At 50.6% G+C, this 58,883-nt stretch overlaps 2 protein-coding genes across 3 annotated transcripts; both read right to left on the minus strand.

The window, feature by feature from the left end:
- Positions 1-10,714: 10,714 nt before the first annotated feature.
- Positions 10,715-41,638, minus strand: LOC103301434 (outer mitochondrial membrane lipid metabolism regulator OPA3). Of its 2 annotated transcripts, XM_008158402.3 has the most exons (3): positions 41,389-41,638; positions 11,403-14,353; positions 10,715-11,330 (listed from the first exon to the last, which is right to left on the minus strand). In XM_008158402.3, the coding sequence occupies exons 1-2, from the start codon at positions 41,528-41,530 to the stop codon at positions 13,941-13,943; spliced, it is 555 nt and encodes a 184-aa protein (XP_008156624.1). In that variant the 5' UTR covers positions 41,531-41,638; the 3' UTR covers positions 10,715-11,330; positions 11,403-13,940. The 2 variants fall into 2 exon arrangements, 1 of the variants encoding a protein (XP_008156624.1); XR_008554985.1 differs by lacking the exons at positions 10,715-11,330; positions 11,403-14,353 and adding an exon at positions 37,633-37,782 and having other exon boundaries at positions 41,389-41,453.
- A 4,093-nt stretch (positions 41,639-45,731) lies between these two features.
- GPR4 (G protein-coupled receptor 4) lies at positions 45,732-47,157 on the minus strand. Its single transcript, XM_008158340.3, has one exon. The coding sequence runs from the start codon at positions 46,959-46,961 to the stop codon at positions 45,870-45,872; it is 1,092 nt and encodes a 363-aa protein (XP_008156562.1). The 5' UTR covers positions 46,962-47,157; the 3' UTR covers positions 45,732-45,869.
- Between the last annotated feature and the right edge of the window lie 11,726 nt (positions 47,158-58,883).

Below are 58,883 nucleotides of genomic sequence, written 5' to 3' on the forward strand. Positions count from 1 at the left end.
GTCATCAATTTAAGGAACTAAAGATGAGCACATCCAGGCCCTGGCTGGGAGCTCAGTTGATTAGAGCGTCGTCCCCATATGCCAAGGTTATGGGTTCGACCCCTGGTCAGGGCACATCCAAGAATCAACTAATGAGTGGATAAATCAAATTTATGTTTCTCTCAATTAAACAGAAAGAAAGAGAAAAAAGATGAGCCTGGCTGGTGTGGCTCGGTGGTTGGGCATCAATCTATGAATCAGGAGGTCATGGTTGGATTCCTGGTCAGGGCACCTGTCAGGGTTAAGGGCTCAATCCCCAGTGTGGGGCGTCCCGGAGGCGGCGTGCCAGAGCCGATCAATGATTCTCTCTCATCATTGATGTTTCTACCTTTCTCTTCTTCTTCCTTCCTGTCTGAAGTACATTTAAAAACATATATATATATTTTTTTTTTAAAATATATTTTATTGATTTTTTACAGAGAGGAAGGGAGAGGGATAGAGAGTTAGAAACATCGATGAGAGAGAAACATCGATCAGCTGCCTCTTGCACACCTCCCACTGAGGATGTGCCCGCAACCAAGGTTCATGCCCTTGACCGGAATCAAACCTGGGTCCCTTGAGTCCCCAGGGCGACGCTCTATCCACTGAGCCAAACCGGTTTTGCCTAAAAACATATATATATTTTTTTTAATGATGAGATCAGCCTGCATTATTCAGGTGAGGCAGAGATCAGAGAGATGCAGCCACAAGCTCAGGAATGTGCAGAGCCATCAGAAGCTGGAAGAGACAAGGGAGGAACCGTAACCTGTGGAGAGAGGCCAACATGTTGGTTTTCAGCCGGGAACTGCGAGTGAATACATGTGTATTGTCTTAGCCAGAGGTTGGGGTAATTTGTCAACAGCAGCCGCAGGAAACTAATACAATGGATAAGAGACTTGAACAGATGTAATTAGTATCTTTGCAAAACAAAACATTAAGAAGAACCAATAAGCACAAACAAAGATGCTTGATACCATTGTTCATCGGAGGAAGACAAAAACACAATGAGATACCACTGCCTACTCACCAGACGGTCAAGATCCCAAAGAAAGAGAAAAAAACAAGTGACTGTCCATACCAGGCGTCCTCAAACTACGGCCCGCGGGCCACATGCGGGTGTTTTTGCCGTTTTGTTTTTTTACTTCAAAATAAGATATGTGCAGTGTGCATAGGAATTTGTTCATAGTTTTTTTTTTTTAACTATAGTCCGGCCCTCCAATGGTCTGAGGGACAGTGAACTGGCCCCCTGTTTGAAAAGTTTGAGGACCCCTGGTCCATATGGAGCGTTGTCAGGACAGGGAGCTACTGGGACTTTCGTGCTTGGGGCAGGAGGAGAGGGAGGGAGCAGGAGGAGAATGTCATGGACCTCACTTTAAAAAGCACCGGCAGTTTCTCCTAAGATAACGCCCTATTTGTCTGTGCTATGATTCCCGGCAATCCCATGCCTAGTCTCAGGGAACCAAGTACAGCTCACGATGATACCCACAATGTCTGTGGGGACTGGCTGGCCCATGAGGTCAGGTAATGACTGCAGTGATGATGACGTAGCCTACTCTTGTCCATGCTGGCCTGGAGAAGCGGAAGTGCTGATGACCAAGCTCAGCAAACCACTTCCCATGATCTCTTAAAGAAAGGGTCTGCTTTCCCCTTGGTAAGCAATTTGAACGCTATGCTGGGGAAGTGGATCCCGTGAATCCACTATTTGCTATTCGGCTGCTTTCCTTTTCCCCCCTCCCTTCGCTTTCCTGTCCTCCTACAAAATAGCAATAGGTATACCCTTCAGCTATCTGCCTCCTCCTTGCCTGTTTCCTGTTTTTGTAAAACAGAGGGAATAACTGTACCTGTATTACAAGACTGCTGCGAGGACAGCGGGATCATGCACAGCAAAGTGCTTAGTGAAGTGGAAAAACAACACCAAACGCCACGCCCACCGCAGCCTTGTGCCGGGATGGTGCTGGCAGCTTTGCTCATAACAGCCAAAGCCTGGGGACCGACCACCTGCGTGCACGTCATTCAGCCGGTACGACAGTGTGCTGTGGTCAGCAATGGAATACTACGAGCAATGAAAAAGAATACTCGATTGCTACACAGAACAGCACAGATGGCTCTCTCGGATAGTATACTGAGCAGAAAAAGCCACCCCTACCCCTGCAAAAAAAAGATCATTCCATCCCTGGCTCGGTCGGTTGGAGTGTCGTCCTGTACAGCCAAAGGTTTCCGGTTCGGTTCCGCGTAAGGTGACCAGATCGTCCCGCTTTTGGCGGGACAGTCCCGATTTTTAACAATTTGTCCCGCGTCTCACGGCATTTTTAAAAAGTCCCGTGGGACACGGGACAAATTGTTAAAAATCGGTTTTGTCCCGCCAAAAGCGGGACGATCTGGTCACCTTAGTCAGGGCACATACATAGGCTTCGAGTTCAATCCCCAGTCAGGGTGAGTACGGGAAGCAACCAATGGATGTTACTCTCTCTCCCGCTTCCTGTCTCTCCAAAAATAAATTTAAAGCCCTAGCCGGTTTGGCTCTGTGGATAGAGCGTCGGCCCGCACACTGAAGGGTCCTGGATTTGATTCCGGTCAAGGGCACCTACCTTGATTACAGGCTTGATCCCTGGACATAGTCGGGCAGTGTTTGGGAGGCAACCAATCCATGTGTCTCTCTCACATCGATGTTTCTATAGGTGTGTCTCTCCCCCTCCCTTCCACTCTTAAAAAAAAAAAAAAATCAATGGAAAAATATCCTCGGGTGAGAATTAACCAAAGATAAAGAAATAATAAATAAATAAATAAATTTAAAACAAAACATATCTTTGGGTGAGGATTCAAACAAAACAAAACAAAAACACATTCCATATGAGTCTGTTCATACTGAGTCCAGGGCCAGGCAAATGTTATCTACAGAGAGATTTCAGAACAGCGGTTTACGTGGGAGGGGTGCTGTCTGGGAAAAAGCAGGCGGCCGCTTCTGGGGCCCTGGAATGCCCTCCGTCTCCACCTGGGTGCTGGTTACATGTGTTTACCCCTTTGTAAGGGGTCACTGAGCCACATACAGTGCAGTTTACACACTCCACTGTATTGTTTTTTTAATATATGTTTGTTGATTTCAGAGAGTAAGGGGGAGAGAGAGAGAGAGAAACATCAATGATGAGAGAGAATCATTGATCGGCTGCCTCCTGCACGCCCCCTACTGTGGGTCAAGCCTGCAACCCGGGTATGTGCCCTTGACCGGAATGGAATCAAACCTGGGACCCTTCAGTCCACAGGCTGACGCTCTATCCACTGAGCCAAACTGGCTAGGGCTCACTGTGTGTTTGTTTTATTCCAACTAAAAAAAAAAAAAGAAGAAAAGGGAAACATCTATTAAGAAAAATGACTCAAGGTCAGAAACAGCTTTGATAATCTGGAAATAACAAATTGCTCGATAAAATATGAGCTAGTAAAGGCATAATTGCTCCTTTGACACATACTACTTAAAATGTGCTATCAAAATACTCATGTCCAGAGTTGAGAAATGATTTTTCCTCCCAGGAAACAGCAGAAAGCCATGAGAAATCTCTAGAACAATCCAGGTACTCCCTACCCCAGAAAAGAGGCGCAGCCTTATCCCTTCTTTAATCAGGATGAGTCATCGGAAGACTGTGAGAGTTTATCAGTTTCTTGCGGCTGCTGTAACCTATTACCATGGACCTGATGGCTTAAAAAAAAAAACAAATTTATTCTCTCACGGTTCTGGAGGGTCATTGGGCCAAAAACAACGTGTTGGCCAGGCTGTGCTTCCTCCAAAAGCTCAAAGGGACAACCCTCAGCCCATTGAGCCACACTGGCCAGAGCGGAGAATTCATCGTTGCCTCTTCCAGCTCTGGTGGCTGCTTGGCCGGTCTCTGCAACAGTCCAACCTCTGCCTGCATCTTCACTTCCCTCTCTCTGAGTGTAATCTCCCTCTGACAGTCTGTCCTGAGCACATTCTAATGGCATTTAGGACCTGTTGAATAACCCAGGAGTATCTCTTCTCAAGATCTTTCACATCTGCAAAAATTTCACCACATAAGGTCCCAGCACGCGTTTCAGGAAGCTGCCAGGGTTTAGCCCGCTCCACGGCGGAAGGGCCTGCAGGCTACCGGCTGGCCGGGTTGTGGCCAGGCATCTTGTGACTCTCACGGGTTCACTGACTCAGCAAAAGCAGGTGTGTCCGTGAGTGACAGAGGAAGGGACAGAGGGTTTACGCAGGATAGGTCCCCGGGCAGAGGAACAGAGGGCCCCAGCCAACGACCAGCATGGAACTGCCAGCCATGTCAGCCAGCCTCCTCGGAAGCGGACCGCCGGCCCTGTCCAGTCTTTGGATGGCGGCAGCCCTGGCTGGAACCTCGGGAGACCTCAGGCAGAACCACCCGAACCACCCAGAACCATCTAAGCTCCTCTTAGCTTTCTGATCCTCAGCAACTGTGTGAGATAACAAACCGTTATTGCTGTGTTAAGGAGCACATTTTGGAGTCATCTAACACTTGTGTCAATAGGGGAGGGAGGGCACGAGCCCTGGGCCGGTTAGCTCGGTTGGTTAGAGGGTCATTCTGATAGAATCAAACCATGAATGCATAAACGAGTGGGACCACAAATCGATGTTTCTCCCTTCCTCTCACTCTAAAATCAATCAATCAATCAATCAATCAAAAGAGGGGAGGGCATGAGGCTGCAGCAGGGGCTCTGAGGGACTTCATCCTTAAACCTGCTCATTTTTCTCTAGGAGCCCACATTTCTGTGTTATTACAAAATTGGAGCTTAATTTAGGGAAGGTGCGGAGAGCAGAGCCTTCATGCCCCTGCCCCCCACTGTCCCTGCTCCGTATGTGACTAGCTGAGCCCCACTCCCGTGTGACTGCGGGCACTGCAGACATGGGGGTGACAGGACATGGGGCCACATGTCCCTAGGAGCTGCTCACCCTTGAGTGGAGATGCTAAAGTCTGGAAGACAAGTTCTGAGCTCAGCTGAGACGGCCCCCCAACTCTAAACCGGCAGATTCTCCACTCGAGGCCCCTCTTCCAGAACATGTTCAAGACATCCACCTGCCAATGACGCTGGCTCTCAGGACCCCAGCGAGATTCTCTGTGCTCCGGTTTTAACATGGGACAACGAGCAAAGCCCAGCCCTAGAGGCTTGGAGGGAGAGACGGGGCTGCGAGGACGTGCCCTGACCTCCCAGCCCGGTGCTAAGCACTCAATAGATGGATGTTACTATTATTATTATTTTTTAATATATTTTATTGATTTTTCTACAGAGAGGAAAGGAGAGGGACAGAGAGCTAGAAACATCAATGAGAGAGAAACATCGATCAGCTGCCTCTTGCACACCCCCTACCGGGGATGTGCCCGCAACCAGGGTACATGCCCTTGACCGGAATCGAACCTGGGACCTTTCAGTCCGCAGGCCGACCCTCTATCCACTGAGCCAAACCGGTTTCGGCGGATGTTACTATTATTTTATTCCACGGGACCTCGGCATTCTGGAGGAAACAGGACACCTAAGACAAAAGCTACCAGTTCTCCCCCAAACCAACCTTGCGACAAAAAGACAGCACCTTTTTTTTTTCAAGGAAGTTGAGAAGCTGTTTCAGAAATTAATTTGAGAGATCAACCAAAGGACTTGTATGCATATAAGCCTAACCAGTGGTCATGGACAACAGGGGGGTGGGGGCATACGTGGGGAGGGGTTTGGGATGGGAATAGGGGGATGAGGACAATTATGTGATACCATAACCAATAAAGAAATTAAAAAAAAAGAAATTAATTTGAACAATAAGTGAGTAGATATACAACAACTGTGGTACATCTATTCAATGGAATATTATTCAGCAAAGTAAAGAAATAGCTCTTAAGCCACAAAAGACATGGAGAAATTGTATATACAGATTGCAAAGTGAAAGAAGCCAATATGAAAAGGCTACTACTATGTGAGTCTAACCATATGACGTTCTGGAAAAGGCAAAACTATGGAGACGGTAAAAAGGTCCATGGCTCAGGGCTGAGGGGGAGGGAGGGAGGACTAGGTGAGCGCAGAGGATTTTTAGGGCAGGGAGACCATTCTGTAGGATGCTATACTGGCGGATACATGTCCTTACACATTTGTCCCCACCAGTAGAATATACAACACCAACCCTGAACCGGAATGTAAATTATGTGTCGGTGTATATAATGTATTAGTAATGGATCAATCTTGACTTAAACACAAAGAAAACTTGAATAAGATTATTAGAAGAAAGGAGCGTTGAAGATATAAACCCTTGAGGTAGAGAAACCCCTCTCAAATCATGGAAAAACAAACAAATTCCTGGAAGAAAACAGACTGATAGATTTGGTTACTTCAACATGAAACACTTCAGTGGGACAATTTCCGAAATAGTGAAGGCAGGCATTTTTCTAAACGAATACAAATGAATGGCCAGTAAATGGCTGGGAAGACGCTCAGCCTACAGGTCAGCAGCACAGTCAGGGGATGGAAAGTACGGCACAGAGAACAGAGTCAGTAACACTGATAACTACGTATGGTGCCAGGTGGGCACTAGAACGGTAGGGGGTTATCACTTCATAAATTACATAAATGTCTACCCACTATGCTCTACGCCTAAACCAGGGATGGGCAACCTTTTGAGCTTGGTGTTTCAAACTTCGCCAAAAAACTGAGCATAACTCGGGTAGTGTGTCCCTTTGAGGAAAAAACATTATTTCGCGATATTTATAGTTTAAATAACATAAATGTTTCATCCTCGGCATGCGGCCGCCTCAGCGGCCCCGTGTCATCAGAAATGGCACTGACACACGTGTCAGAGGTTCGCCATCACTGGCCTAAACGAACATAAAATAATATTCAATGTCAACTGTCATTGAAAAATAAAATTTAAAAATATATAAACAATAATGAAATTCCATCGTGCACTTCTACGGTTGGAAAAATTACAAGTATGATCACTGCAAGTGTTGACAGTATCTCTGCCACTCCGAGCTTTTCGGGGCATTTTTACATTCCGCCCAAACGCTTTTCACATACCGGGTCCTCCAGCTCTCGGTATCTCCCCAAGCAAAGGCGCACACTGGCCAGAGGGCCCCACCAGACCGCTCAGCGCGTCACAAGAGGAAAGAAGTGGGAGTCCATGCCCACACGGCGGGTCTGAAGTGGACTGGCGTGGCCAAGTGACTCCTGAAAGGGCTCGGCGGAAGGCCCCCCACCATGGAGTCAGATTCCTTTCAGGGAGAGGACTTTTGGTTTCTCTGAAATGGTTGAACTTGATGAAGAGACTGAGCAATTTAGAAAAAATAAGTATCAAGGCGAGGGGCTGTGCCCTCCGAGTGAGACGGGCATCTTGGCGGTGACGGAGCCCCCGGTGCCTCTCAGGTCCAGGTCAGCCCTTACCTGGCGGAGGCGCCTCTGGGAGCCTGACCTGGGCACTGCCATTGGGGGTGGGGGGATCCCTAAGATTGGGTCCCAGGTCCAAGCCCACCACCCCCTTTCTTCGAGGACCTCCCAAGTGTACACCAGGAGCACCCCCTGATGGAGGAGTGGGGGAGCAGCTCAGGGACCGGCATGTTAGTGAAGACGAGTCTTCCCAGCCCAGCTGGCTGCATGCACTTCAGAGCAGTAACAACAGCCCAGCCGGCCAGAGCGCACCCAAACCTGAGGCGGCCAGGGCTAGGCCAGGGCAGGGCTCTCAGGAGCTCAAACCTGTCCTGCTGCGCCCTCACCATCTCAGGCTGCGCCCGTTTCCCTCCCGGGTGCACAGGACAAAAGCCTTGAAGTACCAGTGACTCCCCACTTCCATCGCGGCTAATCCTCCTCTCCACCTCTGAGATAGGAGTCTGCCCAGAATTCCACTTCCGCTGCCTCCACTGACTCTGCCTGTCCGGCCACCTTGGCTTCCTACCCCACAATGACAGCGGCCTCTTCGCTGTGGCTTCACAAGTGGCTTTGCCCAGCAGTCTGCCCCCCACGTGGCTGTCACCGGGATCCTGTTAAAAATGCCAGCCCTCCTGTGGCTACTGCCTCACCCAGAGTAAAAGCCAGTCTTCACTGCGGCCAAGGCAGCCGCGTCACGTAGGTTTGTATAATACAAACATGTGAGCATGCTTTTATGAAATAGAATAAAAGAGAATAGAAATAACAGAGTGCATTGCACATGGTAAGGGCAAGTGTTGTTAAGCAAAACGTTTGTCCTAACAAGATCTTAATATCTAATGTATGATATTAAAATGTAACCCATGTTATATACTACATACAATAGGGTTTATATGTTTATAATACATTTACATTTTATATATATATATATATCTGTAGTTTTTCCTTTTTAAAATATATTTTTATTGATTTCAGAGAGGAAGAGAGAGTGGAGAGAGATAGAAACATCAATGATGAGAGAGAATCATTGATCAGCTGCCTCCTGCATGCCTCCTACTGGGGATTGAGCCCGAAACCCAGGCATATGCCCTTGACCAGAATTGAACCCGGGACCCTTCAGTCCACAGGCCGACGCTCTATCCACTGAGCCAAACCAGCCAGGGCTATCTGTAGTTTTTCTTTATGAAACGAAATGCAATAAAATAGGAAACAGACTGCACATATTAAGGGATTTAGCGAAACTTCTAATGATATATATAAACACATCCAACATATAATGTACAATGTGATGTTACATATTACATAAAATATATTTTTATAGTCCATTATATACTATGTCACATAATGCACTGATTATGCAGTGTTTATAATACATATTGAGGGCAAACTGTGAATGATATAAAAACTGCACGTATGTGTGGATTATATCACTGTGTCCTGGAGATGGAGATGGAGACTGAGACCTGTGTGCAGTGGGGGTACCTCAGAGCCTCGGGGGACAGAGTGGGGGTACCTCGGAGCTTCGAGGGACTGAGACCTGTGTGGGTGGGGCTGGAGGAGGCAGGACGGGGCAGGGAGAACTGAGGTGAATGCAGTCCCCATCCTATCTGATGGGGCACCTAGAGCTGGTATGACCTCCAGCTGTGCCAAGGGGCTGGCCTTTGTGCCTGACCCCTTCCCCCACCCTCTCCTCTTACTTCCTCTTTTCTAGGGGTCAGTAAACTCTTTATGTAAAGGGCTAGATAGTACGTATTTTTGTCTTTGAGGCCATATGATATCCACAGCAAATACTCAACTCTGCCATTGAAGATATATAAACGAATGAGCGTGGCTGTGGACACTGGATTTGGCCTCAGGGCCTTGGTCCACTAACCCCTTCTCTATTCCGGTAACAGAACCTCCTGCTGTCCCTGGAACAGGCCAATCCACTCCTGCCTCAGGGCCTCCGTCCATACTAATAGCCCTTTCTCACGCCCAGGCAGCTGCCTTCCGGGGCTCATCTCCCACGTGGCTTCCTCCAGGACCCCCTGATCTAAATCGGCCTCCCCATCACTCCCGAACTCTGACACTGGGTTAGTTCTAGACTGCTCTACTGTCCCTCTCCGCACCAGATGTCAGCCCATAATGGTGAAAGGATTTTAGAGACCGGAGAGGCAGGTTAGGGAAGAGGAATGCATACGTGATGGGCAGAGACAGCGCCAAGCCCCGGATTGTTTACAAGAATGTTACAACAGAGGGGAAGAAGAAGGGGCGCTGGCTGAACTTTGAAACTGAGACCACGCAGGGAAAAGGGGGAAAGTGACCAATCCGGAAAGCTCGGGGGCGGGGGGGGGGGAACATAAAATAAGGAAGGGTCCAATTAGGAAGTGGAATGAACAGAGAAGCTCCCAGCATTTATAAACTGGTAGACAAAGAGACGAAAAGGACTAGGTTTTCCCCACTTTAGAGAGCAGGCTTTCTCCATTTGGGGACCCGCTCCCCAGGGGGGAGTTTGTAGGCGCTCGCAATAAACTTCCACATTTTTGCTTAAAATCTTTTAGTCCGAGAATTTATTCTTCAAGCTTTGTGAGACGAGAACCATGCAGTGAGAGTCCGAGCTTGCCATTCCACGTGTCAATGGCGGGGACTTGGTCTTGTTCCCCATTAATTCTCAGCTGCAAGAATGGGGCGCACGCAGTAGGTGCTAGAATGGGGCGCGGCAGGTGCTCCGTAAACATTTGTTTAACGTGAGGGTAGGTTTCTCCTCTCCCTCTGTCCTCGGGGCTGGGGGACCCAGCCTAGCCACTCAGCGTCACAGTGGCTCGTACAGGGATGGCTGTGTGGGCCGACAGACCAGGCGGGGGCTTTCTGGGGTCCATTTGCTCCTGGGGTGGCCCTCTCTGCTGGACAAGGAAGCCAACATGGGTCGAAGGGCCTGCCGGGAGCTGGGAGAGACAGAGGCTCAGACACGTTTTGAGGCTTTTGTGGGCAGGTGTGCGTGGGCTTCTGTTCTTTCCTCCCTAAAGCGCCCAGTACCTCGGGAGGGAGGAATCTGGATTCAGCCTGATTCCCAAGTAACCAGAGGCTGGGCAGGTAACACGGGGGAAAGTCTGTATGTGTGTCTGTCTCCCCACTGGACTGTCAGTCCTGTGAGGGCGGGTGAGGCTGTCTCAGTCACCGCTGGGACCCACATGGCACAGAATAGGCAGGGCGCATAACGGGCACCTGGTGACAGTTTCTTAAATGAAAGAATAAACGAAAGACAGTTTTGCTAAGGTTAACAGGGATTTTTCAAATACGGAAAAAAGCAGCAATTTGAACACAACCAACTTGAATTACAAATTTATTCTAACCCCTCTCTCCCCAAGTCACAAATGCATACAACATTTTTGCTAGTGAGTCGGAGCGATGTGTATTTTGAGAGGGCGCTCTTCCCACCCGCACACACCCTGATCCCAGCCCCACCCGGTGGGTGGAGCTGTTGCATCCCACAGGTCTGGCCACGTCAAGACACACGGGGCTGTTTTCTTTTTTCTTTTAACGTATTTTTATTGATTTCAGAGAGAGACAGGGAGAGAAACATCCATGATCAGAGAGAATCATTGATTGGCTGCCTCTTGCACACCCCCTATTGGGGATCAAGCCCACAACCCAGGCATGTGCTCTTGACTGGAATCGAACCCGGGACCTTTCAGTCCATAGGCTGATGCACTATCCACTGAGCCCAACTGGCCAGGGCAGGGCTGTTTTCAATCTCACACGTGAGCACAGCGCTACCTCAGGGTCAGGGGCTTAGGCTCCCACCTCCTCCTCTTCCCTGCCTGTGTGATCTTGGGCAGGTAGTGACTTGCCCTCTCTGTGCCTCAGCTTCTTCGTGAATGAAGAAAATGCCACTGGGATTACGTAAAGCACTTAGAACAGTGCCTGACACCCACCCAGAGCTCAATGGATTCCACCTGACTGCTGTTCATTAACGTGATGGGGGATTCCACCTGACTGCTGTTCATTAACGTGATGGGGGATTCCACCTGACTGCTGTTCATTAACGTGATGGGGGAGGGGCTGGCAGTCAAGATCCCTGGTGTCCAGCAACCTGTCCTCCAGAGATGTGTCAGGGCCAGAGTGAACCCGCCCAGGGGTAACCATGGAAACCAGGCACTGAGCCTGCCCACCTGGCTCCACCACCCTCCCATGCACTGGTATCGCTTGCCTTCTTTCCCTCAGCATTTAACCCGCTCGGGTCACTCCTACTTTATTGATTTTTTTTTTTTTACAGAGAGGAAGGGAGAGGGAGAGAGAGTTAGAAACATCGATGAGAGAGAAACATCGATCAGCTGCCTCCTGCACACCCCCTACTGGGGATGTGCCCACAACCAAGGTACATGCCCTTGACCGGAATCGAACCTGGGACCCTTCAGTCCACAGGCCGATGCTCTGTCCACTGAGCCAAACCGGTTAGGGCAGGGTCACTCCTACTTTAGAAACACCCCACCCATGACCCACCTCCGCTCCCTCTACACCAGCCTCTCCCCTTCTTCTGTAAAGAGTTGATGCTTCACAAACCCAGTTTACCGGCTTTCTACCAGGTCTGGTGTCCAGGGCGTTTTTAACAGAAAACCTGCCTCTCCCATTTCCTGGAAAAGGGCCCAGATGTCTGACTAAGCCCATTCACTGAATGCCAAGATCTCCGGTTGCTGTGGTTGGGGATGGAGGGCCACCCATCAGCACTGCTCGGAAGAGATTCCCACCCCTCCCCCGGTGATCTGCCTCCCTCTCATCTCCCTTCTTGCCCCACACCTGTACCCTCAAGCACCCTGCACCTGCATGAAGAGGGTAATCTGGGCTCCTGTTTCCCTCCCAGTGCCACTGATTCCCATCCCTCATGGGCTTCCTAGCCTTGGGCAAGTCCCTTGGTTTCCCGAGCCTCAGTTTCCCCATCTGGGACAGTTCATAGGATGACTTTAGACTCACCGCCATCAGATCTCTCAGCTTCTCTCTTAATTTTAATGAGCTTTGTACCCACTCTGGAGATCCATGTAATGGTTCTGAGTCCTTAGGACGACTACATCTAAGGGCTCCTTTAATTGGAAACACCTACAGTCTGAAAAATAGAAGCTCTCCTTGGACTGTTCTTCTCTCATGTGGGGAAGGGCAAATGTCCCATGGGGTCAGCAGGAGTCCCAGCACACTCTTGGCGTGGGGAGGTGTAGTGAGGTGAATGGCACCCCCCCCTCGTCCAAAAATATGTCTACATCCTTACCCATGGAACCTGTGAATGTGAGCTTATTTGGGAAAAGGGTCTTTCCTAGAGTTAGGGTGGCCCTAAATCCAATGACCAGGTGTCTTTATAAGAGACAGAAGAGGAGAGGCCACGTGAGGATGGAGGCAGAGACTGGAGAGAATGCAGCCGCAAGCCAAGGAGCACCTGGAGGCACCAGAAGCTGGGAGAGACAAGGAAGGATCCTCACTAGAGCCTTCGGAGGCAGTGCTGACAGCTGACTTTGGATCTGTGGCCTCTAGGACTGGGAGAGAAGAAATTCTGGTTGTTCTAGGCCACCAAGTTCGTGGCAATTTGTTATGGCAGCCCTAGGAAACTGCTAAAGGGAAGACCAACGAGGGGCCCACACCAGGGAGATGGAGGTGGCACTTGGGGCTATGGAGGCAGGAGGTACCAGTGCATGAAGAGGGACGGCTGGACCAGTCTGGAGCCCCAGGGGAGGGGAGCAGCCCACAGATGAGCAGATTTAAAGGAAACCTGGGGGATGTGATCATCTAATCCACGGCCCCTGAGAGAGGCCCCTGGGAAGGTAGGAAAGGACAGTCAGGAAAGCCCTGGGGACTCTGGGGACAGGTAAACAGGAAGCTGAGGCTGAAAGGCAGGTTGATGAGCTCTGGGCAAAATCAAGTTGTCCACCACGTCAGGGGGCTTGGGAGGGCATTGCCTGAGAAGACCAGCACAGCCATCCAGTGGGTGGTGCCACAGACTGAAGGAGGAGGCTCTGTTAGAATATTCCACTTGCGGACTCAGGAGAAGGTCTCACAGATCAGGTTAAGGAAAGATATTCGGTGGATCAATTGCAAGCCAGGATCCTTTTCCCCCCTCTTAAGATAAAGGGGACAGAAGTCCAGGGAAAGACACAGCATTCCTTACAATGGTCTGTACCAAGTGATCAAAAGAAGGGGGTGTTCAGTGTAATTGATGAGTGTCCCGGGGAAGGTAACACTGATCCGTCCAGGTAAATGGGGAGCTTGACAGGCTGATTCAGCTGAGGTCCCGGTTCCACGTTTTCCTTCCCTTCTGCCGGAAGAGTGAGCATGTTGTCCTGCTGGCTGGGCCCTAAAAGGTCGGTGAGGTTTGGGATGAGGTGGAGATGAGCACTGTGGGCTGTACCAATGAGCTAAGGAGGGGGGCTATGTTGGAACGCTTCCCAGTCCCTGTGCAAGGTCCTACCACTGGTGAGCAGGGGGTGACCAACGGCCAAGTTCATCAACATTTCAGTGGCTTCCGCTGGGCCAGCACAGTAGGGCACACATGGCCACATCCAAGTTCAGGCTTCAGCAGCCGCTTATTTCTCGGACGTGGACACTGCCTTGGGCGTGGACTTGGACCGCGTCTCCGCGTCCCGGGTGCAGAGCTGGGCGCGCACCTCCTGCATCTGCGCCCGCAGCTCCTCCAGGGCTCTCGGCGCCTCCTGCGCCTGTACCTGCGCCTGCAGCGCCTCGAGCGCCAGCGCCAGGCGGCCCACCTCGTCCTGCATCTCGATCCAGGCCGCGCGCTGCTCCTCCTCCTTGCGGCGCTGCTGCGCCTGGTGGCGCCAGTACTCCAGCACCATGCAGGCGCCGCCCACGATGAAGATGGTGGCCTCGCCCAGGAGTTCGGCGCCCAGCTCGGCGGCCGCCTCCTCGTTCAGCGGCTTGATGGCTGTGCCCCGGAAGCCCATAATGCGCATCTTGGTCCGCATCTCCACCCAGTGGTACACTGCAGGGGAAGAGAGGGGTCAGGCCGTGCTCTGCGAGCCCCCTGCCAGCCCCGCCCCAACACGCCTGTGTCCAGGTGGGAGCGATAGCAACACAGCAAACAGAACCGCCAGGGGGCGCTTTAAACAAACCCGAACCGGCCTCGCCCAGAGAATGCCGAGTCACCTGGCCCTGGGGGAACCCCGTGGGCATCTTTTTAAATCGCCCCGAAGATTCTGGCCAGCAGTCAGGAAAGGGAAACCCTGCCCGGGAGGGGAGGCCCTCAGACTGGGGGCTGTGCCCCTGAAGGGTCACAAGGAGCTCCCAGAGCACCAAGTCCCCGGAAGCTGTAAAGGCTCAATGGCCAGGCGCTTAGCTCCCTCTGCTTCCCCCCTCCTCCTCCCCTGGCACTGTCACCCCATCCACTTCCCAGGAGAAAGGGCGACCCCCTTTCTTTTTGAATCTTCCCAAAATGCAGTGTCAGGGCTGAGGCAGAGGGTGACCTACTGGATCCAAAGAAAGGGCAGCTGAAATGTGAGATGAGGTTAAGTGCCTGTGAACCCGTGAAAAGGGGGTAACAGGGCTGGTGGATCCTCAATAGCCCCATAGCCCGAGGAGGGAGCGAACAGCTGGGCGCTCTCCATGGTGGGTTTAGAAACGTACCTTGGAAGTAGCTTAAGAGCTGACTGGTGCTGCCGGCACAGAAACTGCCTTGCCTAGCTGCTTTTGTGAAGGAAAACTTAAGCACTTTGGAGTCTTAAAAACCAAGGCAGGATTGATGCTGAACCCTGACTCACTCCTGTAATAATGAATCTTCATCCAAGAGCACGTGGAATTAATGCGGGTGCCCTGTCTAGCTTATTTGGAGATTCATTTCCAACACATTTTACTTTTTTGTTGTTAATCCTCACCTGAGGATATTTCTTCCACTGCTTTTCAGGGAGAATGGAAGGGAAGGTAGGAGGGGAAGAGAAAGAGAAAGAAACAGACTGGTGGCTAATAGCTGCCTCCCGCACTCCCCCAAGGCCAAAGCTCCAACCATTGGACCACACCGGCCAGGGGCAACATATTTTACTTTTAATGTTTAACACTTATTCATGAAAATACATGAAACATGAAATGTTTTATATTATTTGTACACTAGCAATAATTTTTAAAGTAATTCAATCCAGAAGAAAATATTTTAACATTTGGAACCTTACAGTCACAGGAAACTAAATGAAATTAAAAATTTAGTTTCTGTATATATTTTGGTTGATGATACCTAATTCATGAGGCAGAATTCCGTCCAGAGGGAGCTCCAAGTTAAGGTCAAGGACAAAGAGGAAGAATGTAAAATTTCTGACAGTAAAGGAAGCGTTTGTTCTTTTTTGTTCTTTTTGAAACGGGACACTGGCTGGCACCAAGTCACCAGGGCAGGCGGACGGCGTTATGTGTCAAAGGAAGGACGCACCACTCTGCTGGAATATGTCCATGTTCACATCACCAATTATATCCTTTGCAACTGCGTGAACTTTCAGAGAGTTTTAGTTGTCAACTTGAAAATGCACTAGACAGTAACTAATCTGTCTATTGTTTTAAGGGGCAGGGGAGCGCTCTGGGGGCTGTTTGTGGTCGGTGGGTGCTCGGTGGACCTGGCACCTCTCTTGTGAAGTGGCAGCTGAAGAGACTCGGGTGTTCACCAAGGCCAAGGGAAAGCCCCAGGAAGGAGCCCAGAGTGAGAACAACCATCGTATTAATCTGAGGGGTGGCGGGCAGGCTGGTTCTGTGGGGCGCTTTAAGACGAAGAGGCATGCACCTCTTAGTCAACTAATGGAAGCTTATTATGGATCGGGGTTTGTCAATGAGGTGGATCAGATTGCGGTTTGACAGGCAGCCAGTCAGTGGAAGAGACACAGGAGTGTCTACTGAAAAGGGAACCTGCTGCTCCACACCCACTGTGGCTCCACCACACCCAGGCCACCACCGTGGTTTTCTCTCTTCTTCCACTTTCCCGTTCCCCATTCTTTTATTATACATCCGGTAGCTGATGTATGTGTGCAGAATTTGCATTTTTAAAAATTAAATGGTCAATGGTGGGTTTTGACTGACTTGGTTTCTACTCACATGGTATTTCTCTAACGGGTCATTTTCCATTGTGGCGTGCTATAGGCAGCAGCCGCATTCTCAACTTCCTTTTATGGTGACTTCATCTGTTTATCTATAAAAGAACCACGACTTCTGCTTGCTGCGGCGTGCCTAGTCTATGGGTGGGGTGGAAACGGGGAGAAGAGGAGTGGGGGGCTGGGGGCTGGTGGTGGCTACTGGGAATGGGGGCCCTGCGCTGGCTTTGCCAGGCAGGCTGCCTGGCTGTTTCCTTGAGGCTTCCGGAGCCAGGTGGAGGCCTGGAGAGACTCTGAGAGCTCTGGAGGTCCCAACGTGTGGCCGTGACTGAAAGTGGACTTCCTGAAAAAGAAGCTCGCCCACCAGTGACGAGACGGCCTGAGGGAGACCTGTGTGATGGGGGATTGGTTCCCCAGGATACTCACTGCCTTCCACAGGAGCTTAAAACTGCAGATTTTGTCAAGTAAGTGGGTAATGAAATCAATGTAGTTGCACAGATTAATTTATTTCCATTAAAAACATGATGGAGATACAACAGAAAAGATGGAGGCCAATGTGAAGTAGTCAGGGTAAGTATTGTTTCATAAAACTTTTGTTCTTGGGAGTGTGTGTGTGTGGATGAGTAATCAGAACACAGTTGAAAGGTTGAAAGCCACTGTCCTAGATTTGGGTTGGAATCCATTGAGTCTACAGGGTGTTTTCAGGACACGGACATCTTCCCAATATTGTCTTTCAAGCCACAAACCCAGCATCTCTCTGCATCCAGTCTCTAATTTTCTCTGTATGTCTTGTACTTCTTTGATTATATTTATTCCTGGGTCTTGATATTTTTGACATGATTATTTATAGCATTTTACATTCCATTTTCAATTTGGTTGGGGCTGATATATAGAAATACAATGGAGTTGTGTAAATGGTTTTCTATCCAGTGACCTCACTAAATTCATTCTTTTTTATCTTTTTAACAAAATATAATTTTCATGAAGTACACATTAGGTGCAAAGCCGGATAATTTTGTAATACGTAATCATCACCTATGTCAAGATCTAGACCATTCTAGCACTCTAAATGGCACCTACCCTCAGGCTCTCTTCATCTGCACCCCCCAAAACCACTATCCTGACCTCTCCCAATAGATAAGTATCTGAAGTCCTAGTCTGCTTCTCCATGAAGATCCTTTATACTCGCTCAGTCTTCTTTTGTTCAACATTCTGTCCATGACATCTTTGTGTTGCCCTGTTTCAGCAGCCCATTCCATCATTTGGATAACCCAGTTTGTCCCTCCATAGTCTGGTGATGAGCACTGATTTGGGGTGTCTAGAGTAGAAAGCTTTTCCAGGAGTGAACTTGTTGAGTCATAAGGTGCAGCATCACCTACAGGAGAAAACGAAGTGAGGGCTCCTCCGGCCCCGGCTGAGTCGCTGGAAAGCAGCCTCGGAGCACAGCCTGGGAGCGAGAGCTGTGGTTGTCCTTGGGATGTGAAAAGCACCACAGCTCACTCCTTTGTGCTGCTTCCCAGGTTCCCAGGTAAATTCTAGAAAATTCAGGGGGCTTCTTTCAGCAAGGTGTGTGTGTGTGTGTGTGTGTGTGTGTGTGTGTGTGTGCGCGCGCGCGCTGAACTTGTCAATTGAGGAGGAATTATGTACAAAAAATGCCCCGATCTTAAGCTCAGCTCCATGACTTTTTACATTTGTATATGCTACGGTTCTCAGTTAGGGACAATTTTGCTCCCTGCCAGTAGCACCTCCCAGGTTTTGACAACCAAAATGTCTTCATACATTGCCAATGTGACCAGGTAGGAAGGGAGTGGGGCTCGTTCCATATGCATAAGCGATTGCATCGTTTATTGAAATGACCATCCTTTCCTCACTGAGTTGCGGTGGTACCTTTGTTAGAAATCAACATACATACTACTTACTAATTACATCCCCATTCCTCATGCAGCCCAGGATGGTGTAAGGGTGCTCAATATGGCATAACTGGTAATAGGATTGTTTAATTTCTGAGAGTGGAGTGTTGCTGTTTTTTATATGGGAGGAGAGTAAAAGCATGAAATTTTTATCTTCCATATTAGGAAGTCAACAGGTAATAAAAAAAAAGGGGGGGGGATCTTTAAGAACTAGGAGTATACATGCCTTACTTAGAAATAAGGTGGCAGCCCTAGCTGGTTTGGCTCAGGGGATAAAGCGTAGGCCTGCAGACTAAAGGGTCCCGGGTTCAATTCTGGTCAGGGCACATGCCCGGGGTTGCAGGCTCGATCCCCAGTAGGGGACATGCAGGAGGCAGCTGATCAATGATTCTCTCTCATCATTGATGTTTCTCTCTCTTTCTCTCCCTCTCTTCCCCTCTGAAATCAATTTAAATATATATATATATTTTTAAAAAAGAAAGAAAGAATGTGGCAAATGTCCCCCAAACAGCTGGGAGAGCCAATGGGACCAAGAGCCTGCTTCACTTGGAGGACCTGGCTCCTCACCTACTCAGGTACTGCACCCAGGGCCCTGCACCCAGACCCCCCCCTGCACCCAGCCCTCACCCAGGGTCCCCTGCACCCAGCCCTCACCCAGGGTCCCCTGCACCCAGCCCTCACCCAGGGTCCCCTGCACCCAGCCCTCACCCAGGGTCCCCTGCACCCAGCCCTCACCCAGGGTCCCCTGCACCCAGCCCTCACCCAGGGTCCCCTGCACCCAGCCCTCACCCAGGGTCCCCTGCACCCAGCCCTCACCCAGGGCTCCCTGCACCCAGTCCTCACCCAGGGTTCCCTGCACCCAGTCCTCACCCAGGGTTCCCTGCACCCAGCCCTCACTCTCTTCTCTCCCTTGAAGCCTTCTGCCTCCTATTGTGGCCATTCTCTAATGGAACGCCTGTGCCTACCTCGCCCTCCTGGAGCCAAGAACCCAGAGGTGAGAATGGGTATGAGGATCTTCCGAAGGGAGGCAAATAAGTGAGGTGGGCTGGCAGTAACACAGCCTTCCAAGTGGGAGGTTTCAATTTGGTGTGTTATGGCCAGCATTTCTTTCTTTCTTTTTAAAAAATATTTTTATTGATTTTAGAGAGGAAGAGAGAGGGAGAGAGATAGAAACCTCAATGATGAGAGTGAATCATTGATCAGCTGCCTCCTGCATGCCCCACACTGGGGATCAACCTGCAACCCGAGCATATGCCCTTGTCCGGAATCGAACCCGGGACCCTTCAGTCCGCAGGCCGACGCTCTATCCACTGAGCCAAGCCGGCTAGGGCCAGCATTTCTTTAAAGAAAAAAAAAAAATTAAGTACGTACTGTATAATTCCATTTATAAAAATTCTAGAAAATGCAAACATCTAGCAGACCAGTGGTTGCCTGGGGATCCGGAAGTGGGATGGCTGGGATTACAAGGAGCGTGAAGATATTTTGGGGGTAACGGATATGTTCGTTCTCTAGATTATGGGGATGGTTTGGGTGGCTGCGTCTATCAAAACTTATCAGATTGTATATTTAAATAAACGGGATAGACTAAGTGACGCAGGAAGGAAGAGGAAGGAGTAGGCGTTAGGTGAGTGATAAGCATCACAGGAGATAAGGGGCAGCCCCCAGAAGGGAGATGAGAGCTGAACTAGAATGAGGAGGGGAGGAGGGACCCAAGATGCCCCCAGGCTGGGACCCATCTCCCAGCCCTCCCTGCCAGGCCCAGCTGAGCTGTTTCTCGATCCCAGGCAAGGTCCAAGCGGAGGCTTGGCGGCGCTGTGGCAACGTGGTCCTGGACCCGAAGGATAGCAAGTGGAGCTGCTGTGGGCTGCACTACCCCTTCCATCGTGGCTCCCAGAGGTGCTGCTCGACCTACATGAATGAGTTCCGGGTCATCCCCAAGGACGACAGCAAGTCAGAATACGAGGACTGCAGGACCTACAACAGGAAGGACCTCTAGGCTCCGGAAGGCACGCTTCCCCACCCCGACTCCCCCAGCACCGGCCCTTTCCTCCTAAGCTTTCACCTTGGGGGCTTGGGAATTACCCAGTGGCCCCTTCTTTCCAAGATTTATGGGCCACAGGTTCCCACGGTGTGATGTTAGGAAGTCACCTCATATTTCTGGGCCTTTGGCTCCAAAACAGACAGAATCAGAGAGGCTTCCGGCGCTGGCTGGGGGAAAGGATGATGGCCCAATGGCCAGGGGAGATGGGGCCTGCGGTTCTGGAATCCCTTCCCGGAGTGCTCCTTGGGTCAGGGGAGATTCCTTTCTGTTAGCAAGTGAACAGGCTGAGCTGAAGGCCCAGATTGCTCAGTTCACCCCAAAGTGGTGCAAGAACTTCTCTCTGTACCTTCTCCTTCCTAGCAATTCTCCTGAGCTGCAGGCCTCTCCCCGGGGCGTCCTCCCAGCACCTGAGAGAAACAGTTCCAAGAAAGGAAAAGCGGGGCATTCAAGGACGCTCTCAGCGATGAGGAGAGTGGTGAGAAGTGGGAAAGCCACCTTCCAGAAGATTCCCAGTTCATGCACATGACAGTCCTTGTGACTGGGCCTTCCTGTATCATGAGGCTGCACGGCTCTAAAGCAGTGGTTCCCAACGTGGGGCACACACCCCACAGAGGGGCAATTTGATTTAAGGGGGGCAATTTGAGAATGAGTTATTAACAGTGAATTTTTTGCATTTCTGATGGTTCTAGGGATCTCATATACAGTATATAAATATATATTGTGACATATTTATGCATTTCAGTTCTCTATTATGTTTTGAAACTTTATTTGCTCTTTTTTCATATCACTTCATATTATTATTTTTTTTAAACAATTTCTTAGTGATTTCTTCCTCAGTTCTTCAACTGTCCTTTCGTTCCTTTTTCTCTTTCATGGATGCCACATTCTTTGGAAGCTTGTTTAGACCAAGTTAATGGCCTTTTAGGCTTCCTCCAAGTGAATAGGAGCTCACTTTTTGAATAGTAAGAATTATATGTCACAGGGGGGCATCAGGATTTAGAGATGCTTAGGTGGGGCATGGCCAAAGAAAGGTTGGGAACCACTGCTCTAAAGGCTACTTCCCCGACTGCCCTGCCACACAGACCCCAGATGTGAGCGAGCGAGTCAGCCAAAGAGGAGTGAGACAGGGCCCCAAACTGCAGTTTCGGTTCTGCGGGCGCGGGCGAGGGTGGGCGGGGGATGCTGGGATTTTCCAAGGTGAACTGCCAGTGTCTTATCACCAACTTCATGGGTGTCATGGCTTCTTGGCGCTTGGATGGCATTAGGTTGATATGCTTTTCAACACACCATTCGAGTAGGCAGCCTCAAAGGCAGTAGCTCGCTCCCCTGGGGGTCAGTTCTGTGGTGTCATTCCCAGACCCAGCCAAGAGCTGCTTTACCCAGGCCCCCCCCCCTCCCCCCCCGCCCAGTGACTGTGCAGGCCTCAGCCTCTGTACTAAGTGCCTCCTGCCTAATTTATTTTGAAATGCATAAAAGTGAGAGAGAAGGATGGATGGGCAGAGGGGTGGACCAATGGATGCAAGTGTGATCAAGCAAATACGGTAAAATATTAACGGGAGTATCTTCGTGTGGGTATATGGCTGTGTTTCAATGTAAAATTCTTTCAACGTTGCTGTATATTTGAGAATGTTCATAATAAAATGTTGAGGGAAAATTCCTTTCTTCTTTCTTTTAAAAAAAATCCTCACCCAAAGACATGCTCATTGATTTGAGAGAGAGAGAGGGAGAGAACATTGATTGGTTGCCTTCTGTATATGCCCCAACCAGGGATTAAACCCGCAACCTGAGTATTAACTACAAAGGGAAAAATAGTAACTTTACAATAGGCAAACCTAGCACACGTCATGCTAAATATGTGACCAAGGTCAACATGACCAGAGATAACACATACTGAAGTCATGAACCCCTGATGGGCACAACATCATTTCTGTGGTATCCTATCTAATAATAGAGTAACATGTAAATTACCATCACTCCGCTACACCCACGATTGGGCGGCGGGAGGCTGGAGGGCGGGACTCGGGGTGGCCTATCCGGCCATTGAGAGGCACGGATCTGCTGCCACTGAGGGGGGCTACCCTGCTGTTGAGAGGCGCAGTGGGCGGGACTCCCGCCCCCTGTGCCTCTCAATGGCCAGATCCGCGGCAGGACACCCAGCTTCACCTCTCAACAGCAGGGTAGCCAGGTGTCCGCGGCAGCCCCCCTCAGCTGCCGTGGAGAGGCTCAGGGGGGCGGGAGTCCCGCCCCCTGCGCCTCTCAACAGCAGGGTAGCCCTCCTCAGCAGCCGCGGACCATCAAAAGTGGGGGAGCTGGGTACCTGTCTGCTCTGGCACCAGCAGACAGGCACCCAGCTCCACCACGAAAAGCAAAAGCGTGTAGGGGACCCTACACGTGCATGGTTCAATCATGCACTGGGCCTCTAGTTCTTGTCATAAAGGGAGAACCTCTTTCCAATCAAGAGAGAGCATCAGACAAACCCAAATCGAAGGACAGTCTACAAAATAACTAACCAGTACTCTTCAGGAGGGTCAAGGTCACGAAAGACAAAGAAAGACTGAGAAACGGTCATGGACTAAAGGGGACAAAAGCTATATGACAACTAACTGAGACACAGGACCCTGGGACAGAAAAAGACATCGGTGGGAAACCTCTGAATGAGGTTTGTAGTTGCACTAAGAGCTTTGCATGCATGTTCATTTCCTGGGTTCGCTCACTGTACTATTTAAGATGCTATCACGGGGGAAGCTGAGTGACAGGTATACAGGAACTCTCTGCACTGTTTTTACAACACTCCTGTAAATCTAATCTTAGTTCAAAGAAAGAAGATCAAAACAGAAATTGCCTTCAGATGGCGAGACTGTGAGGAAATGGGCCCCTCCCAAACATTGCTGCTGCCTCCAGTCAGTAATTCTGCATGGGGAAACTGATGCCAGATTTACCCCACAGGTGTGAAAGGCTTGCTCACCTGGCCCGTTAATCCTGCAGCATCTTTTATCCTACCTAATAAAAGAGAAACATGCAAATTGACTGCACCTTTGCTACGCCCACCAGCCCCACCCACCAGCCAATTAGGGTGAGTATGCAAATTAACCCAACCAAGATGGCAGTTAATTTGCATATCCAGGCCAGAGCGAAGACTGAAGACAGCGTAGAAAGAAGCCAAGCGCTGAGCGAAGCTGTGGAGAAGCAAGCAAGTGGGGCGGCGGCGAAGGAAGGGAAGCAGGCGGGGCGGGGAGAAGGGAGGAAAGCAGGCGGGCTGGGGGAGAAGGGAGGGAAGCAGGCAGGGCAGCAACCGCAGCAGGAAGCCCTATTGCAGGAATCTTCCTGCAACGGGCCTCTAGTTCTATCTAATAAAGAGGGAATATGCTAATTGACCCTCACACCATTGCAAAGATGGCGGCGCCCACAGCCAATAAGGAGGGAATATGCTAATTGATTGCCATGCCCTCAAAGATGGCGGCGCCCAGTCACCTCAGCCCTGCCGGGGTGGCAGGCACACAACAAGGCCGGGCCCACACTGCGCACCTGCCTCCAGAGTCTGCCAGTCCCCTCAGCCCCCCAGCCACCCAGGACTGGCGCGAGGCGCAGGCAAGCCTCAGGCAGCTGCCCAGCCGCCCAGGGCCTCCTGAGGCTCAGGTAACCAGGGCTGGCCAAGGCTTGCTCTGCCGGCAGTGGCAGCAGCAGAGGTGTGACGAGGTGGCACCTTCCCCTGATCGCTGGGTCGCCTCCTGCCCTGCGGGCTCCCGGACTGTGAGAGGGGGCAGGCCGGGCTGAGGGACCCCCGCTCCAGTGCATGAATTTTCATGCACCGGGCCTCTAGTGATAACAATAAAAAAGCCAGGAGAGGCCCTGCAAGACTTCCACAGTCTCATAAATTACAGTAATTCTGGCAGCAGCTGAAATAAATAGTAAGGAAGGTTTGATGTGTGGCTAGGTCATTCTCTCCAAGACAGCATGGTCAGTGGAAGCAGGGAGGACTAGCACAATGTATACTGTTAGCTACATTCATAGAAAAAAAAGGGGGGGTGGGCTGGAATACATATTGGCATTTGCTTGGAAATGCAGCTTTTAAAAAGTTTCCCCCCTAGAAAATATACAAACTGTGAACATAAAAGGGGCTACATACATGGCAGGCCTGACAGGCTCAGTGACCAAAAGTTTGATCATAAATTCCTAGCTGGGCAGCTCATGGTGGGCAGTCACATCCCAGGCCTCTAGCTTTATTTTATTTTATTTTATTTATTTTTATTGTTTAAAGTATTACAAATAGTAGTACATGTCTCCTTTTTCCCCCATTGAACTCCCCTGGCCTCCCCATCCCCTGGCACATGCCCTCACCCTAGCTTCTTTAGCAAACAAAGGTCAGTCTTTACCTTAAGTGAGTCTGTTGTTCTTATGCATCTCAGATAACATTCCTTTGAAATGTCAGAGTAATTTTCTTTCCCGACAAGAGCACACGGACTGAACACCCCTTTGTTACCTGGTTGCCCACATCCCATCTCCAGTGACTACACATGTTAAATGTTAACTATCCTGTACCCACCAATGTGAAAGAAGTACGGATCTCTCCATTTGTTTTATATCCAATCGCTTTGCTTTCTCCCTCTTCCTCGATCTACCACCAATGGGTGTCATGTAACCTTCCTCACATTTTCTCCCTTGATTCTAACTTTACAACATGAACTGCAAAACCGCCATTTTCTGGAGAAGCTTGTCAATCTGTTAAGATCTTGCTTCCAGGCATCTTCAGTTTGGCTCAGATAAACTGTCATAAATTTTTTCTATAGGTTTGGATGTTCTTTTGTAGACATGTGGGTCCCTACCTCACACCTACCACCCAAAATAAATTCCAGATGCATCAAAGATTCAACACACATGCAAATGTAAGACTGTAAAATTACTATAAGAAAACATAAGATAAAACAACAATGAGGTACCATCTCACACCTGTCAGAATGGCTATCATCAACAAATCAACAAACAACAAGTGTTGGCGAGGATGCGGAGAAAAAGGAACCCTCGTGCACTGCTGGTGGGAATGCAGACTGGTGCAGCCACTGTGGAGAACAGTATGGAGTTTCCTCAAAAAACTGAAAATGGAACTCCCATTTGACCCAGTAATCCCACTCCTGGGAATATATCCGAAGAAACTAGAAACACCAATCAGAAAGGATATATGCACCACTATGTTCATAGCAGCACAATTTACAATAGCTAAGATTTGGAAACAGCCTAGGTGCCCATCAGCAGATGACTGGATCGGAAAACTGTGGTACATCTACACAATGGAATACTATGCTGCCATAAAAAAGAAGGAATTCTCATCATTTGCAGCAACCTGGATGGAATTGGAGAACATTATGCTAAGTGAAATAAGCCAGTCAATGAAAGAAAAATACCACATGATCTCACTCATTTAGGGAGAGTAAAGAACATTATAAAGTGGTGAACAAAAAGATAGATACAGAGACAGTAAAGCATCAAACAGACTTTCAAAGTACAGGGGGAAAGTTTGGGAAAGGTGGGGGAGTTATGAAATCAAACGAAGGACTTGTATGCATGCATATAAGCATAAACAATGGACGCAAAACTCTGGGGGGGGAGGGCATGTGTGGGTGTGGGGTGGGGGGGGTAATAGTAAGATATGTACACATATAATACCTCAATAAAAATATTAAAAAAAAAAAAAGAAAACATAAGATAAATCACTCATAATCTAGAAATAGTCTTTCTAAAGATGCCACAAAAGCTAAAAGTCATAAAAGAAAAGATGAATACATTTGACTAAATTATATATTTTTTAAAAGGTTTTAGTCCTAGCTGGTTTGGCTCAGTGGATAGAGTGTCAGCCTGTGGTCTTAAGGTCCCCAGATTCGATTCCGGTCAAGAGCACATGCCCGGTTGCAGGCTCAATCCCCAGTGGGGGGGCATGCAGGAGGCAGCCGACCAATGATTCTCTCTCATCATTGATGTTTCTATCTCCTCCCTTCTGAAATCAATAAAAAAAATATTTTTAAAGAAAGATTTAAAAGCAATAATATGAAATTCTACCTTATTAAAAAGTAGCACATTAAACCCAAAGTAAATAGAAGAAAATTATAAGGATAAGAGTAGAAACCAATGAAATAGAAAACAGACAAATGAGAGAAAAATAACAAAGCCAAACAGTGATCCTTTGAAAGATACATTGATAAGCTACTACCAGGACCAGTGATCAAGAATAAAGAAAAAAGAAAACATAAATTACCATTATTTAGAAATGAAAGAAAAAACGTCACTACATATCTTACAAATTAAAAAGATGTCGCCCTAACCGGTTTGGCTCAGTGGATAGAGCGTCGGCCTGCGGACTGAAGGGTCCCAGGTTCGATTCCGGTCAAGGGCATGTACCTTGGTTGCGGCACATCTCCAGTGGGAGGTGTGCAGGAGGCAGCTGATTGATGTTTCTCTCTCTTTTTAAAAAAATATATATTTTATTGATTTTTTACAGATAGAAAGAGAGAGGGATAGAGAGTTAGAAACATGGATGAGAGAGAAACATCGATCAGCTGCCTCTTGCACGCCCCCTACTGGGGATGTACCCGCAACTAAGGTACATGCCCTTGACAGGAATCGAACCCGGGACCCTTCACTCCCCAGGCCGACGCTCTATACACTGAGCCAAACCGGTTAGGGCTGATGTTTCTCTCTCATCGATGTTTTTAACTCCCTCTCCCTCTCCCTCTCCCTTCCTCTCTGTAAAAAATCAATAAAATATATATTTTTTAAAAAGATGTCAAAAGAATATTATAAACAACTTCACACCAATAAATTCAGTAACTTATATGAAATGACATGTACCTTAAAAAAAACAATTTGTAAAAATTGACACACAAAAAGAAATAGAAAATCTGAATAGTCCTATAACTACTAAGGAAATTGACTCCATTACTGAAAACTACAAGCCTAAATGGGCACTTATGTCAAATATTTAAGGAAAAAAATTCAATTTTATACAAAATCTTACAGAAAGTAAAGGATGAGGGAACATTTTCCCAACTGTTTTATGAGGTTAGCAAAACCATGATATTTAAAACCTAACAAAGACCTATAAGAAAAAATTACAGAATATGTCACTTGTGACCACTGGAAAAACCTTTAGGAAAATATTAGCACATCAAAGAGGGAGTTGTCTAGAACTATAAACTGGTTTAATATTCTTTTAAAAAATCAATCATTTTGCCATGGCCAGTGTTTTTTTGGTTTGTTTTGTTTTTTGGGTTTTTTGGGGGTTGTCTCGGGCTTGATTCCCAGTCAAGGGTGCAGTTATCTGGGTTTTGGGGTTGCTCCTGGCACATGCAGAGGCAACAAATTGATGTGTCTCTCTCACATCAGTGTTTCTCTCTCTCTCTCTCTGTCTCTCTCTCCCTCCCTCTCTCCCTCGCTCTCTCACTCTCTCCCTCCTTTCCACTCTCTCTTAAAAAAAAAAAATCAATCATTTTAGTTCTTAGCAGTAATAGAATTGTGGTAAGCCAGCCTCCAAGATGGCCTCCAACAATCCCTGTCCCCTGGTATTCACACCCGTGTACAGTCCCTTCCTTCATGGTGTTACAGTTGGTCTGTACGACCAGTAATAGAATGCGGCACAAGTGCAGCATGTCACTCCCAAAATTACGTTGTAAAGACACCGTCTCTTGCCATAACCGGTTTGGCTCAGTGGATAGAGTGTTGGCCTTCGGGCTGAGGGGTCCCAGGTTCGAGTCTGGTTAAGGGCATGTACCTTGGTTGCGGGCACATCCCCAGTGGAGGGTGTGCAGGAGGCAGCTGATTGATGTTTCTCTCTCATAGATGTTTCTAACTCTCTCCTTCTCCCTTCCTCTCTTTAAAAAATCAATAAAATATATTTTTAAAAATAAAGACACCGTCTCTTCAGCCTTGGTCGCTTCCCTTCTTGGATCACTCTCTGCGGGGAGCCGGCTGCCAGGACATGAGTAGCCTAAGGAGAGGTCCATGTGGAGAGCAACCCAGCCCTCCGGCCAACAACCAGCAAGAACTGAGACCTCTACAACGACCTTGGCAGCGGAGCCTCCAGTGCCAGACTCTGAGCCAGGGCCACTCAACAAAGCTGCTCCTGAATTCCTGATTCTCAGGAACGGTGTTTACGGTGTCTATGTATTATCGCATGAAAAAGTACTCAACATCACCATTCATCAGACAAAAGCAAATGAGTTGCCATTTTACACCACGTGGAATGGCTAAAATTTAACTATGAAAACATTAAATATTGGCAAGGATGTGGAGCAACTGGAAACCATGTTGAAAATCTCTTTGGTAGTTCCTTATACAATTAAATATACCTTTACCCTGTAACCCAGGAATTTTATACCCAGCATAAACAATAAAAAGTTGCCAGATCCTGAAACTGGGTAGAATAGGAGGGACCCAGCCTGGACCAGCTCAAATGTGGTCATCAGGAATTTCTCAACTCAGTATCTGCAACCTTCAGCAAATGTTTAACTTTTTATTGATGCTTCATATACAGCAGACAAAAGCACTAACCATAAATGTATAATATGCTGAATTCACAAACAACCCATCCATGCAGCCGGCTCCCAGATGGAAAAACGTCATTGGCTGTCAGACTGGCCATCAGAGCAATGCTTTCCTTTGGCCACAGTGATTGGCTCAGGGATGGGGATGCGACACAAACTGGACCACTAAGATCCAGCTTGGAAATTTGGGAGGAACTACTGGAAAGATTTCCTCTCTGTGCCCTGGAGTTCCTGGGCAGGTAACTAATACCCTTGAATGTGAGCTTCACCAGAGCAGGGAGTTTTGTCTGTTTTGTTGACTACGAGTTAGTCATATTCCTAGAACAGTTCCTGACCCACAGCAGGCACTAAGTAAAGACTGGTTGGACTGTACAGCCCCTGATGGACGGAAGCATGCCCCTGTCCCAGAATAGAATCCCCAGACCCGGAGAGACCAACTCAGCTTAGTACAGATGGCATCTGGGAACTGAAGAGGCACAAGGGAAGCAGCTACCAGAGGCTGCGCTTAGTGTGCTCTGGAAGAGGGCAGTCCTGGGTTCAAGTCCTGGCTCTGCTATTTACTTACTATGTGACCTTGGGCAAGTTTCTCGACCTGTTGGCATCTCCATTTCCTGCTTTTCAAACCAGGATCATGCCCTGGCCAGTTTTCTCAGTGGTTAGAGCATCGGCCCAAGGACTGAAGGGCTACAGATTCAATTTCCGGTCAAGGACACGTACCTCAGTTGCAAGTTCGATCCCTCGCCCTGATTGGCACACTTGAGGGAGGCAACCACTCGATGTGTCTCTCTCATGTCGATATTTCTTTCTCTCTCCCTCCCTTCCACTCTATCTGAAAATCAATTGGAAAAAAAATATATCCTCAAGTGAAGATTACAACAACAATCAAAAACAAAAAACAGGATCATAAACCCTGGCTTGTAGGGATGTTGCCACATTCAAGGCTTGTGCATAAACTGATGTCTAGTAGGAGACTCGGTTTGGCTGCCTGCAGAGACCAGGAATGGAGTTGAAACCGTGGGTGCAAACCAGAATTAGACGATCTGGTTCTAGCTCTCTCATTTAGCACCTGGGTGCCCTCGGGCAGGTTACTTAACACTCCACTCTGTTTCTTCATCCATTAAGGCAGTGTTAATGATGGTAATCTACCTCACCGGATATGCTAAGAACAAATTAGTTTATGTAAAGGCTACAGCAGCTTTAGTGCTTATGATTAACACTACTTTATATTGTTCTTTACTGTATTATTTACTCTCTTGTCATTAGACTCTAGAAGTGATATTTAACAGTCTGACCTCCCATATAGCAAAGGAAGTATGTGACTCAATTCTCACCAATCAGCAGTGAGGAGATTCTCCTGGGGGCTTCTGGGAAAATATTTTTCTCCTTGAAGAGCTCTCTCATTTCCCTGTCCCCCCTGCCACACGCATATTCTCCCTTTGGAAACTGTAGTATAAAGACATGATGCCTGGTGCTCTAGCAGCCCTTGTGAGGCCTTGAGGAGAGCTATGGCCTGAAGTAGATAGTAGAGACAGGAAGAGTCCTCAGGTCCCTAATGACATCACCAAGCCACCAAACCAATCACGGAGCCACCTTTCTCCACCAACAATAAACATCCTCTTGATTTAAGGTTTGATTAAGATTTATTGGCTGGGTTTTCAGTTAGCCACAGATAAGAACAAGCTGATTTGTCTTGTTCTTTCTTTCACAATAAGCATATACTACTTCTGTAAATTTAGTAAGCCCCCCCAAAATACTTCAGAGGAAAAAACCAAAAAGTAAAATAAAATTTGATTTGATTTTAAAAAGAAGAGAAAAAAATTGGCATCACACTCAGCAAGGCGTGCTGAGCCCTCAGCAGAGGGAGCTGCTATGGCTGCATGCTTATCCAAGGCAGGACCCAGGCGGCCTACAAGCCGGGGGATGGCTCACTGGAGAGGGGCAGTGAGGGAGCTCTGAGCACATCACCAGTCACATGGAGGCTTAGAGGTCTGAAGTGGGGTCAGCCAGAGCCTGAGCACCAGGAAAAGAGGAGCCAAGAAGCTGGAAGTGGGGGTAGGCCTGGGGGAGTCTAGAACATTGGGGTGGGCCTCTAAGGAACTGACCACGGAGTCTCAAGGAGCGGTGAACAAAGAGGGTGGATAAGGTGTTTCTTTGGGGCATCGGAAGCAAATGTCAGAATTTCTGGTTAAGTTTATATTTTGAAGAAGAAGAGAAGGGAAAGAAGAGAAAGAAAAAAGGAAGAAGAGGAAAGGAATGAGGAGGAGGAGGAGGAGGAGGAAGAGGAAGAGGAGGAAGAGGAAGAGGAGGAGGAGAAATTAAGCTTTACTGGCGATATACAGAGGACTACAGAGATAGCCTCTAGCGCCTCTCAGCTGGCAGGTGCTACCATCAGAAGGCGCTGGACCCAGAGGCTAAAAGGGTGACACGGGCGCCCTCTCCTGTCCGCTTAATGTAATGCAGCCAGGGCAAACGCGTAGATTCCGAGAAAAGTCTCAGGTTGCAAAGCAAGCAGCCCTCACACAGGGGCTTCTTAAAAAGACTCCTGCTCAGAAACCTCCACTAAAGATTTAACAAGGTGAGCACAAGAAAATTACAACAAATGTCTCCACATATAAAGGAGTAGGACTGAAAAATGAGCAGCGGGATTAAATGTAGCCAATGGCACACTGCTCTCACTGGATTTCTGTGCCTCAGTTAGGTCTTTGCAGCTGTGACAACCATACATAAAGAATGTCAAAACTAGGCTCTCACAAGAGTTTCCAAATGCATTAAGAGCGTCTGTATAAGAAAACATTTTTATTCTATACATTTTTAAAATGTGTTTTCATTGATGTTAGAGAGAGGAAGGGAGAGGAAGAGAGGGGCCGGCTGCCTCCACATGCATCCTGACTGAGGACTGAATCCACAACCTGGGCACATGCTCTGACCAGGAATCGAACCAGTGATCTTTCAGGGCACCCAACAACACGCAATCACTGAGACACACTGGCCAGGGCAAATAAAACATTTTTAGGAAGAGCAAAAATATTTGAGGGGCCATGAATACATAAAATAAAATTTTTATTTTAAAAATATTAATTTCAACCCTTCTAATCTTCATGTTTTTACTGGTAAGTGCACATAACATATCTATACTATTATATATTAGCACTATATATGATTGTAAATAACTACACACACACACACACACACACACACACACACACTCAGGGAGAATGTTAAAAAATGTTTCCTTAACAGGAGAACATAATAAAAACTGTTTGGAGGTCACCGGCAGCAGCCTGGATGTCCTGTAACATAACTGATGCGGTGCCCTGGAGAGTATAAATAGATTCCAGGGCAGTGATTTCAAACACTCACACACACAGGAATCCTCTCTGGAGAATGTTAAAAATAAAAACGTCCAGCCCTTCCCCAGATGGAGCCCAGCAGGGCCTGCAGGTGGCACTCCTGGGCAGCTAAGGGTGCACCCCACAAAGCTCGCTTTTCCCCTTCAGATGGGCTATCTTTCAGCTCACCGATCTTCTAAGCAGCTGTACTTAATCTGGTGTTTGTCTAGGCCCGTGGTCGGCAAATGCGGCTCGCGAGCCACATGCGGCTCTTTGGCCCCTTGAGTGTGGCTCTTCCACAAAATACCACGGCCTGGGCAAGTCTATGTTGAAGAAGTGGCGTTAGAAGAAGTTTAAGTTTAAAAAATTTGGCTCTCAAAAGAAATTTCAATCGTTGTACTGTTGATATTTGGCTCTGTTGACTAATGAGTTTGCCGACCACTGGTCTAGGCCTTCTACAGAGCTCTGAACATCAACTGCTGTATTTGTCATTTCTCGATGTTCTATTTGGTTCTTTTTCTAACTTCCGGCTAATTTTTTATGGTACTTATGTTGTATATTCCTCCTATTTTATCCCTTTCACATACAAACATCCGTATTTGATCTCCTCATCTGGTCATTCCAATGCCCGCAGTGTCTGCAGGTCTGGACCTGCCATGTGTTGTGTCTGCTGACTCTCCCTCATGGTGCCCGCTTGTCCGTACAGCGCATACTTTTTTATCATGAGCTCCATGTGCCGGGGAGATCAACCAAAGGACTTGTATGCAGGCATATGAGCCTAACCGGCGGTTAAGGACAACAGGGGGGTGGGGGAATGTGTGGGGAGGGGGGTGGGATGGGAATGGGGGGACGAGGACAAATATGTGATACCTTAATCAATAAAGAAATTAAAAAAAAAAAAAAAAAGCTCCATGTGCCAGAACTCCACCTGAAGGAATTCGCCAAGGCCCAGGCACAGGTGGCGCGCCTGCAGTGACGGTTTGTTTGTCCTTGCCAGGAGCTTAGGGGCACTGTCCCAGATTCATTCTCAGCCTGCTGTTTCCAGGACCTTTCAAAGAGTGTAATTCAGGCCCAAAGCCACAGGAGAGACAGTTCCGTGGCCACAAAGTCTCCACCTCGGTCTGAGCTGTGTGCCTTGGCGAGGTGGGTTTTCTCTAGTTTGCCTTCCCCGTCCCCTGCCCAGCTTCCCCACAGCACAGTCCCTGTCCCCAAGGCCAGGGAGAGCATGTCCCCGGAGGATCGGGCAGCTGCAAGCTCAGTCCCCTCCCCAGCTCTCTGCTGCTGCTGTCTCCTTGCTCTGGGAAGAGCGCCTTTGCTTCCTTGCAGGTAAAGCACTCATTTCAAAGGATGCTTTAAATATTTTATGAAGCATTAGGTAGCGGGAGGCTCTCTGCTCAGCCACACTACCCTCCCTCTGGTCGACTTTGTCACATTTCTTTACTTAGAAATATAACGCCAATATGATCAGACAAAGATAATAACTGCCCCCTGCTGGCTGGCCCAGACTTTTCTGCCTATGGTAATAAGCCTGTTGGGGCTGACAGGAAGAGGGACAACATCATCCAGAGGCTTGAAGTACTGACTGCTCAGCTGTTACAGGCGACTTGGGAGTACACACTGAGTGAGAAGGATCGCACTAGAAGGTTTAGCATTAGATGATGATGATGATGATTAAAAAAAATAATAACAGCGTCTTGACAGTCAACAAACATTTATACAACACTTAAGGGCCAGGCATTGTTTAATGCTTTATGGATTATTAACATACAGAATCAACACTGAAAATCCAACTTATAGACAACAAAACTGAGGCCTAGAGGTCACACAGAAGGTGGCAGGACTGGCATTCACACCCAGGCAGCCCAGCTCCAGAGGCCGGGTTCTTGGCCACTTAGCCACACAGCTGTTTACTGAACTTAGTATGTGCCAGGCCTGTGCTAAAGGTGTTCGCGCACGCAACAGACCCAACCATCAGTCTTATGAGGTGAGCGCTATAATATACAGAGGAGGAAACAGGTGACTTGCCCAGGACACACACCAAGTAAATGGCAGGGCAGGAATCAAGTGCAGAAAGCCTTTATCTAGAAGCAGAATTTTAAGTAACTTTTTTTGGTGTACGTATTTTTAAAAATATATACTTTTATTGATTTCAGAGAGGAAGGGAGAGGGAGAGAGAGAAAGATCAATGATGAGAGAGAATCATTGACCAGCTGCCTCCTGCACGCCCCACACTGGGGATCAAGCCGAGACCTGGGCATGTGCCCTGACCAGGAATTGAACTGTGACCTTCTGCTGAACAGGTTGACACTAAGCCACTGAGCAGTGCCGGCCGGCATAGAAGCAGAGGTTTTAGCATATGGGCAGTAATGCCCGCGAACGATAAGTACAAATCCTGTAAGTTCTCGTAGCCAGTATTAATCAAACATACATGCTTTGGTCCAGGTCTTGATACTCACTGTCATCTGCACCCTCACAAGAATTCCAGCAGATGAGTTCTATTATTAATCTTTGTTTATAAATATGGCCACAGAGGCTCAGAGAGATCCAGATACTTGCCCAAAGTCACACAGCTAATAAGTGGTGTCAAGATTCAAACCCAAGAGTGTCCACTCTGTAGTAGACTTACCTTTGGTGACCCTCCATATCACACCTGTCAGTCCCCCCCCCACCCTCACTATGCCAAGGTTGCCTTGACCAACAGAGTGTGGTGGCAATGGCACTGTGCAGTCCCAGGTCTTGCCCTTAAATGGCTGCAGCTTCTTGCTTCTCCCCTCCTGGAAACCTGGCTTTTGGGAGCCCTGAGTGACCATGTGGGAAATCTGCTACCCTGCTGGAGAGACCGTGTGGAGAAGAGAGGTCCCGAGACAACACTGAGAGGGAGAGCGAGAACTGGCCATTTCAACGTCCCAGTCGAGCCTCCTGATAACTCCAGGCCCGGCTGCCCTTTGACCACAATCCCATGAAGACCACTCAGCAACACCAGCAGAACTGCCCAGCTGAGCCCAGCCAGCCCACAGAACTGAGAAAAAGAATTCAAGGGTCACTAGATTTTTTTATGGTTTTTTTTTTTCTCACCCTCACCTGAGGATATTTTTCCATTGATTTTTAGAGGGAAAGACAGAGAGAAATATCGATGTGAGAGAAACACATCGATTGGTTGCCTCCTACACAAGTACCAACCAGGGCCCGGGCCAGGGAGGAGCCTGCAACCAAGATACGTGCCCTTGACCAGAATCAAACCCAGAACTCTTCAACCGCAGGCTGACATTCTATCCACTGAGCCAAACCGGCTAGGGAAAAAGGGTCACTGTTTTAAGCCACTGAGCTTTGGGTCAGATTGCTATGTAGCAACAGAAAAACTGAAACCAACTCCAAGGCCTATACTCATAAGAATGACCATACAGCCCTGGCCAGGTAGCTAAGTTCATTGGAGTGTCGTTCTGATATGCCAATATTGCAGGTTTGATCCCTGGTTAGGGCACATACAAGAATCAACCAATGAATGCATAAATGAGTAGAACAACAAATATCTCCCTCTCCCCCACCCCCTTTCTCTTTCTCTCTTAAAAAAACAAAAAAAGATAAAATCAGTTTTAAAAATAGAATGACTACACCAAGTGAAGCACTTCTAAAAATATTACCCCCAGCAACCTGAATGAGTTATCATGTGGTGTATTAGTTTCCTATTGTTTCTGTAACAAAAAACCACAAACGTGGTAGCTTAAAACAACACATTGATTATCTATAGTTCCTGAGAATATAAGTTCAAAATGGGTCTCACTGGGCTGAACCCAAGATGTCCGCAGGGGACGTTCCTTTCCAGAGGCTCGAGGGGAGAAGCCACCTCCTTGCCTTTTCCAGCCTCTCCAGCCACCTGCATTACTTGGCTCGTGGCCCCTCCTCCATCTTCAAGGCCAGCAGCGTAGCACCTTCAAATGTTCCCTTTCCTGTCTTCCTCTTTCATTTCTAAGGACCCTTGTGATTACACTGGGCCCCCGTGGATACCCCAGAATAATCTCCCTATCCCCAATCCTTGATTTCATCACATCTGTGAAGTCCCCTTTGCCAGGTAAGGTGAACACATTCAACAGGTTAGGGATTAAGATGCGGCCATCTAGCCCTGGCTGGTTTGGCTCAGTGGATAGAGCGTCAGCCTGCAGACTGAAGGGTCCCGGGGTTCGATTCCGGTCGAGGGCACATGCCCAGGTTGCGGGTTCGATCCCCAGTGGGGACGGGCAGGAGGCAGCCGATCAATGATTCTCATCATTGATGTTTCTAACTCTCTCTCCCTCTTCCTTCCTCTCTGAAATAAAAAAAAAAAAAAAAGATGCAGCCATCTTTGGGGGTGAACAATTACTGTGCCTACTGTGAGCAGTAAACTAGAAAAACGACCAGTATATTCCAAAGGAATGAGCAGAAACACACTGGAATCTTCCCTCTGCCCAGAGACATCCCAGGCTCCCCTGGAAGCGTCAGCAGTACACTTGGCGAGAGTGGCCTCAAACCGCCTGGCATCACCAACCTCTATGATTTATTTTCTTGCCCAGAATTCTTTGTTTAGAAGGATCCTTGCCTCCCCAACATAGTGCATCATCGATGAGTTATGCTTCTGGCACTGACTGTTCTTTTCTCAGGCAGACACACCTACCACCCCAGCCTCTCTGCTGAGTCAGAAGCACCCCAGCCAAGGCACGGGCACTGGACGTGTTGGTCAGTTCAGGAGGCCTGACCTGAGGGAACGCAGAGCTGCTACTGGGAAATTCTAATCGCACAATCAAGGGGCCAGAGCGATGGGCAATTAGCAATGTGAAGACAGAAACAACGTAAGAAAAGAAGTTTAAAGATTAAAGTCAGTGCACTTTGACAATATCTAATAGCATCTCCAACTAAACCTGTCCCAGACTGAGCCCCTGCCCTTTCTGTGCAACCGGCCCCTCCTCCAGGCTGCATGTCACACCCAATCCACAGGAAATCCTGCTGGCTCTACCTTCCAAACAAACCCACGGGTTATTCATTAGTCAGGGGAAAAGGAAAGGTTCCTGTAGTGGTCACCACCTTAACCAAGGGATCCAAGTCACCATCACAAACGGCGGAAGAACAGACATCAGTAGCCCCCTGAGGGGATGTCCTCAGGACACACCGTCATGCCTGTGATAGTCCTGCCAAAGATGCTCCGTGTAAATCAAATCAGAGGGAATGATCAGAAAACTCGAGGTTGTGGGACATTCCATGGAACTCTTGGACTCTTCCAAATGTCAATGTTATGAAAAACAAGGAAGAACAGGAATGCTGTTATAGAGCTGGGTCAGCAAACATTTTCCATAAAAGGTCACAGAATAAATATTTTAGATTTGTGGGCCATACAAACCCACCTTTGCAGCTACAGAACAAATGCAGACAAATGTGTGTGTCTGTGTTCTAATAAAACTTTATTTATGAAGACAGGCAGTGGGCCGGGTGGCAGAGTCCTGTTGTAGACTACAGGTTACTGGTAGAGAGACATGATATGAAATGCAGTGCATGATCCTTAAGCAGACCCTAGATTAAAAATAATAATAAACAATGCATATAAGCATAACCCATGGACGCAGACAGGAGGGGGGTCAGGGCATGTGCTGGGGGGTGGGAATGGCAGGGGAGAAGTCAATGGAGGAAAAAGGAGACATATGTAATACTTTAAACAATACAGAATCTAAATTTAAAAATAATAATAAACAGTAAAAAAGGGCTTTGGGGGGCAACTGGAGAAGTCAGAATATAAGCTATATATTAATATTGTTATCAATATTATTGTTATCAGTATTAAAATTCTCAGGTATGATATCGACACTGTGTTATATAGAATGTCTCTGTTCTTAAGAGATACAGGCTGAAATATTTAGGAGTGAAGTGTCATGTCCACAACCTATTTTCAAAGTGTTCGGGGGGGAAATGTGTATACATACGTACACGCATACATATGAAAGCAAAGATACAGCAAATTTGTTGAAAGCTATTAATGGATGAAATAGGTAGTAACGGGTATGTAACTAATGACTACACCATTCTTTCTTTCAACTTTTCTGCGAGTTTGACAATATTAAATGAAGAGTTGGGGGGAAATTTCTCCAGAATCTGACTTCTCACTCACCTCCCCCTGGACTGCTGTGTTGCCCACTCCCTACATCCACCCTCACCCTATGATTCCAAATGCATGCTCTCTATATATAAAAGGCTAATACTCAAAGTGTCCCCTCGGAGTTAGACCAGGAGTTCAATCGCTCACTATGACGTGCACTGACCACCAGGGGGCGGCGCGGAATGAAGGAAGACCCCAGCCAGCAGCCAGAAGGCCGTGATTGGCCCTGATCGCCAGCTAGGCCTAGGGACCCTACCCGTGCACGAATTCCGTGCACAGGGTCTCTAGTTAAAATATAACAGAGTCCTGGCGGGGTAGCTCAGCTGGATAGAGCATTGTCCTGATACACCAAGGTTGTGGGTTCAAACCCAGGTCAAGGCACATACAAGTACCAACCTATAAATGCGTAAATAAGTGGAACAACAAATCAATGTGTGTGTCTCTCTCTCAAATCAACAACTATATATATATATATATATATATATATATATATATATATGTATATGTATATGTATATATATATATATATATATATATATATATCTCACAGATCCTGTCCTTCCTCAGATCCTCCAGTGACTCCCACCCCTCAGAGTAAAGCCAAAGCATTTGCAGTGGCCCACAGGCCCTGCACAGTCTGCCCGCCTTTCCCAGCACCACCAGTTTCCCCGCAGCCTCAGTCTCCACTTGATCTGTCTGCTCAGCCGCATTTGCCTTGCTGTTCATCCAACCTGCCAGGTACACTCTCACCTCAGGGCCTTTGCATGTGCAGAACCTTTGGGCTAGAATGTTCTCCCCCCGACACCTGTACTGTTTGTTCCCTCCTGAGTATTTTCAGGGAGGTCTCCCTAAAAATCCTATCTAAACTTACAACCTGCCCCTAAATACTCCTCCTTCTGCATCCCTGATGTTTTCTCTAGAACAGTTATTGCTACCTAATATATTTCATATTTTAACTATTGATTTTGTTTATTGTCTGGCTTCCCCCCAGAATGTAAGGTCCCTGAGGACAGGATTTTTTGCCTTTTCTTCTCTGCTGTATCCACATCTACACATATACATCTGTGAACCACTGACTTAACATTGTATATCCATTTACTCCTCACAACACGTATTATACATAGCATAAATTTGTATATAGTACACAAAATGGGAATAATAATAGTATATACATCCCATAATAATGTGTGAGAATTGAATGTCAGAAGGCCTGTGAAGTGCTTAGCACACTGCCTAGCACAAGTGAGTGCCCATTAAATGTTGTGGTTATAAAATACTCACTGTGCAGAAGAGGAGACTGAAGCTCTGACTGGTTAATTGACCAGCCCAAAGCTACCAGGCCGGGAAGAGGTAGGGCCCAGAATGGAACCCACGTCAGTCTAACATGAGAAGCCACCTTCTAAACCACAATGCGAAGATATATCACAGTATTTGGGAGAAAGGCAGTGGCAGGAGCAGAAACCAGCCCAGTCCAGGATGTAAGTTCTGCCTTTGGCACAAACTCATGTGTGACCGCAGCAATTCACTCCTGCTCTCAAAGTCTCCATTTCTTCTTCTACAAACTGGTAGAAGTCATTTTGCATCCCTGACATAGGGACAAAATAGTGTGAAACTCAAGTAAGACAGCTGATATGAAAGTACTTGGTAACTGTGCGAGCCAACACTTTTCCAGGCTAAGATCTGCAGCTGTGGCAAAGGGCCCACCAAACAAATGTCAATGGACTAAGAATTGTAGGCTCCAGAATGCAAACTTTAAGCACCCAAACTTATAAGAAAAAAAAAAAAAATGGTATGTGTTCCTCATAACCACTTGGCCTTTGCCCATGCTTCTCCCTCTCCCTCAACATCACCCCTGCCCCCATGTTGTCTGGTGAGGTTCTCCTCACCCTGAAGCCATCCCTGAACCCCAAGCCAGGTCAGGCATCCAGTGGGCAATCCCATCCCAGCTCTGCCCACTCTGGTTGTCACTCTTGCAGAATAAGACGGTCCCTACTGGACTGAGCTCCTTGAGGGCACAGATTGGGCTGACTTGGTCCCTGCTGTTTCACCAACACTGCCCAGCACAAGGCCAGGCAGAGTCGATACTCAGAAAATACTGGGTAAATGAAGTAATGGATGGATGGATGGATGAATAGTGGTTCCCTGAGCCAACAAATTACATTAATTTCCTTATTCTGGGCTCCCATAGGCCTATTCATCTAGTTCATCTTTTTAAAGTAGCTTGTATTTTGAGCGTCTACTATGCCCTTTAGGTCTCAGCTCGGCCTGCCCTCCTCTAGTCATCATGTCCCTGGATCAGGTGGCCTCTCTGAGCTCCAGAGTTCCCACCACCCTGACCACTCGGGAGTGACCATGACGGGTCATGAGTGTCTCTCCCAGTACCCAGCAAACACGGTGTATCAGTGGGTTAATGAACAGATGGATGAGTGTCTGTCCACTCTGGTTAAATTGCCTTTTTGCCAGATTCTCAGGCCACCTCCCCACACCGCAACTTAATTTTGCCCCGAGACACGCTTCTAACCCAGTCCTATTTCCCGGAGTATTAACTGGGGTAAACCGCTGTCCTAAACGAATGACATACAAGCACGTTTAACCTCCAAGACGAGGGGAAAACTGAAGTACGAGATAGAGTTTTGGAAGCCAAGACGCCCAAGGATGGCTGGGCAAATGACTCCGCCTAGTCCCTCCTCCGCTGGCCCCTAGCTCCTCAAAGCCGCGGAGGGCCCGGCCCAAATTACTCTCGTACCACACTATTGGCTCGCTCAGACATCAGTCGCCACGCGCTCTCTTACTCTATTGGCTGGTATTTTCAACTCGGGAGCTAGCGCTCTGCCCCGCCCCTTAGCCCACGCCCGTCCTTGCAATTGGACTCGCCGCATGCCCTTATCCCAGAGACCCTCCCTATTGGCTGCAAGACTTTGCCGGTTCGGGCTGTGATTGGTCGTGAACAGAAGTCCATCCCCTGAACAACCACCTGAGAGGGGTTGGAGAATGGAAAGGTTGGAGGGACTTGGGGTCAGACTCACGCTGAGCCGGCGGGAGGCAGACATAGGTCTTGAAGAACTCGCTTCGGCGGGCGCCCTCCTTAATGCGGTTGGCAAGCGGCTTGCTGATCTGCCGGATGCCCAAGTATAGCAGCTTCGCCATGGGGAACGCACCCACCACCATCTTGGCGGTCTCACGAGGGACGGGTAACCCTGCTGACTGGGCGGGGCGCCTCCAATCTCTCCCTCGTCCCCCGCCCGCTTGTCGCTGTGCGTGCGTGCGTGCGTGCGTGCGTGCGTGCCTACGCTCGGGGGGGGGACGTGCAGGGGCGCTCCCTGACGTCACCTCGTCGCGCTTACGCCCCGACGTCCTTCGCTGAATATGCAAATATACGGCGGAAGTGAAGCGGTCAGAGGGCAGTGTCGTTAAACGGCTGATTGCGGGAGCGTGGATGGGTTCCCACTTCCGCGCCGGGTAGTGTTGCCACGCTCTTTCGTGACGTTACGTACCTAGGTGGTCGCTCGGCCCCATTCAGGCTCTCAATTAGTCCTAATAAGGGCTAATGAATCCCAAATACACCTACCCAGTGAGAGCAGCTTAGGGCTCTATGTAGTCAGACAGACCTGGTTTGAGAGCCCAGTTCCGTCATTCACTTGCTGTGTGATATTACGCGAGTGACTTAACCTCTCTGGGCATCAGTATTCTCGTCTACAAAACGTGAATCATGGTAGCTCTTTACTGGGTTGCATGCCCATCTGAATGTAAAAAATACAGCGAACTAGGTTAAGTGCTTAGGACGGTGCCCGTCACATAGTAAGCACTTAATAAACAGCCCTTATTACTATACAGGTATTAGTATCGTCATTGCTAACTCCAGTAGGAGGGTGCTTTTCATCTCCAGAAGCAGCAAATCCAGCCCTCGAGGGGCAGGGGGCTGGCACAAGGTCCCTCAGCCGGCAGAGGTGGATAGCCCAGCATTGTGGCCAGTAAAACCATACCCGGTCCCAAGCAGCCCCACTACCTCTATTGCGGGACGAGGGTCCCCAGGGAGCTGGCTCAGGAAGGAGTTTAAGGACATGTCCCAGCCTGTCCTCCCTTACCCAGCAGGGAGCAAAATCACATAAACAAGGTCAGGAAGGGGTTGAGAGAAATTCCTGAATGGTGGAGTGCTGATGGGTAATTGAGAGGCTCTAGGAGAGGCAGAGGGAGCCCAAGAGAGGAGCAGGGAAGTGGGGTGCAAGAGGACACAAACCTTCAGGATGTGGAGTCAGGAGACGCTGGGCTTTCCTTGTATCCACTCTGACTCCCTGGCCATCCTTTGTCAAGTCCCAGGCGCTGATGTTCCTCTGTTTCTTCCTCTGTAATAATGATGGCACTGACATGTGTGAACCCAGAGAGTCTAAATTATGTAGTAAGAGTGACAAGACCATAAAACAAACCTCCCCTGGGATCCCTTCTGGACAAAGTGTGAGGGAGCTTGGAGCCTATGCAAGGTCCATATCCACCAGGGACCAACCCCCTCCCCATTTTACAGACTGGCTAACTGAGGCCAGAGAATGAAAAGGATTTACCCAACATTCCAAGAGTCATTAGGATGGAGCTGAAGGCTGGGAGTTCACTCTTTTTTCTTTTTTTTAGATGTGATTTTATTTTTTAAAATATGTTTTTATTGATTTGAAGAGAGAGAGAAACATTGATCCACTGCCTCCACACACACCATGACTGGGGATTGAACCTGCAACCTGAGCATGTGCCCTGGCCAGGAATGGAACCCAGCGATCTTTGGATGCACAGGACTATGCCCAACCAACTGAGCCACACTGGCCAGGGCGAGGCTGGGATTTCTTGAGTCTCATCCCAGAGTCTTCTCCTGAGGGGTGTTAGCCTGGAGCCCAAGGACCTACTAGGGAGACTAAAGTAACTTCCAAACTTGTACATGGCTTTTTTCTGTATAATTCACTGCTGTTTCCTCAGCTCCTAGAACAGTGCCTGGCACATAGTAGGTGCTCAATAAGTATTTATTGAATGCAAATGAGCATTTGGTGGAGGGTAATGTGCAGGCTTTCATGTCATTCTCTGAGGAGACTGTGTTCAAAAAATCTGACCCCCTACAACTCCATCCCAATAGCTTTATGGTGGTGAGACAGGATGGGAAAATTACTAGAGCCTCCAGGTCCTGGACCCCCCTTTTTCTCTCCCAACACCAAAGCCCCAACTTCCTGCATCTCAGTAACCCCCCTCCTGCAAAACCATTTTCTTCATTAAGTTCTTTTTCTGCCCCCCCTCATTCCCCTCCTCCCTCCTCTTCCTTTCTCTGAGAAGGGTTTCCAGGAACCTCTTCTGGGAACCTCTGGGGCAAGGAAGGGTGTGTGTGGAGAGAGGTGGGGGGTCGTCACATCTCATCCGGAGCTTGAAGCCTGTTACAGACCCAAGAAAGAAGGGGCGAGGCCGGTCTAGAGCTGGGTGCGTCCTCCTGTTCTCCAGCCTGGTTATAGGAGGACCGTTCCTGGTGACCTCTGGGGGCTGAGAGAGGGAGGGAGGGACCGGCCGGAGCAGGCAGCCTTGGCCACTCTGGGGCGTGGGAACAGAGGCAGCGACCGGGAGGGGAGAGAGCGGGAACCCAGGGTGGCCCCAGGCTGACTCACCGGCTGTGCGGCTCCGGGCGAGTCTCTTGGCCTCCCAGTGACCACCCCGGAATAGGGCCTGGGATCGTCCCCAGAGGTCCTCCCAGCTCAGGCTCTCAGTCACCATGTTCCCAGGATGGGCAAGAGGCTTGTGCTACACAATCCCGCAGGCGCCGGTGCTTCTTCCATCATTGTATTTCCTCGCAGTAAGTCCCAGAGCGCCCCGCTGTTCCTCGCTCACTCCACCGCCCACCCAGGTCCCCCTGCCAGCACCTCCCACCTGGACTACTGCACCGCTTCACTGGGCTCCCGGCTGCTGCCCCAACTGCCCCTACTCTGTTCCCCACTCAGCAACCAGCGGGATCCGGTTAACATTGGAGTCAAAGCATGTCCCTCCTCTTGTGGCTCCCATTTACCTCAGAGCCCCGAAAGATAGGTCTCTGTCCCCTTGCCAGTCTCACTCCCACTCTGTCACCCTCCATCTGCTCCAGGCACCATGGTACCTACTGTGCCTCAGGATTCAGGCTCTCTCTAACCCCAGGGCTTTCCACTTGCTGTTCCCTCTGCCTGCGATGCTCTTCCCCCCTGGCAGCCACAGCGGCCCCTCCCCTCCTTCAGGACTTTGCTCAAATGCCACCTTCTCAGTGAGCCCCCTGACCTCATCTAGATCAGACTCTAGGTCACTCTGCCCCTTCATGTGGCTTCATTTTTACCCAATATACTTATCAATTCCAAACTTTATTTGATTTACTCCCTTATTGCGTGCCCCTTGATGGTGGCGCCTGGGCTGTCTTGGTCACCACTGTGTCCCCAGCCCCAGCCCGCACAGCAGATGGTAGGCACAAAAAAACCTGCTGACGGAATGACTCCTCCAGGCAGTCTTCCTTGATTGCCCTTCACTTGGGTTTGGACATTCTCCCTCTTCTCCCTCAACCCTGACTTGGAGAATGTTCATCTAAAAACTCAATTGCTGCCCTAACCGGTTTGGCTCAATGGATAGAGCGTCCGCCTGCGGACTGAAGGGTCCCAGGTTCGATTCCGGTCAAGGGCATGTACCTTGGTTGTTGGGCACATCCCCAGTAGGGGGCGTGCAAACATGTACCCTGGTTGCGGGCACATCCCCGGTAGGGGGCGTGCAGGAGGCAGCTGATCCATTTTTCTCTCTCATCGATGTTTCTAACTCTCTCTCCCTCTCCCTTCCTCTCTGTAAAAAATCAATAAAATATATTTAAAAAATAAAAAATAAATAAAAACTCAATTGCTCTGTCCTGCTCACTCTCCCCTATATGACGGGGGGCTTCCCTAGAGCAAAAGTGATCACTCCACACTCAGTGGGTTTCTCCTTCCGCCTTCCCCTTGAGTCACCCCCTCATTGGAAATAATCCTCACGTCTCTTTTCTTTCTATTTTTTTTTTTTTTTTTTGTCTTTACCTCTGGAAACTTCATTTACTAGCACTGGTCTCCTCCTCCTCCAGGAGGCCCTCCCTGTCCCCCAGACTGGGTCAGATGCCCTTTGGGGTTCCCCCAGACCCTGGCCTCTCCTGTCTGAGCCCTGCCCATCTGGGTCATCCCTGTCCAGGGACAGATCTGTCTCCCCCATCGGAGCGGGAGCCCGTGAGGGCCGGGCCAGGTCTGTCACACATCACCCACCCCCATGTCACTAACACTGCCCCGGGCAAGGCTAGGCACCGTTCAGCTGAACTGCTGAGGGGCCCTGGTGGAGGAGGACAACTGACCAGTGACACACCAACCTTGCTGTTTTCCTCTTTTCTTATATTCACATGATGAGCCGTAACATGGCCTTATTTACATACAATTCGCATACACCAGAGCGAGAGGGTCCAGCGAGTGGGATGAATTTAGGGGGGGGGAGGGGGCGTCTCTGTGCGATCTGAGGTTCACTGTGCCACCGGCGGCAGCATCTTCAGCTGCACCTGGTCCTCCTGGGAGGACGGCGCCGCCACCCAGCCGGCGGCCATGACCTTGGCCACGTTGCTCCTCTTGGACGTGAGCGGGGTCTCCAGGGTGAGGGAGGCGTTGGCCATCTCCTGGGGCTTGTCGCTGGCCAGGAAGCGCAGCAGGTCGTGCAGGGCCTTGGCCACGTCGCTGCGGGTGCCCTCGTTGACCAGGCAGTAGAGGATGGGGTCGGCCACGCAGTTGAGGCTGGTGAAGGCCAGCGAGCTGTGGTAGGCGGGGAAGACGCGCTCCTCGAAGCCGCAGTCCCAGGGGCGGCCCAGGTGCACGGCGCTGCGCGACAGCAGGAGCACGTGGTAGGGCGCGAAGCAGACCAGCACGATGGCGATGAGGCTGAGGGCCAGCCGCTTGATCTTGGTCTTCTCCTGGCGCTCGGTGGACACGCTCCCGCGCACGGCGCGCAGGATGCCGCGGTAGGACAGCAGCATGAGGGCCCACGGGAACAGGAAGCCCACGAAGACCCTGTAGAGATTCATCCAGGCCACCCAGCCCTCCATGGGGAACTTCTCGAAGCAGAAGGTGTGGTTGTAGCGATCGCGGAACAGCTCGTCATGGAACAGCGGCGCCGAGTTGGCGCCCAGCTCGGTGGCCCAGACCACGGAGCTCACGGCCACGGCCGTCTTGACGCGGCGCAGGCGGGCGAAGCGCAGCGGGTGGGCCACGGCCAGGTAGCGGTCCACCGAGATGCAGCACAGGAAGGCGATGCTGATGTAGATGTTGGTGTAGAAGATGAAGCCGAAGAGCTTGCAGGAGCCGGGGCCGTGGATCCAGTTGTCGTGGTGCAGGAAGTAGTCCACCCAGAGCGGCAGCGTGCAGATGTACAGCAGGTCGGCGATGCTCAGGTTCATGAGGTACACGCCCAGCTCGTTGCGCTGGCGCACCTGGCGGTAGGCGGCCCACAGCGCCAGGCAGTTGGTGGGCAGCCCCAGGCCGATGACGAAGATGTAGAGGGAAGGCGGGAAGAGGTGGTCCATGCGGGAGTCCACGTGGCAGCCCTCCCAGCTGCCGTTGCCCATCCTCAGCGCCGGGCTTTTCAGGGGCTTCCCATGGCCCCCGGGGGCTGTGGGGCCACGGGGGGCGGGAGGCCATGGGGCTCCCTGAGCCTCCTCCTTGGAGGCTCAGGGGCACATGGTGGGAGGCGGTCCCTGGGGAAGAGAGGAGGTTGGCTGTGGACGGGAAAGGGTGGAGCTTGAGAGGGAAAAGTTGGGGGAAGGAATGAATCAACACAAGAGGGAGTTGGGGGGAGACAGGGCTGGGGGGGGGAGGGGGGGCCAAGGGCTTTGTCAAGGAGGTGTGTCTAGACGCAGTAAATGGGGGAGGAATGGGGTGACACAGAAACTGGCCGAGGGGAGTGTTTATGGAGGAGATGAAGGCGGCAGGGGCCCCCGGACAGAGCTCTGTGCAGGACGAAAGGAGCAGTGGGGCTGAGCTGAAGTGATGGTGGGTGGAACGTACTAGAAGACTCGGGAAACACACAGGAAGGTGTTGAGACAGGACGGGCTACAATCAGGGGGTGCTGAATAGACCAGGCAGTGTGGGTGTGGGTGCTGGCATTTCCCAGGACCCCAGTAAGAAGTGAGGAAATAAGATAAACACTGAAGAGAAGATGACGGAAAAGGAGGTGTTGGGGGCAGGGGGCAGGGCGGAGGAAGGGCTCAGCCCGGGGAATGTGGGAACGGGAACAGGAAGGAGGTGAGTAAGGGCCAGATCAGAGGAGGATGGTCGATGGAAGGGGCCGTGGGAAGGGGGCAGGGGAGGGCTCCGCCTGTCCGGTGGGGGCTGAGCGGTGAGATGAGGCGGCCGCACCTGCAGCTCCGCGCTGGCTTTGCAGTGCCTGTGGGGAGAGGCCTGAAGTGAGGGGCGTGGCTGGGACAAGCCTGGCAGTGACCCCCCCGTAGGCCACAGAGGGAGGACACCCAGATAGTGCCTCCTTGACCCCCAGGCTAGACAGCAGATCTCGGAAAACACAGATTTGAGGCGCCAGATATATTTTCCCCTAATAGATGTTAAAATAATGACCCTACTTAGATTTTAGAACGTTCTTCCAGAAACCACACAAAGCTGGCACAGGAATCTATCCCGCTTGGGGGGAAGCTGGATGAGGTTAACGCCGTCGTTTCACAGGCAGGGAGGAGGGGCCCAGAGAGGCTGGGTCACGGCCCTCAAGGATGCACAGCAAGGCAGTGAGGGAACCGGAACCAGAACCAGAAATGGAACCAGAACCAGCCTCTCATTCCTAACCCAGGGCACCCCATCCTTTTTTTTTTTTTTTTTAGCTTATTTTTATTTTTATCCTCACCTGAGGATATTTTTCCATTGATTTTTAAAGAGAGTGGAAGAGAGAAAGACAGAGAAACATCGATATGAGAGAGACACATCAATTGGTTGCCTCTTGCACGAGCCCTCACCAGGGCCTGGGCCAGGGAGGAGCCTACAACTTAGGTACATGCCCTTGACCGGAATCGAACCTGGGACCCTTCCGTCTGCCAGCCAATGCTCTATCCACTGAGCCAAACCGGCTGGGGCCAGGGCACCCCATTCTTGATAGTGATGATGAGGAGGAGGATATTCACAGCTAAAGTTTCTGAGTCCTACTACATAGCAAGCCTTGTTCTAAGCACTGTGATGGGTATTAATTCTTTAAAATGTCAAGAACCCCATTGAAAGTACTATTATTCCCCCTATTTGACACACTGGGGCACAGACCGGTTCAGAGACCTGTCCAAGGTACTGAGGGGGGAAAACGCGGCTCTCTCCCCCTTTGCTCCAGCCTGTGCTTCAGGTCCCCCTTGAAAATAAGGACAGAAGAGGCCCGGGCTGACAGCAGGGGCTGGGAACCACAGCTGCAGGGGGCTGGGGTGAAGGCTGAGCACAGGGGCTGCTGGATCCGATCAAGTCCAGGGAGCAAGGCCAGCATGCCTTCCCCTCCCTCAGGGACCACACCCCCATTGCCGCCTTTCTGACTTCCCCCGAGTGAGAACCCTGGGCGGGGCACCAGGCACCTCCTTGGTCCCGGGAAGACCTGCAAGCACGGGGCAGAGGGCAGTCATGGACGGAGCCACTCCCAGCCCCAGAGAGAAGGGGAACGAAGCCTGAATCAGGGGCATTTTCCAAGGCTCCATCCAGGGGTTCGCACAGGTTTCCTTTCATGAGCTTTTTATAAACAGCAAAGGTCTTAACTGGAAACCCCACTTAAGATGGTGAAAGGGAAAGCTGCTCCGTGCTCTGGAGGAAATAAGGAGGCGGGGCACCTCTGAAGAATCCCCCGACACACTCTGAAAACCCAGTCAATGGGCCAGATGACAAAACTGAGGCCCAGAGAGGGGAAGGGAGGAGCCCTCGCTCCCACAGCAGGTCGTGGCAGCCTCCCACGTGCCTGCGCATCCTTCCACGGGACACCCCTCTGGTTCCGCCTCCCTCCCTCCACGACACGCCTGAGTCCCTAAGCCCCACCGCTGCCACCATCAGCTCACCTGCTGGGACCCACAGAGCCTGCTCACTGCTTTCCTGGCTGCCATTCTGACGTCCTTCGCCTCGCTTCCCACGCTGCAGCCAGAGAGGTCTCTCCAACATGGAGACCAGCTCTGGTTGCTTCTCTGCTCCAAGCCCTCCCATGGTCTCCCAACGAACTGGGGGTAAAACCCAGCTCCCTGCCCCGTCAGGCGCTGCCTGACTTCCTTGCCCACCGCCCCTTCCCCACCTCAGCGGGCGCAAGGCCAGTGACCTTCTTCCCAACCTGGAAAGGTGTGCCCGCCGCCTGGACCGCTCTTTTTTTGTTGTTGTTAACCCTCACCCGAGGATATTTTTCCGTTGATTTTTAGGGAGAGTGGAAGAGAGAGGGAAAGGCATAGAGAAACATCGATGTGAGAGAAACACATCGACTGGTTGCCTCCTACAGGAGCCCTGACCAGGGCCCGGGCCGGGGAGAAGCCTGCAACCAAGGTAAGTGCCCTTGACCAGAATCGAACCTGGGACCCTTTGGTTCGCAGGCCGATGCTCTATCCACTGAGCCAAACCGGCCAGGGCTGCCTGGACTGGGCACTCCTCCAGATCTTGGTAGAACCAGCTTCCTCGCCTCCTTCCCTTCCTCAAGGGGCCCTTCCCACCCAGAGTCCCGCCCAGGGCTATCCCCTCACCTCACCTTGTATCTTGTTTTTGTCTGTCTGTCTGTCTGTCTGTCTGTCTGTCTAGAGTGGATGTTCCAGGAGGGCAGGGACCGTGCGTTGACTGCTGAATCTCGAACGTACAGTAGGTGCTCAATAAATGACTGTTGACTAGGGGAACACACATTGGCCAGCCTATCCCCCAACGCAGGCTCCCTTGAGGCGGCACCCCCCCACACACACACACACACTTCTGGCTCAAACAAGCCCCTGTGGGTCCCAGAGAAAGAGGTGGGGGGTGCGTGAAAGGGCAGGATCTATCCGCTCCGGAATTGACTTTGAAAGGTCAGGACTGAGTCCTGCTTGGTAAGTCCCACCCCCTGTGGGGTCCTCGCCACAGAGCGCCTGCCCTCACCCCAGACTCAGGCGGAGGCTGGATCCTGTGGAGAAAGGGTGGAGGGGGCTTGCTCCCCGCTGTCCTAGTGCAATCCAGTCCCTCCCTTCAAACCAGACCCCCCCAGACCAAGTCACCCAACCCCCGCTTCCCCTCCCCTCCCCTTCTCTGCCCCTTGGTCTCCTCCTCTCTCTGCCCTCTGTCTCTCCTTCTGCCTTTTGTAATATTGAGGGAATTACTTCTTTTTCAGGAGCCTCAGTTTCCCCTTCTTATAAAAGGGGGGACACAACTTTTATACTAGTCACATCACAGATCCAAACATCCTAGTTGGTATCATCTTATAAATCATTGAACAGTCATTGTTATTCCACCGGCACTGGAGAGCTAAGCCCAGAAACTGTGTGCAGCGGGAGGAGGCCCCCAGAGCCGGGATTTCCCGCTGCCCCGGCCTCTGGCCTCCGGAGACCACCTGGGTTCAGCCCAGCGGCACCGGCACCAGCTGGAAACTAAGTCCCTGCGCCACAGGAAATACGCTTCTCATTGCTAATCTCCTCAAGGGGAACAGTGGGTCGCTCACCCCTTCCTCCTCCCGCCTCTCCACCCTCAGCCCTCCCGCTTCCAGGGAGCGCTGGGCATGGGGGAGGGGCCCTCAGACAACCCCCTCTCCTCCAGATCTGCCCACCGCGGGGGCCCCCGAAAGACAGCACAGTATGTGACAACAGGGGCGCGAGGCTTTTTCTGAGCTCTGCCTGCCCAGATGGGGAAACTGAGGCCCAGGGGGGCAAGGCAGTTCTCTAAGTCACGTGAGGTGCCACCCCTGGGCAGATGTGTCCTCCTTAACTGAAGAGCTTCCCTGCCTGGATGCTGTCTCTGACTGCCTGCACCCCGGTAACCCCCCTCAAGACTGGCTGGGGTTCTCAGACCCTCTGGAGAATCTGCTGAAAGACACACCAACTTTCTCACTGTAAGGAAGCAAGAGGCCCAGCTGGCGTGGCTCAGCGGTTGAGCTTTGACCTATGGACCAGGGGGTCAGGATTAGACTCCCGGTCAGGGCACATGCCTGGGTTGCAGGCTCGATCCCCAGTGTGGGGCGTGCAGGAGGCAGCCGATCCATGATTCTTTCTCATCGTTGATGTTTCCATCTCTCTCTCTCTTTCTCCCTTTCTCTCTGACATCAATAAAAATAAATAAAAAGAAAGAAAGAAAGAAAGAAGGAAGGAAGGAAGGAAAGAAAGGAAGGAAGGAAGGAAGGAAGAAAGAAAGAAAGAAAGGAAGAAAGAAAGAAAGAAAGAGAGAAAGAAAGAAGGAGGCTTGTAGTCTTGTAGTGTTTTGGCCATCCCTTCCTGTCTCCCTTGCCCAGCTCCCCACCCTTCACCCCCAGTGTTGACCCTCTTCAGTTGGGGTCTAAGTTGCCTCTCCTACTCAGACTTTGCTGGGAGCTCGCCCCCCAAATCTCACAGCCCCCCACAAGAAGCTCCCCCTGTCCCACAGGCCCCCTCCCCGATTTGGTCCCTAAAACCCCTCCCCAGTGGAGCAGGAAGAGAGAGAAGCCCAAGTGTGGAGTGATAGTGGGGGAACAAGAAGTGTTGATCAGACCCCGGCCCCCACTTTATGCCTCAGCTGCTCAGGCCAGATAAGTGCCCAGGTCTGCCAGCCACCGCTGAGCCCAGCGAGGATGGAGAACTGGGGTGACGTGGAGAGGACAGAGGGAGAGGTGATGCAGCCCCATGCCCCCCCACCATCGCCTCACCAGCCTCACCCTAGAAGCCACAGGCCACCTCTCCCCATGTCCCTCCTCTGTGGGCTCTGGCTCCCCCCTCTCCTAACCCCCCTCCCCCGGCTCCCCATCCCCTGGCAGCCCCAGGGGACCAGCCAGCTCCGGTCTGCTCATTAGGGGACGAAATGTGATCACCGCTCGGCTCCTCGCTCCCCACCTGGTGCCCTGGTGGCAGGCGGAAGCCAGGGGACAGTCAGGCCACGCGGACCGCCCTGCTGGGCCTCGGTTTCCCTTTTTCTACCAAAGGGGTCCTCATGTCCCCCAGGGCGCACGCCGCCAGGAAGGGACAGCAGGGTCACCAGCCTCTATCCCTCTGATGTTCCGAGTTCCAGCGTTCTCAGCGCCGCAGGTGCTATTGTTAGTCCTTTCATGGTTGGCTGTTCTATTATTGTAACATCCTAGGCCTTCCCTTCCCTCCGTCCTCTTATTATCATCCTCACAGCTCTCCGTGCCCTCGCCCAATATTCCAGGAGGCTCGCATTCCAAGATTCGAAAGTTCTATTGTTAGAACGCGCTCTGATTTTTTTTTTTAACATTCTACGACTTTCATAATCTATTATTAACCTCTCGGTGATTATTATCTTTGCCAAGCAAAACCATGAATGCGTATTTCCTTTTTTTTACAGAAATGGGAACATACTCCATGTACAGTGAACCCCGCTTCCTTTCCCCCCTTATCTATTCCGTTTCTTTAACGTGCCAGCAGCCTGAAGTTCTAAGGTTACGCAGAGTTCTCAGATACTAAGGAATCCTGGGGAGGGGTGTTTGTCACCACCTCCACCTGGTCCCTAACTTCTCACCATGGCAGGAGGGGGGGGGGCAGGCACTAGGAGCCCAGGCTGCCTCCCTGCCCCTCGCCCAGAGGGCCTGGCATCACCCCTCCCGGCTGGCTCACACCAGCTGAGTTATTATTTGTCTAGACACAAACCAAATTATAGGCCCTGTCCCAGGGGAGCAGTGGGGCTTCATGGGGAGGGTCAGGAGACGGAACCAGGCGGGAGCTGATCCTGCCGCCCCACTTGGCCTCCTCGCTCCCCTCCTTCTCTGCTTCTCTGAAACGCCTCACCTTCCACCCGAACCAACCCTTGTCCCCTCTCCTTCGCCACCACCCTGGCGTTAGAAATATTGCCTCTGCTTCTAAAACGCTCCTCTGGGTTCCAGCCGTTCCCTCCCCCGGCGTTCTTCCCTCCTCCCCGTGAAGCCGCCCTTCTCCAAGGTAATCCACTTAGCGGGAGAAGCAGGGCTTCCGTGGAACTGGAGTCCCAGCCCCCAGACTGGCCCTGACTCGCTGCGGGGACTTCTGCCCTTAGGCCTCAGTTTTCCCATCTGTAAAGTGGGCGCTTGGCCTCGATGGCTCCGAAAGCCCTTTGGAGCCCACAGCTGCGAACGCTGAACACGGCCAAGAGTCCAGCAGGAATCTCTTTGGATTGAAGGGTTCAAATACCTTGAGGACCTTTGGCTTGAGGTTGGAGCATTCCCAGTTCTCCCCTCCGATCATTCCCACATTCTAGGTCTTTCCACTCGAAGACGTCACACTCATATATGATTCCCAGAGCTTGGGCGCCCCCATCGGTCTCTAGCCTCTCATCCTAATGGGGCACCCTCTGGAAGGAAAACCTCCCCATCCTCACCCCAAATATGAATTTGAGTTCATCCACAGCCTCGAGGGGGGCCCTCTCGGTGGGGTCAGGAGGAATGAGGCTGGGGGTGGGGCCTGGAGGGGGCGTTGGAGGGGGTAGCCCCCATCATCTCCATTTGTGCCTCCAAACAGAACCCCCAGCACACATCCTGTGTGAGTGCACCCAGACACCCCCAAACAGATGCCCCTCAGCCTGGTTTGGTTAGGGGGGGGGGAGGAGTGTCCAGTTCAAGGAGGGGATGAAGTCGGGGTAGGAAGGAGTTAACGGTGACCAGCCAAATCCTGGAAGGGAGGAAGCGTGAAAGGAAGTCCCCCCACCCCCCCACCCCCGCCAGGAATTCCTGAAATTGGAGGGTGGGTGGGGTGGGGTGACTGTGTGAAAAGAGCGCCGGGGTCACAGTATCACTCAGAGTCCACCTGCCCCAGGTAGCAACCCTGCGCCCCCCCTCCCCCGCCCATACACACACACACACACACACACACACACACACACACACACACACACACTCCTAAGGAGCTCCTCAGCCAGGAGGGGCTCTGGGGGTGGGCGAGGACTTGGAGTGAGGTGAGGACGGGGTCTAAAATACAGAGAAAGGGCGAGTGAGACAGGCGGGAGGGAAAGGGCGAAGAGAGGCACGGACAGAGGGAGAGGGAGGTGGAGGCAGAGCGCTCCGCAGGGATGGAGAGTTCCTCCGGGGACCGGGGGACAGAGGCGAGCAGCGACCCCGAGAGAGACGGGATGCCTAGACAGAGAGGCAGAGGCAGACGGGCGGAGAGGGGCGGAGAGGGGCGGGCAGAGGTGGGGAAACGCGCACGGAGACACCCAGAGGTGTAGCGGCAGAGACACACCCAGGGGAAGAGGCCCGCGGGCATGGAGACATCAGAGACAGGCGGAGAGACGGAGGCCGACCAGAGACGAAGTCAACCGCGGAGACGTCGGGAGAGCCAGCGCCGGAGAGGGGCGGGGCCCAGACGGCGCGGGAAACCGAGGCAGCCGGCCTAGGGGCGCAAAGCCCCGGAGGGGCGCGGGGAGCAGCGCCCCGCGGCGGCCGGACGGCTGGCGGGCGCGGACCGGGGAGGGATGCGCACCTACCTGCGCGCGCCGGCTGAACGGGGCGGGCGGTCCCGGTCCCGGCGGCGGCGGCGGCGGGGTCTGGGCTCAACGGTGGCCCGGGACCCAGCGGCGACTCCTCCCGGCCGAGGCCCCGCCCCGGCCAGGCCCGCCCCCCGTTAACCCCTCCTTTGTCGCTCCCCTTAACCCCTTTAAGACTTCGCCCCACGAAAGTCTTCCAGCGCAGGCACCTCGCTCACCTGCTGCTGGGAGCCCCTCCCCCACGCACCCGCCTGCAAAGTCACCAGCCTGGACGCCCCGCACGTCATGAACCCCTTTGCTTCCTCTCCCTGCAACCCCACACCTCCGATTTGATCAAGCCCCCAGCTGTGTCGGGGGAGGGGGACTCCCCTTTTGACTCTCCTTGAGCTGAGCCATTTCCTCCCTTGGAGACCCCAAGCCTTGGAGATCACATGCCCCGCAGGGACAGGACACAGGGCTGTGCCCAGTCCCCACTGCCAGGGCCAGGGCCCCCCTGGAAGGATTTGGGGCTCGCAGTCCCGCCCGGCCTCTGGATCAGACCTTAGCTGTCCCTATGATAGGTCACAGGATAGTCCCTTTGTCGTGGGGATGTCGTTTGGAGGTGTCAGTACCATCAAGTTTGTAAAACACGCCCCCCAGGCTCCCATTCCTCCTTGCTTTATTTACTTTTCCCCACAGAACTCCTCACCGTCCAATGTCCTATGTATTCCATTTGTTTTCTTCTAATGATCCGCCTCCCCCGCCCCCCCCCCCCCCAGGAGGAGTGTAACTTGTCATTTTTGTGGCTGATTTGCTTACGGTGGTGTCTGTTGCCTAGAAGCCCCGCGTGCACGTAGTAGGTGTGCAATGCGCATAGTTTTCAGGGAGCAAGTGAATGGTGAGTGCGCCAAACAGGTTTGCTTATTATTTTTTTTCTAAAATATATTTTATTGATTTTTCACAGAGAGGAAGGGAGAGGGATAGAGAGTTAGAAACATCGATGAGAGACAAACATCGGATCAGCTGCCTCCTGCACACCCCCCTACTGGGGATGTGCCCGCAACCAAGGTACATGCTCTTGACCAGAATCAAGCCTGGGACCCCTCAGTCCGCAGGCTGACGCTCTATCCACTGAGCCAAAGCGGTTAGGGCAGGTTTGTTTATTTTTATGATTCTCGTCACCACCAACTGGTCATGAGAATTCATTCTAGGTCAAAGCACTCCGCACAGACCAGGGATGTGGGACTCAAAAAATGGCAGCTATTAGGTTTGCAAATTCTTTTTTGCTTATTTTTTAAAAAATAAAAAGAATGCCCGGATCTTAAGTACAATGAGTTGTGACCAACAGATACACCCATGTGACTAAGCATTCAAATCAAGACGGAGAACATTTCCATCACCCCAGAACATGGCTCTCCCCCTCTGTCCAGGCAATGCTCACATGCTGCTCTCCCCTCCCCGCCCCGCCAGGCAACTCTGTGCTTTTTTTCTCACGGGAGAGTAGTGTTGCCTATTCTAGAACTTCATGTAAATGAAGTGATACAGTTGTTGTTTTAAAGGTCGCCATTATGGTCATTTGCTGTGTGGCTTTGACAAGTGACTACACCTCTCTGAAACATATTACTGCCTTCTTCTCAGGGCTCTTGAGGGAAACAGAAAGTGAGAGTTAACCAAGGACCCAAGTGACCTGCCACGCACACAGGAATAAAGGCTTTTTCCTTCTACCCTCCCTCAAGGGAGTCAGGGACAGATCCAAGAGAGGTGTCATGAAGGCTTTTAGCTCCTCCCCACAAATAACCCCATATACATCCTATCATGCAGGACAAGCCCCACATGGCCCTCCTCAGCCCCTTGGCCATCCCAAGCTCTTCCTAAAGAGAAATTCTGGGGCTCACTGGTAGCCAAGAGTCTCCCTTCCCTCTTGGGCTCACCCTAAGTTTATGCTGTGATTCAGTCAGGTTCCTGGCAGGAAGCAGGTGGCCACTCAGAGTTGAAGTGGCAGCACTTATATATTTTTTTTATTATCGATTTGAGAAAGTAACATTGATCTGTTGTTCCACGTGTTTATGCATTCATTGGTTGATCCTTGCATGTGCCCTGACCGGGGATTGAACCCTCAACCAACCGAGCTACACTGCCAGGGCTAAGTGGCAGCACTTACGAAGGGATGTTTTGAGGGAGGGCCGGAGTGTAGGACCCCACAACGTATGGTGCGTTACCAGGGCACCAGCCTCAGGGAAAGCCAAACCATTGCTACCCTTTGGACAGAAAGTTGGAGTTTGGAGGGGCGCCCCTAGGAGCTGTGGCTGTGGGTACAGGAACTCTGCCGCGGCAAGAAGGGCAGGGATGCAGAGAGGCCGGAAAACAAACACTCCCACCTCTCGCCTGCCACCCTCGGATTTCCGGTCAGAGGTCAGTGCCCTTGAGAGGCAGAACCCAACCCAGAAGGCGAGGGCAGGGGACCCTCGTGGGTGGAGGATAGTCTCCCAGGGCCCTGGGGTGGGGGCACGTGGAGAATTACCAGCACTACTCCCACAGAACTTTCTAGGCACGTTTTTTCCATGCAGGTTTGAGGCTGGGCACAAGGGGGCGACAATGCTCTAAGAGACCCAATGAAAAGGATGCATAAAAGCACTGGCCACTTCCCCAGAACGTGAACTACCAGGGGAGGGTTTGCCGGTTTCTCCTGCAGCATTTCCTTCCCTGGAGAAGAGAGGGGCTTGGCAAGTTGTCCCTGTGAACCTGCGAGGCTCTGAGCTTCCCGTCCGTTATCATCTGTAGAGGGGACAAATGACTATGTACTGTTCCGTCCAGGAAAACCCTATGTTTGCTATCTTTTTTAAAAAATATATTTTATTGATTTCTTACAGAGAGGAAGGGAGAGGGATAGAGAGCTAGAAACATCGATGAGAAAGAAACATCGACAAGCTGCCTCCTGCACACCCCCTACCGGGGATGTGCCCGCAACCAAGGTACATGCCCTTGACCGGAATCGAACCTGGGACCTTTCAGTCCGCAGGCCGACGCTCTATCCACTGAGCCAAACCGGTTTCGGCGGTTTGCTATCTTTTTAAAAAATACATTTTATTGATTTTTTTACAGAGAGGAAGGGAGAGGGAGAGTTAGAAACATCGATGAGAGAGACATGAATCAGCTGCCTCCTGCACACCCCCTACTGGGGATGTGCCAGCAACTGAGGTACCTGCCCTTGACGGGAATCGAACCTGGGACCCTTCACTCTGCAGGCCGGCGCTCTTGAGCCAGACCAGTCAGGGCATATGTTTGCTATCTTATTCTATTTCCATTAGAGCAGTGATTCTCAAACTGTGGTCCCTGATGGGGGATTGGGGGCACTGCACTGCCATTATAACAGGGCCTGCAGGTGACTCTCATGTTCCTTCAAGGGAACTACTCAACTAGTGAAAAAAATCTGCCTCAAACATAAAAAAAAATAAATAGATGTAATTAGATAGCTGTCAATTATCTTGGCTACAAAAGATAAAATCAGAATAACTCTATCCCCATCCCATACCTGTATTTACCCCTGTGGTGTGGTAAGTCAGGGTAGTGGTTCCTGGGGGTGGGCAATGACTAGGAGGGGGCACAAGAGGGCTTTGTGGGGGGCTTGTGATATTTCTCTATCTGGGAGCTGGCTGCATGGATGGGTTGTGAATCTAGCAGACGATATAGTTTATGCGTGCATTTCTCTGCTGTATGTTAAACACCAATAAAAAGTTAAATATTTGCTCAAGGTTAGATATTGAGTTGAGAAATTCCTGATGACATTTGAGCTGGTCCAGCTGGGTCCCTCCTAGACTACCCAGTTCCAGGACCTAGCAACTGTTTATTGTGTGCTGGGTGGAGTTGGGTTTCTGTCTCTTGCCACCCAGAGTCCTCATACCCTAACTCACAGGCATCTTTTTGTCATAGGCACTTCTCTGAAATCTGAAAAC

This window comes from Eptesicus fuscus, chromosome 21 (assembly GCF_027574615.1).
Source record: "Eptesicus fuscus isolate TK198812 chromosome 21, DD_ASM_mEF_20220401, whole genome shotgun sequence".
Taxonomy (NCBI): Eukaryota; Metazoa; Chordata; class Mammalia; order Chiroptera; family Vespertilionidae; genus Eptesicus; species Eptesicus fuscus.

Bases quoted from the DNA above. Each gene is read 5' to 3' on its own strand.
- LOC103301434 (XM_008158402.3), bottom strand. From the start codon at position 41,530: ATGGTGGTGGGTGCGTTCCCCATGGCGAAGCTGCTATACTTGGGCATC. The intron at 14,354-41,388 runs GTGAGTCTGACC...CTTCCCCTGCAG, and splicing joins CTGCCTCCCGCCGGCTCAGC to TGTACCACTGGGTGGAGATG.
- GPR4 (XM_008158340.3), bottom strand. From the start codon at position 46,961: ATGGGCAACGGCAGCTGGGAGGGCTGCCACGTGGACTCCCGCATGGAC.